Source organism: Blastomyces dermatitidis (genome assembly GCF_000003525.1).
Source record: "Blastomyces dermatitidis ER-3 genomic scaffold supercont1.1, whole genome shotgun sequence".
NCBI lineage: Eukaryota > Fungi > Ascomycota > Eurotiomycetes > Onygenales > Ajellomycetaceae > Blastomyces > Blastomyces dermatitidis.
In genome coordinates this window covers 2,926,140-2,998,228 of record NW_025544774.1, presented here as the reverse complement: position 1 = coordinate 2,998,228, position 72,089 = coordinate 2,926,140, and the positions used below count along the sequence as shown (strand labels likewise).

Genomic DNA, 72,089 nt, shown 5'->3' with positions numbered 1-72,089 from the left:
TTGAGGAAAAATGTCAAGCTTTCATGAGAATTCTCTTTCAGAACTCACCAGATTCAGATTCAGATTCAGAGGAAGAGAATATATCACTTCTTAACTATATTAATGAAAATGACTGGGAATGGCCTGATCTTACACAAGATGAATTAGAGTCAGCTATCTTCTCAAGTTCTGTTAAAACTGCTGCAGGTCCTGATTCAATTAATCACTTGATTATTCAAAATACATATTCCTACTTAAAGAATGAATATTTTGAGCTCTTTTTCAATCTCTTGAAAAATGAATATCATCCTGAATGCTGGAGAGAAGCCACTGAAGTGATTCTTGCAAAACCTAATAAAAAAACTTCAATTTCTAAGTCATATAGAGTAATATCTCTATTTACCTGCCTAGAAAATGTTTTAGAAAAGATAATAGCTACTTAACTATCTTTTATAAGCTCTATAGATGATTCTCTTTTATTCAGTGAATAAATAAGAGATAGAAAACAGTGTTCTGCAATTGACACTGTTCTCTCAGTTGTTCATGATATTCAAATAGCAAAGTATGAGGATCTGGTCTCAACTGCAGTTTTTATTGATATAAAAGAAGCATTTGATCATGTTTCAAAGTCAAAGTTAATTCAGATATTAAAGATATTAAAACTGTCACTTTCTCTAATAAAATGAGTTAACTGTTTTATATCTAAAAGAATTATACAACTCTTCTTTGATGGAATGAAATAAGACAAGACTGAGATAAAAATAGAAGTATCACAGAAATCTTCAATCTCACTCATTTTATTTGCAATATACACTGCATATCTATTCAAGAATAGAAATATGAGAATAGTGTGATCTCTGAGTTATGTGAATGATATTGGTCTAGTCTACAGCTCAAAAACTATTAAAGAGAATTTGAAAATAATTGAAGAAGCTGTAAAGAAAATCTTTGTTAGAGCAGATATCAATCAAATTCAATTTGATATGAATAAAACTGAGTTAATTCATTTCTTTTCTAGATTCAATGAGAAAGAACTATCTCTAACTCTTTTAAATAGAGAGATTAAATCCAGTGTAAATGTCAAATGGTTAGAAGTATGGTTAAACTTCAAGTTGAATTTTAAATATCACATTCAACAAAGAACTGTCAAGGCAGAAAGACTATTGAACAACATAATCAGACTATCAAATACAGAGAGGGGTCTATTCTTCCAGGCTATGAGACAGTTATATATAGCCTGTATTACATCAGTAGCTGATTATGAAGTTCAAGTTTGATGAAATAATTAAGAGAATTTCACTGAACTCTTTCAAAGTCTGTAAAACAGAGTCTTGAGAAGAATTCTGGAAGCATTTAAATCATCTTCTATTAAAGCAATGGAAATTGAAGCTTCAATTTCTTCTCCTACTATTAGATTTGAAAAGGCCTGTATGAACTATGCTCTGAGAGTTGTAAAGATGAGCTTAAATCATATAATCAGAGAAAGAGTCTCTTCTTCATTTTCATTAATTAACTCTGGAAATAAACTGAATTGGAATAGATTTCTTGATTGAAATGAAAATAATTCTTCAAAGAAAATGTCTTCTCAACTGTACAGACTATGCTCTCTGATTAAAAATCAATTTTCTTCTTTAAATATTGAAAAAGTTGATCATGAGAAGTTATCTCTCTGGAGAAAAAAGCTTGAATCTCTTATAGACTTATAAATAAGTGAACTATCAAAAGAGAAAGAATATGAACAGCATTTAAAGAGAATTTCTACAATCAATATAAAAGACTCTATTCTGATTTATTCAGATGACTCAAAAAATGAGAACTTGAATAGATTAGGCGCAGGCATTGCTTATACTGAAGATAATATTAATTTTATCTCAGATTTCTGAAATCTAGGCTCTGAATGTGAAGTCTTTGATGCTGAACTATTTGCAATAGTGAAAGCTTTCAAACTTATTGAAATAAAATCTCATAAAAGAGGAAATTGTTTGAAAGAGGCATGGATATTCTCTGATAGTCAAGCTGCTTTAAAAAGACTTAGAAATAGTCAGATTCATAATGATCAAATGAATCTTGAACTGATCTTAAACTCTGTTTTAAAAATTCAAAAGAGAAGAACATCAAAGCTGAGAATTCATCTACACTGGGTTCCTGCTCATATGAATATTCATAGTAATGAATTGGCTGATTCAGCTGCAAAAAAGGGTGCAGAATTAAGCAGATCTATTCAAAAAATTGTGTTCTGATCTTTTATAAAGAGAAAAATAAAAGAATCTTGTTTAGACAAGTGAAATAAAAGCTGGCAGAAACAAAAGAAAAGTATACATTATTCAAGATTTGAAATAAAACCCAAGTGAAAATCTTGTTCAATTAAATGTAAAAAGAAAATATTCTCATCTATAATACAGCTGAAACTAGAACATGGCTATTTCAAATCTTATATACAAAGATTTGATGATAGATTTGACTCAATAGAATGCTCATTCTGCAATACAAATGAGAACCCTGAGCATATTATAATGCACTGTGCATTATACAATAGTCTCAGAGCCAGATTGAAAGAGAAGTATGATCTAAATCAATTAAATATGAGATTCTTATTCTCAACTGAGACAGGAATTAAATACTTAATAGACTTTCTATCAGAAACTCAAGCAGCTACAAGAAAATGACTAAATTCAGAATTATCTGAATATGAAGAGAAGGAAATCAATCAGATATAGTCTGTTAAAACAGCTATACACTCTCTTTTAATAATTTGTTTTGTTATAGTCTCTCTTTACTTTATCTTTTTCTGTATCTTTTCCTTTCAATTTCTTTCTATCTATCTATTTAATGTATCTATCTTTGAGACTGTGTTCTTTCTCTCTTTTCTTTTGTCATGATATTGTCAAATGGTTTCAAAGTATCAAAAGATGTTAAAATACTGCAATTTGTAAACAGTTTTTGTATTCTGGGCTGGAATTTTCTGATTTTGCATATCTGAAATTGATGAATGTACAATAGTTAACTTTACAGACATAGAAAAAACCCTGAGAACTAAAGTTCTCAGGTAGATGTCATAGTCTCTGACTGCATACATCTATAATTGAAGAATAATAATAATAATAAAGCATGTGAACCAGTATTGCAAATGTCTGATAGTATTATCAAATATCTTGATATTCTGTTCTAAGACACTGTTATACAATAGAAAGCATTAGATTGATTACAGAGTGTTTAACAGAGAAACACTACTCTTACAACATTCATTTCTGACTTTGACACTAAAATCTTAGAAACAGGTGATCAATCTTAGAAGAAGTGAATGAAGATTAGTATGCTCAAGAAGACATTAACTTTCAAACTCTTACAGACTCTTATAAGTATAAACAAAGACTCAACTTATGAAGGCTTCTGTACACAGCTTCAGAGATTGAACAATCATCTTATCAAGCCCAAGAGTATACAGAACAGTACAAGAAGATATTACATCTCAGTCACTTATACACCTGCACTGAAGAATAACAATGATGCAGATGTCATGAATTGAGTAGACTTAAATATCTACACATAAGCAAGAATCTTCATTATTCAAACAGGCTATTAAGTTTCTGAGATCACTTCTGAAGAAGTCATTAACTGATATTAATGAGAAGTGTGCATCAACTGTAATCAATCAGAGCATATTACTTTCAACTGTCAATTGACCTATGTATTCTCTCACTCAAAGAATGAATCAGCGCCTGTCTGCATCAACCACATTACATTAGAGAAGGATTCAGAAGATAACTATGAGAATGTCTCAATGAAACAGGGAAAAGATTAGCTTCTATTCAAATTTATAAACAGAAGCTTGAAGAGGTTGAATAACAACAATTTGAAGAGAAAATAATAATGAACATGATTCTTGTATCTACTGTGATCAATAACATGTATAATATGAAAGCCATGATAGAGAGTAGTCTATATTATTATATCATGATTAAATCTTCAGTTATAAGATATTACAATCTTCAGTATATTCTGTTATCAAAACCCTGACTTCATACAGAATTTGATGACTCAAAAGACATTTGTACTCATTACATAATGAAGTTGAACGTAGATGTCAAAGAACATCAATATGAAGATGTCTACATATATGAAGTTAATAATCTCAATTATAATCTTATATTAGAACTATCCAAGCTATCTGAATAAGACATCTTGTTGAATACTTAAAACAGAAGCTTAATATTCCCTAATAATGATAGAATTCATGAAGATGACATTCACAAGACTATGAATCTGACACAGATCTCTGTCAACATCTATGAAATACTCACAAAAAGAAGTCACTGAAAGAATCACTGACAGCAGAATTATGTGTCAATCTACTTCATCAGTCTGATCAATATCAAAAAGACTCTAGAAAAGTTATCTCATGTTATAATAACAGATTCTTATACAAAACTCTCTTAATAATATCATGAATATCTAGATATCTTCTGACAAGATAATAATGCTATAAATCTACCTCTCTTACAAGATTCAGAAGTGAACCACAGTATCAAGATGAATAAGAAGAACAGTAAGAACTCTGAATCATCATGAGGTTCACTTTATAACATGTTCTAAGATGAACTTCTTCTTCTTCAGAAGACACTCAATGATCTGTTGAATAAGAAATTTATACATATTAGTAACTCTTTCACTACAGCTTCTATTCTCTTTGCAAACAAATCAGGTTGAAGAACTCTGATTCTGTGTGAACTATTGAGAATTGAACAGATTAATCAAGAAGAATCACTATTCTTTATCTCTTATCAATTAAACTCTAGCTCATATCAGATAAGCTCAATAGTTTACAAAACTAGATATTATCACTGCATTTCATAAAATTCATATCACTGAAGAAGATGAATAATTTACAGCATTCTGAACATATTATAGTGTCTTTGAATGAATAGATATACTCTTTGAACTGGTCAATGCTCTCAGTATATTTCAGAAGTATATCAACTGAGCACTCTGAGATTTTCTTAATGAATTTGTATCTGTATATCTCAATGACATTCTCACCTTCACTGATAAGTTCAGAAAAGAATATCAAGAACATGTGTGAAGAATATTATAATAATTACAAGAAACAGAACTATTAATAGATATTAACAAGTGTGACTTTGAAATCAAGAGTATCAAATATCTAGGTTTTATCATAGAAGCTGGCAAGAAGATTGAAATGAATTCTGAGAAGGTCTCCGTCATTCTTGAATGAAAAGCTTCATATACTGTGAAAGATGTACAAAGCTTCATCAGATTTATCAACTTCTATCAGTGATTTATATGAAACTTCTCAGATATTGCAAGATCACTTACAGAACTCATTAGAAAGAACTCAGTATTTCAGTGATCAGTAGACATCAAAGCTGCATTCACACAGATAAAGAAGATATTTATTAACATCTCTCTGTTAATGATATTTAATTCTGATTATAAAACAGTTATTGAAGCTGACTTCTCTGACTATGTTATAGAAAGAGCTATATTACAATATGATGATAAAGATGTCTTACAATCATGCATCTTCATGTCTAAGAAACTGAGTCTCACTGAATGCAACTATGAGATCTATGACAAGAAACTTCTTACAATTATACACTGTCTAGAAGAATAAGACTCTGAACTTCAAAGTATCTCTGAATTTGAGATAATCACGGATCATAAGAATCTCAAGTACTTTATAACTACTCATAAACTCACTGAATAACAGACGCAATGATCTGAGTTCTTAAGCTGCTTTCATTTTATAATACACTATCATCTCAGCAGTCAGAACTTGATAATAGATGCTCTCTCATGACAAGAGTAAGATATGTCTTTCAATATATCAGATACTCATTGAATGAACTGAGAACACCAGCTTCTAGATCTGAAGATATTAGTTAATCAAGATGAAATAACTCATAACACTATACACACTTCTCTGATTAGAACACCTTCTCTCTGAACTGACACTGACACTGACACTGACACTGATATCTCAACTTCTTCTGAACCTACACTGAATGAATTATGACATGTAACAGCTCAAACTGATGAACTTCTTCAAGTACTCACTGAAGCAGTATATCAAGAAGCACTCTGATTCTTCTCAGAACTACATATGAGAATCAATATCACAGAATGTTCAATCAATGATATTAATACTCTATAATTTCATGAATAACACTGAGTCTCTTACTCTGAACTCTTACACATCTGAATAATACAAGAGATGCATGACTCTTATATAACTGATTATTCAGATGATGAATAATTGTACTGAATAATCTCTTAAGAGTTTTACTGACCTGAGATATTAAACAGTATCAGATGTTTCATTTGAAACTGCAACTATTATTCTTTCATTGTCTTATAAAAGAACTGTAGAAAAGATCTACTGAAATCACTTGATATCTCTGATAGAATCTGATGAGATATGATAATTGACTTTGCTATTAATCTCTCTGAGAGTAAGAGTTATAGAAACATTCTAGTCATTATTAATCAATTAAGCAAGAGTGTAATATTGAAATCTTGTAATAAGATAAATACTGAACAAGTCACTGAAGCTTTTCTACAGAATCTGTTCTATCAGATGTATGAATTATCAAAATTCATAGTATCAGATCAGAGCTGTCAATTTATAAGCACTCTCTGAATAAGAATCTGTTCAGTTCTCAAGATTATACATCATCTATTAACTGTCTATTATCTCAAGACTGATAATGCATCAGAACAGATAATTCAGACTGTAAAGAATTATCTTTATAAGTTCTGTAATCATTTATAAGATAATTGATATGATCTGCTTCTACATACAGAGATTACTATTAATGAACAAGATGCTGTTTCAACAGATATAAGTCTGTTCTTTCTTACATACAGTTATCACATGAAGATGTTGAATCTTCTAGAGATTATACAGTTCACACTGAATTCTCACAGTTCAATTCAGATCACTGATAATATAGTAATAAAGCTCTGAGATGTCTGTAACTGAGCAGAGGTCTTTATAATAACTATGAAACAAGATCGAGAGAATCAAATCAATGTTCACTGAGATCTCACTGAACAATATAAGATAGAAGACTTGATGTAATTAAATCTTAAGAATATACAGATCACACATTCATCTCATATACTGAATTATTGCTATATCAAGTATAAAGTAATAGAAGTTCTAGATAGTCATAACTATTATCTTAACATATTATCAAAGATTCATGATATCTTTCACACAAGCTTGCTTCACTATATTATCACTGATTCATTCTCTTCTTAACTGACTTCTGACTGACAGCTGCTAGGCATCATAGAAGAAGATAATAAGCTTGAGTGAGACATTGAGAATATTCTCAATGAGAGATCTCACAGCTGCAGCTAATAATATCTTATAAAATGAGTCAGCTATAATCAACTGATCTGAACTCTGAGTTTCATGTTATCTGAAACAGTGACTCTTGACTGATAAAAACTGCTTCTGAAAGAGAGAGGTTAATGTAACTAGACTGACTGTGTGACTGTGTCTGAAATCAGAATTAGATTTTTTGATAGTTTCATTATCGATTCAACTGATTTCATTACACAGTTTTAACATTAGATAGTAGTTTCATACTGTCTTAGTAAGACTTACTGTCTACTCTTATTACATTTTTCAAATGAGATTATAATTTTCACTTCTCAATTTAAATTATTCTTATTGATTTAAATGACTTTAAATCTCATTTAAGTGTTATCAAAAAGCATTACTTTTTAAAAAATTAAAAATAGTCAAAAAAATCTTAAAATGTCTAAAAATATTAACTTTATACCAAGTATGATACTAAATGTAAGAATAAGTGCTCGCAGGCGATTATTCGGGTGTTTGCAGCTTGGCGTGATATGTACTGTTAACTACTAGAAGTATTCACAGTAGAAAGATAAAATGTAGAGATCAAATATATAGTAGCATTTAAGCTGAGTTATGAATAGTATTCACAAACTTCAGTCTATATAGTTGTGTGTAGTCAAGGGTCACTAGCTCTATTAATTACATAAGAGATAGAAATAGAAGTAAAGAATCTGTGAGAAGCAGGATTTCTTACATACTCTTCCCTCTCTAAGACTTCATCTGTGAAGTCTTTCACTGAGTGACTTCATAGAATCAGCTCAGCACTGTAGTAATACTCACTAAAAACTCTTTACATCTATAAAAAACCTCAGTGAGGAAAAAATCTCTTGATATTATAAAGAGAAAAGAGTCTGTCACTCAGTTTCTTATTTTATAAGTTTCTTTATAATTTACAAATTCTTCTCTAACTATCACACAGATTCATCTCATATCTTTTATACAGAAGAGTTTCAGTTAACTCTCAATCATTTTCATGAGATTCTTGTGTAATCATTACACAGATTCATCTCACAGATGAATCACTCTCTATGAGATCATTCTTATTAAAGAGAAGTATTTATAAGTTAATCTTTCACTCATTCTTATAAATCATTATTCTTTAACACTGTAGAATTGTGAGAAATTTTCTATTCTTTCATTAACTCTGTAGAATTGTAGAATCAAGATATCTGCAGTCTGTAATCACTCTTTATAGTTATATAGAAAGATTCAGATCTGTGATTCACAATCACTCTTATTTACTAGAGTGATCTGACTGTTTCACAGAATCACTTACAGTGTAAGCAAATCTCTCTAGAGTAGTATAAATACTTCATATCTGTCTGTGAAATCTTATCTTCTTTTCTCTTTTTCTGTAACAGCTTTCATTCTTATAAACTGTAAGTATTCTCATTCATCTGTGAAGTATTTTTATTCAGATAATAGAGAGAGAGTGTTTCTGATAATATCTGTATATTAATTCAAGAACTTCTTAAGAATAAAAATTTTTCAATTTCAATATCTTCATAAACAATGTCTGACTATCACTGAGCTTCTTATAAGTATCTTCATGACTTCTCTGATCACTTTTTATCAGCTGATGAAGCAGAGACACTATCACTTATAACAGTGTCTTCATCTTTCTCAGCTTGATCACTGTATCTGATCTTCAGATCAGTAGTCTATCTTATGTCTCTTTCAGGCCAGCTTCTGACTCTAAGCAGTGCAGTTCCTCTCTTTACTGTAAGTCTTCTTATAAGTAATTCCTTACAGATTCTAGCTAACAGTTCTTACAAGCTCTCAGTGTTATCAGTGTCTTCTGCAGTCTCACAGGTCTACAATCATCTCTTCTCTGTCCGCACAATCTCTGATCAGATATATACAAATATATCTAGGTTTTCTATCAATGATTCTCACACCACGGCGCATTTCTGTAATCTCATTGTCAATGAGAGATGAGTCTCTGAATACCTGTAAAATCTGAGTAATCAAGACAATGTAAATATTATAAATTTATGATGAGAGTTGATCTGAACAGATAAGCTCTCTCTTCACATCTCAATTGTTTCTGAGCTGAATACTTCAGTATAACTGAAGAAGTGAACACAGCTTCATGAGAAGTATCTGATTACATATATAGATGATCAGTCTTCAAGGCTCTGTTACAACTGTATATACTCTGATATTCAGCTTTTCTGAAGTCTGTGTATTTCTGACAGTCTTCATATCAAATGTAATAATTGTCTGTATCACAGATGTAATACTCTCTGCTTCTTTGAAGAGAGAAATTGATAGTTATGAGAAGATTGAATATTATAGATATTAAGAATGTGAATTTAAGTTTTCTTGATTATTTCTTTATTAATCTTTAAATTATGTTCATGGCTCTATTTTTATTTGTTATTTTTTAACTTTAATGAGAGTATGATTTCTTCTTTTCTTATATATACTGCAGACTGTTCATCTCAGTAGAAACTTATCATCTTATAAGTTATATCTTATAAATAACAGTATTAATATCTTTATCACAATCAGATTCTTAGTAAAGATTATATCATTTTAACTTATCAGAATTCATAGTATAAAAGTCATATCTCAGCTTCTGCAGATATCTTATCTACTCAGATGATTCTCAAGTGAACTCATTCATCTTATCAGAATACTCTTATCACTGAATCTTAAATCAGAGCTTATAATCTCACTTCTCTGAGTTAATAATCTCTTTGATCTGATATTCTCTTTCACTCTCTAGTGCTTTGTCAATAGAGTGATAAGTCACAGAGTTCTCTTCTAGAAATTTCTTATATTCACAGAGTAAAGAGATATAAAAAACATTATATATCTATAACTCAGATAACAGTTTCAATCTATAGAACTATAAGTTAATTTTCTTTATAATCTTATAAGACTCTATTTATAAAAGATTCAGCTTCTTACTAAATCTTTATATAATAATATTTTCTAGACTCAGTCAGACTTTATTATCTTTCTCAAAACTCTTTATAATATACTTGAAGTCATAGTATCTCTTCTGATACTCTTAAGTCTTTCTTAAGAATTTATAAGCTTTCTTCTGAATCTTCTGAATTCTCTCAGTCTATTCACAGATATTATCACACTCTATAGTATACTCTTATAAGTTCATCAAGATCATCTGTGAATAAGTCTCAGTGAGTATCTTAAAGAGGGTTTTATTTATACTAACATGCTTTAAGTTGTTATATATAAACTCTGTAAGTAGTAATTAATACACTCAGTTATTCTGATTATAATTAGACTGGCCGCCTGAACCATGAATTTCACGTTTGGTCTCATTTGATCTGGTTCCATACATTTCTTGGCGTGAATTCCGCTGAGACTGGCTATCAAAAAACCATGCAAAGTGACTATATATCAGATTTTAAAATGAGACCATGACTTGAAAAAAATGAGAAAGTGGTTTCATTTGGTTCCATTTAGTCCCATTCTCAGCATAAAGTTACTATTTTTAGACATTTTAAGGTTGTTTTTAGACTATTTTTAATTTTTTAAAAAGTAACGCCTTTTGATAATGCTCAAATGAGATTTAAAGTCATTTAAAGTAATAAAAATAATTTAAATTGAGAAGTGGAAATCATTATTATTATTATTATTATTATTCTTCTATTATACTCATATGCAAGCGGAGCTTATGATGAGTCCTTGCGTGATGTTAAATACAGGTCAAGTGTTGGTTATACAGAAGGAAATACAGGTGTTGAGACCACATCAAGATAACAAGAACATAGGAAATACAAAGAAGTGACAATTAAATACATGCGATAATAACTTCCCAGCTCAGGAACATAGAGCAATTTTATTGAAGCGATTTGTACACCTCTGTATTTATTAAAAACCTGAGGTGCTTGGGTTCCGGATTTAATGTATCCCCTGCGGGTTTCGAACCCACACGCCCTGGTTTTCCATGCCAAGGTGCTACCGGGTAGCCGCATTAACCATTCGGCCACCGGGGCAAGTGGAAATCATGGTCTCATTTGGAAAATGTGACAAGAGTAGACAGTAAGTCTCACTGAGACAGTATGAGACTACTATCTAATGTTAAAACTGTGTAATGGGATCAGTCGAATTGGTAATGAGACTATCAAAAAATCTGGTCCTGGTTCCAGACACGGTCACACGGTCAGTCTAATTATAATTGACAAAGTATCACAGATACTGTTTTAATATACTTATCAGATATTCTATCTGATTATCTGTCTGTTAATGAAAAGCTGTGCTTAGATCTTATAAGATCTTCAGTATAGTTATCAGATCAGATTAGAACTCTTCTATAAAGATTAATTCTCTATCTGAGACAATATTCACAGACAATTCATATAACTGAATTATATTATAAACAAAGATACAAGTCAAATTCTTTGACTTCAAGTTCTTATAGATGAATATAAAGTGTATTATCTTAATAAAGTGATTCACTATCATTAGTATACTGTCAAGACAGATATCATATATGTTCTTACTTTCAGAGAGACTTATAAGAGTATTCATTTCTAACTGTTCTCAAGATTTCTGTGAGATAAATAGAGAAATAAGTTCTTTATATAATCTGAACTGTACTATCTACAAACTCTGATAAACAGTATAAGAATTCACTATCTTCTTCATAAGTTCTTGTATCTTTGATCAGAAGTATTTTCTTATAAGTAACTCATAAGTTCTAGTATCTATAAAATGACTCACTAGAGAAGGGTCATGATACTTTTTAATAAGTTCTATACATAAAAACTCATTCATAGATATATAAATTCAGCTCTCTCTTTATAAGAGATTATTTAAGTCTCTTTAATTCTTTATTTCTGCAGGATTGATCTCTGCTGTGAGTAGTTTTTAAATATACTGAGTATATTCATTCTTCAGTTACAGTTCAGACAATCTGAATAAAAGATGTTATAAAGACTTATACTCTGTTTCTTCTTATATCAGGTCTTTCACAGTGCTTCTCAAAGCCTGTAAATTCTTCAGATTATAGATACTCTCTTCAAGAATTCTCACAGAGATTCTCAGAGTGTTAACTCTCAGTATTATAGAGAGTAGTTGTACAGGCTTCTTTTCTCTCTCTCTTCTCTTCTCTCATAAGAGATTGAGAGACTATTTAGTCAATCTCTTTATAACACTTAGTTTAAGTATTCTGTAAAGCTTTTCTGTCTTCTCTAGTCTCTCTATATCTGTTATTCTGATCTTCTTAATATAGTCTGATCTGTGAGAGAGTCTGTTTACTGAGTTCTTAGTTTTCTTAATTTATTCTATCTTGAATCAGAACTCACTCAGTTTCTGAACTCAGTAAATCTATCACTGTAAGAGTTTCTTAATTAAAGTAAACTGTTACAAGCTGTTATAATCAGTTCTAACAGTAATCATTGTCATAAGACTCTCAAAATAGTAATATCAGTGATAGAAGAATTTCACAATTATAAGAAGCTTCTGATCATGAATGTCATAGTTGATCTCTGCAGATTGCATCTTCTGTGAGAAAAAGATTACTGAAACTCAGTTCTTATTTAACTATAGTTATAAGACTATTTCTGAAATTATAAAGAAGAAGATATCTGTCTTTAATCTGATTAAGAGTAAGAGATCAAAGTAAAACAGTATCACTATGTCTATGAATATCTATTTCAATCTTATAAAGATCTTATAAGCTTCTGAAATAAGAAAGTTCTTACAGTTCTCTCTTCTTAATAATCTTTTCATTCTTCATTTGTGAAATGACTTCTTCTTATTTTCATTCTTCAGTATATCTGTAAGAGCTAAGAAGATTCTTATAAATATAAAGATAAACTATCTATAGAAATTTACAAAGCTCAGAAAGATCTGAATCTCATAAATACTAGTTAGCTTCAGTCATGATAGAATAGTTTTAATTTATAAAGATTTCATCTGAATATCATCTGCAGTGATTACATATTCTAGAAAATTAATTTAGTAAGCACTGAAGTTATACTTTATAAGCTTAATATACAGTTCTGTCTTATCTAAGATCTTCAATATACTTTATACATACTCAGTGTGTTCTTTCTTCTTCACAGAGTACATCATCACATCATTCAGATATATTATTATAACAATATTCAGATATGTATAAAGTATTTTATTAATAAAAGACTGAAATGCTGTAGAGATATTAGTCAGATCAAAAGATATCACTAAATATTCAAATAATCTCAGTACAGTTCTAAAGACAGTCTTTCATTTATTCTCAGACTGTATTTATAGCTATGTATATATATTAATTATATTCAGTTATATGAATATAACAGCTTCTGTGAGACAGTTGATTACATTCTTAATCAGAGATAAAGAGTAGCTGCTCTTTGTTATCTTGAAGTTCAGATTATAATAGTTTACATATAATCTGAGATCTTTATTCTTCTGCTTTATAAACATTATCAGAGCTCTTATGAAGATCTGTGAAGATCAGATAAAGTCATTCTTCAGATTCTTCTTTATATAGATCTGTAAGATCTCTGTCTTATAATGAAAGAGCTTATAAATTAATTTTCAGAAGAGTTTCTACTCTTCTATTAAATCTATTATCAGATTCTTCTTATAGTAAGAAGAAAGCTCAGCTGTCTTTACTGAGCTAAATATCTTTGTAAGATCTCAGTATTTCTCTGATATCTGAAGCTCAGTTTTCATAATTATAAGATTCTCAGATACTTATAAAATTATTATATAGATGAGCTTGTCTTCTCTAATTAACTCTACAGTATCAACTGATTCTATCTCTGTAAGTGAGTCTGTTAACACTGATTGAAAGTATAAATCTGACTTGTAAACAGCTATGTATGAATTGTGTCTTTGAAGTTATACAAGTCTTAAGTATATATTATCTGTGATATTCACAATGATTACAGTTTCTGTAAATCTTCTTCAGATTTCACAGAGATCTTGTAATTCAAAGATCATTCTTATAAGTCTCTCAGTTCTCAGATCTGAGTTCTTGTATTCTGCTTATTACAAGAGCAGACTCTCAGTTTTCATTATTCAGCTTATTTACTCTGTGAGTTTTAGAAACACTACAGTGATCTGAGATTCTGAGTTCATCAATGCTTTTTATACTTACAGAGCAGTAGTACTGCAATACAGTCTCTCTTTATAGGTAAATATTTTTATCAGAGAAGTAACAGATTCAGATATCAGCTTTAAAACTTTTAAGAAGACTGTTACTGACTCTGTCTACAACTTCTTAAATTTCTATTTTAATTTATTCAGATAGTTTATATAAAGATATTATGATTTAAAACAGATAAAGCAGAGTCTCTTTTTCTTAATCTCTCTGTTATATACTCTATTCACAGAAGCTTATGAAGCTCTCTCTTTCTGCTTAGTAGTCAGATATAAATCTCTCTATATCTTATCATCTTTTTCTGATAAATCTGTTCTCTGTTATTCTGATTCTCACAGAGCTAATCAGTGATTCATTTTTCACAGATCTGTGACTCTTAAAGTGATTTATAAGTAGTGAATAAGAGTTATCAGTTTCTTCAGAGTCAAGAACTTAGAGTCTTACTCAATGAGCTTATTCTGTATATCTTTATTCAGTCTCTTTATAAATATCATTATTCAGATCTTATTTCAGAGCTCTGTTTCTCAGATCTTAATCACATTATAATTCTATGAAACACTATGAGTAGTCTTTATCAGCTTTCTTATCTCTTTTTCTAATATTTGATGATTGCAGCTTAGATATTCTCTGTTCAGCTTATAGAGTTCTTCAACTTATTCTCTAGATAGATCTTGAGAACAGACTAGTAAGATCTCTTATAATCATTCTTTAGATAATTCAATCAGTTCTTGACTTCAGTATAATAGAGATCTGTTATTATATAAATGACAGCTTCTTCATCTTTTATATCACACAGCTGAGCTTATAAGTCAATTTCAAATACAAACTTGTAAAAGCTTTTATAAATTGTGATTCAATAAGTGATCTTAAGTGATTATAGCTTAAGAAAGTTTCTTTTCAATTTATAAGTATCTCTGAAGATTATGTCTAGAGACTCAGTTTAAGAGTGTTTATAAGCAGTAAGCATTTCTTATAGAAAAATAGCTTGATCTCATAGAAGATACTTAAGAATGTTCCTCAATAAGATTGATTTATTCATGAGTTCAGAGAATTTCTCTGTCACAGATGCAGAGAATGATATTCTATAAGTAATTGATAAGTTCTCTGAAACTTCTTTTATGAAGATTATTCAAGATTCAGATGACTGCTTCTGAGTATCTGCAGTAAAGTTTGCAGAGATTAGAGTATATAAGTTTCTAGTTCTTTCAGTTATAACAGATGATTGCTGACTGACTGAGCTTGAAATGTAAGAATAAGTTCTTACAGATGATTATTCAGGTGTTTGCAGCTTGACATGATATGTACTGTTAACTACTAGAAGTATTTACAGTAGAAAGATAAAATGTAGAGATTAAATATATAGTAGCATTCAAGCTGAGTTATGAATAGTATTCATGAACTCCAGTTCATATAGTTGTGTGTAGTCAAGGGCTGCTAGCCCTATTAGTTACACGAGAGATAGGAATAGAAGTAAAGGATCCGCGAGGAGCAGGATTTCTTACACTAAATGAGATTAAATGAGATCACTTTCTTATTTTTTTCAAGTCATGATTTCATTTTAAGATCTGATATATAGTCACTTTGCATGTTTTTTTAATAGCTAGTCCCAGTGGGATTCACACCAAGAAATGTATGAGACCAGATCAAATGAGACTAAATGTGAAATTCATGGTCCCGGTGGCCAGTCTAAATGTGACGGGCTGCGCCTGATTAATTATATAGACTATTTCATTACCCTTCACAGATTTCAATCACTTCATTCTCAAACATGTACACTTCAATTCTCAGTCATTCTCAATCATCAATTCTCAGCCGCTATGAATGCATATAGATTCTCCACTTCATTCTTGAATGTATACACTTCAATTCTCAGTCATTCTTAATCACTGATTCTTAGCTACTATGAATGTGTATAGATTCGTTCACTCTAAAGCCTCACTATGTACATCATCACATACATGTATAAATATTAACTTTAATCACTAATTCTCACACTTTCTCTTTCTTTTTCATCTCTAATGTTTTTCTCTTTGTTATATAATACCTATATATTATATCAATCTATTCGGCGTAGGCCTCTTACACTATCTCTTACTATTAATTAATAAGATAATTAATTGATTATCTAAAGTAAAGATGTTCTCAAAGATTGATATACAGAATATCTATCATAAAATCAGAGTTAATAAAGATGACATTTGAAAAATAACTTTTTATACTAAGTATAATAATTTTAAATATCTTGTTTTATCTTTTAATCTTTGTAACACTTTGATCATCTTTCAAATCTATATAAATGAGATACTGTGAGATCTTGTTAACATCTTCTGTATAGTATATTTGAATCACATTCTAATCTTCTTAAAAACAGTGTGGAAGGTGTAAAGCTTGTATGATTGAAAGGTTGCTAGCTTTGTGAGAAGTTATATGGTGAAAGGATTAGTAAGCCAGATCATGTGACCTGACATTCCCACTCACCAGAGTAACTATACATGATGCTATATACAAAATTCGCCTTTAAATCAAGTACAGGTACAAAAAATGACTGGAAAATGTGAAGTAATGAAAAACCAGTCATGATATACATCATTTTTTATCCCTCTATCCCCCTATCTTCTTTATATTCTCTTTTCAATGTGTATATTTCAATGTTTCAAGTGATTTAGTAAGCTCATCCGCCGTGTTCTCAGCAGATGAAACATATCAAATAGATATCTCATTCTTGCAGACAAGATCCCAAAGAATGTGAAAACAGATCTCTATATGCTTTGAGCAGCATGGAATTGCTTTGGAAGAGGATAGCTCTATGGCGGACTTATTATCAGCATGGATCATATAAGCCAGATCATTGGCTGTGGTGGGAATGGGGTGATCATCAGCATCCAGATTGTTGAGGCGGGATGGGATGAATTCAGTGTCTTCTAGAAGCTCTTGAAGACAGACAATCTCATATGCGGCCTCGGAGGATGCAATATATTCGGCCTCTGTTGATGATTTGAAGACCCCTGTTTGCCGGCAGCTCCGCCATGCAACGGGACCACCTGCCATGTAGATGATATAACCGGTGGTTGAACGGGATCCTGAATCCCTACCAGCCCAATCGGCATCTGTGTATGCTACAGGTTCAATTTCGGCACCTCTGTGATAGGTTATACCCTCATTGATTGAACCCTGTAGATAATGGAGTGTATGCTTGTATGCAGCCCAGTTCTTTGATGTAGACTGGGAGCTGAATTGTCCAAGGAATCCTGCAGCGAAGCTCATATCAGAATGTGTATTGAATGCCAGATATTGCAGGGATCCGATACTGGATTGATAGAACTGTAGGATAAATTCTGCTGTGTATGCAATCAGTTCCTCATCATCATTCATGAAATCAATGTTCTCCTTCATAGGAGTGAATGTAGAATGACAGTCATTCATTGAGAACTCCTTCAGAAGATTCCTTATAAAGAGGGATTGAGACAATGTCAATGAAGTTGAATCTCTATCAATCTTCATTCCTAGATAGTGATTGAAATCCCCTACATCCTTGATCTTGTAATTAGCAGCAATTTCAGCTTTGGCCCAGTCCAGGTCTTCAATTTTCAGGCTGTAGAGGCGGACATCATCCATGTAGATGGTCATATAGACCTGTCTTCCATTGTGAATAAATAGTCCGGCATCATAGGGACTGACACAGAAGCCTGAGTGCAATAGCATCTTTCACAGCTCTTCATATTATAAGAGTGCTGCTTGCTTAAGACTGTAGAGTCTCTGCATCAACTCACACACAAGATCACCACAGTCTTCACAGAATTCTGTGAATTGATTCATATATATCTGTTCATCAGCAGGCAATTGAACATTTAAAAAAGCAGTCATCATATCAATCTGCAGAACATATCATCCTCAGGATGCTGAGATCACCATGAGAGCTTGTGAGATGAATGCAGAGACAACAGATGTGAAGATTCTTGAGTAATTGACTCTCTTCTATTAAAGATTTCCACAGACAATTCAGCAGGCCTTATAGTGAATAACATTACTCATATTATTGAACTTTTTATCAAATACTCATTGACCGCAGAGGACACTCATTTATGGTATTCTCTCAATCAGTTGTCAGATCTCTATCTGTTTCAAACAGTTGATCTCTTTAACACAGGTCTTGTAATAATACTTTCATTCCATGAAAGCTTTGACACATGTGAGATTTTTCAGAATTGAAAGTGCAGCAATCTCAGGATCAGTGAGTAGATCTTCAAGACTGTCTCTCACTGAAGCTTTCTTCACTGTAGTGATATTTCTTATAGATGTTGAAGAATCATCTGATTCAACTGTGAATTCTGAGAAGTTCAGTGTATTCTGCACTAAAAAGGTAGATATTCTCACAGAGATATCATAGTCAATTCATCAATTTTTAGTGGGTATGAGAAATAATAGACACTCAGGTCGGATTTTCTCATCAATGAACAGATCATCTATTGATGAATCAGAAATCACTGCAATCTCTTGACAGGCCGCAGTGAGTAGGCCTGGTGTCACTGAAGGAATTGCCACAGCCGCTTTACAGGCTGCATTGAGTAGAACCTTCAGGTTGTGTATTGTAGTCAGTATCAATGAATTGGCAAGATGAAGGTCCTCCTGAAAGATGATGTCTTTTGATATGTATAAACACCTGTTGAAGGGGTTCATCAATCTATAATTGATAAAATCATCATAATTCACAAAAATCAACTCTTTGAAACAGGAAGTCATCTTATTGATGAGCTTGAGAACTATCTTCAAGAATGCTTTACAACCTCATCAGTGAATGCTGTGTGCAGAAGATAGAGCTTCAAGCCAGGCCTCATATAATGTAATCAGCTTTGTATTTTCAGAGCCTTCATACAATATTGTTGAGATTGACATAAGATTAAGCAGCTCTGTGACTGCAATAACTGCCTCATCTCACATCTTTTTCAAAACTGAAGAGTCTATTAATAGTGATTGAAACTTCTTAATAATCAAACTGATTGATCATTTGAATACTTCATCTTGCTGTGAAGTATGAAGGAGAGTCAGCTTTCATTTTATATCTTCACTGAGCATGTATATCATGACTGCATTTGAATTCAATTCTTCACAATCTGAGTGAATGATTACAATACCATGTCTCAGCAGATTCTTGATGAATTGATTGAAGATCTGTAGATATCTCAACATCTCATCTTTGCATTTCAATAGAAATATTCATCTTATACAGATAACATTATCTGTTATCATCATTGCAAGCTTCTTACTGATGTAAGATGATATATCATTCTCAGTTCCAAGAGTCTCACCATCACTGAATATATTCACTCAAACCTTCAAGGCCTTGCAGGTGGCATGACATGGTGTGGAATTCTTGTAGAAAGTGCATTTCTGTTTAGACTTAACACATGTGACACAGAATGATAATTTCTTCAGACTGATAATGACAATATCAAATTGTGAGTCTCTGGTCATTTTTAATATACTATTTTCATCAATATGACTAAGTCAACAATGCCACTCATCTATCAGAAGCTGTTTCAGAAGAACTGCAGATAATTGAGATGAAGATGAGATAATAAAGAAATCAGTATCTGAATCCTTAAAGTTGATTAACTGTTCAATCTCTTTATGACTGAAAGACCTCAAAGATTCAGCATTCAGATTGTAATCTATTGAGATTGCCTTTGATTTCAGAACAGTCACATATGTCACTGCTTCATACATTGAGTTGTTCATTATCTCATGAAATGTCAGTGAGCTGTTGAATAGAATGTAAATATTATTGTGAGACAGATTGACATAGAAGATATCACTGTTGATAGATGACAGGAACTTAAAGTAGTTCTCAGTATTAACTTGCATATCACAGCAGATATAGCTCTGATGTTTTATCAGCTCAGCAGAGATCAGATTTGCGGATAGCCCTGGCATGTAGTATACATGATTGAATTCTATCAATCTTTCACTCACTGAGATGAATACAGTGCTGACACTCTGAACCTTCATAATGACCTTATTAGTCACTTGAACTGTTGAACTATTGATTGCTATAAGTTCTGAAAATTGTGATCTATCACTTGCTATGTGGCATCCGGCGCCACTATCTCATATAGTGAGAGAATCCTTGTGAGGTTTCACAAAACAGACTGATACATTGATAACCTCTGTGAGATTTGTCATCTGATAGGTGTCTGATTCATCTGTAATGAATAGTTGAGTTCTACTCTCACTATTGTTCTTTTTCTTCTTTTCCTTGAATTTCTTTATTCTCACAGCATTGTTTATTCTCCAATTATTCAGAGCACTGTCTGGATTGGCCAATCAACAGATGTCAAAGTGAGATCTCTCATAATCAGAACATGTAGATAGATTTTCTGATCCCTGATAGTTTCAGAAGCTCTCTTGTGTACTGTCACAACCACATTCAGTACGGCCTTCACAGGCCGGATTCAATGTATTGTTGTTCAAATTGATAGATGTAGTGATCATTGTATCTGTTGTAGCTGTTATAGCTGTGTTGACCGCAGAATCTATATTCTGCAGATTCTTTTTATCTTTTGAAAGATCAAGCCATGAACAGATCTTCTTCATGAGAAGATCAACATTCAATATCACAGCTGTGGATTTGAAATCCTGTATCTCCTCTATCTTCTTCTGAACATAATTCCTTCAATTGTTGAATAGAACTGAGTAGAAGGTATCAAATATTCATGCATCTGAGAGAGAAGCATTCAACATCTTCAATTTTGTGATGATGAACTGAAACTTATCAAAGAATGTGTGTAGATTGATGACCTGTGTGTCATCAAGAGACATGAATTTCAGAACTGTCTCATGATGTAACTGTGTTTTGAGGACAGAGTATTCCTGTTTAATCGCATTTCATAGAATATAAGTGATCTGATTTTCATCATATTTGAAGAAACATGGTCTGACACCTGCACTCAAGGAGTTTGAGATGAATGTGTAGAGTCACCGGTTTCTGATGTCTCAGAATGATGCTCATTCATCATCTCTTTGTAGAGAGTTCTGAATCTGTCATTTCTCTATCATATATCAACACTGTGCATCAACCAGTTTTGATTTCATGAAGATGCTTCATATGATGTAATTGAATGTATCAGTCAGACTGTTTAGTCTCACAGTATTCTTGACATCTTTCTTGAATTGAGAGATTGCCTTGCTAACACAGCTATTCAATTCATAAAGATTGAATTTCAATCTTTCACTGAGATTAGAATTCCAAGTGGCTGTTAATATAATGGCAGAATGATTATTAACATTCTGAGATCAATCTGTAGAGAATCTCTGTTGACAGAGTTTTTTCAGTTATAGTTCAAGTTCTAAGACTCTTTGCTTCTTCTTGTTCATCTCAAGCATCATCTTGAGATGTTTCATCTATTGGTCTGATATTGTCTCACCCAAACTGTTGAATTCATGAGAACCAGCTTCATCAAGCTATTGAGTAGATTGAGGGGCCGGCCTGACTGTGTCAGAAGCTGTATTCAAACCAGCTTTGAATCAAGAGAGTGTTATGGGGTGTTCTTCAATGAAGCTTTCAAAGGCTCCAGAAGAATGTTCACTGGCAGAGTATAAGTGTGAAGAATCATCATCAACTTCAACTGATTCAGTGAACAGGATACAAGATCATGAATGTGTATGTGAGTGAGATCATATTGAATTCATCATCTTGATATTCATTTATTGAATTCTTGCCAATATTGTTCTCTTTTCTTGCTTTTTTACAAATGTGATGTGTTTTCTGCAAGCCTCTTTTTTAAGCAAGCAGTAGTATTATTGATCATCAAGATCTCAAATGCATCAATACTGATAGAATAAGATGATTTTAACTTCTGATGAGCGTATCAAATGAAGCAGTAGTTCAAATAATGAGTATATTGACAAGGAATCCCGAATTGGCAGCGATTTTGCGCAAAACAGGTCTCATAACCTGTGAAAGGTGTAAAGCTTGTATGATTGAAAGGTTGCTAGCTTTGTGAGAAGTTATATGGTGGAAGGATTAGTAAGCCAGATCACGTGACCTGACAAACAGAAGAAGAATATCATACTTATATTTAAGAAGTATTAAGTTGCTTAAGACAGCATTCACTCTATATAAACACTGAGAAATACTCATTCTACATGTAGAAGATTGATTCTTAGATTATATTATTCAGATTGATAGAATTTTAATGAATAGAAGCTGAGTCTCTATCATTGAGAACTGTTCAGTGTTACAGATATACTGTGAGATGTAGATATTTCTAGAATTTGTGAATTTCTATAGATGATTTATCTGTATATATTCACAGATTACTGTTTCTCTTACAGATCTGTTAAAAAGAAGTGTTAAATATAGATAAATAAGACTGTTTATTCTCACTTAAGACACTGTGAGAGTATTTGCACAATTGAAACAAGCTTTTGTAGATATTATAATACTGAATCACTTTCACTCTGATTTACTCAGTCAGTGTGAAACTAATATATCTGAGAATAAGATCTGTGAAATCTTTTCATAGTTAACACTGAAGATCTTTCAAAATTGAAAGAATTAAAAGATAATAATTTCTGAAGATACAGATAATGAAATATCTGTAAGAGAAGATTTTTTTACAGAGTCTATAAGACACTATAAAAGAAGATCAGTGATCTTCTTATTCAAGAAGTTATCACTTATATAGAGAAGACATAATACTTATAATTAAGAAAATGTTAGCAATTGTTAAATTCTTTAAGATTTGATAATATCATCTTCAGAATAGAAAGTACTCAGTATAAGTTCTCACTGATTATACAAATCTGTATTACTTCTTAATAATAAAGAGCTTGACAGAATATAAAGTCAGGTAAACAGAGCTGCTTTTAGAGTATAATTTCTATACTTAATATTATCTAAGTTAGCTTAATTCTGCTGATACACTGTCTAGACAGTCTGATTATAATATCATTAATAAGAAGAAGAATTTTATAAAAGAATCTCTGTCATTACTGTAGAAGAAGCTGACTGCAGAGAATTGAGATTTTCTAAAGCTCAGAAACAGTGCTGATAAGACAGCTGTATAACTCAGTATAAAAGATGAAAGAAAATCTGAATCTGTGAGGAGAACTGACACTGAAGATCATGAGCTTCTTATATTATATCTTACTTTTATTAAATTGATAAAGAATAAAATAGTCTACAATCTTTCAACTTAACTACTTTTAGAATTTATTAATAAGTTATAGTAGAGAGACATCTCTACTATAGCTTGAATTCAGAAGTTAAAGAAGAAAGAGTCTAATTTGAACTTAAAACAGACAGACTCTGAGTGAGATAATACTGCTAAGAAATCAAGTTACTGATAACTAGAAGAATATAAACTTCTACTGTTAAATAATTCAGTCTTCATCTCTTATAGTAGAGCAGTGTATCAGAAGTTATTAAGAATTCATGATAATAATTCTTATACTGAGCACTTTAGATTAGAGAAGACTGAAGAGCTTCTATAATATAAATATATTTAGAATAAGCTCTGAACAGATATTAAAGAGTATAATAAGATTTATAATATCTATTAAAGAATAAAGATTCTGTGATATAAATAATATAGTGAGTTAATATCACTATCTATTTCAAAGAGTTTATAACAGAATCTATTAATAAATTTTATAGTTAATCTGTCAAAGTTAACAACAGTCAAAGAATATGACTTTATTTTAATTATTATTAATTACTTTATAAAGATAATAAAATATATCTCTACTTATAAAAAGATTGAAGTCTCTGAATTGACTGATCTATTTCTAGATATCATTTTTCACAATTATAGTACTTTAAAATCATTGATAACAGATCAAGAATCTCTCTTCATCAGTAAATACTGATCAGCTTTTCATTATTATCTTATAATAAGATGTCTTCTCATCACTACATTTCATTCTCAGACAGATACTCAGACTGAATATCAGAAGCAGATATTAGAACAGCATCTTCAAGCATTCTATTTATATTATTAGAATAATTGACTCAAATATCTTCTAATCACTGAATTCATATATAATAGTGCAAAGAATGCAATCTTAAAAGTATCTGCTTTCTATATTTATTATAAATATAATTATTCATTACTAAGTGATATTATGAATGATATTTTAAAGAGAGAAATAAATAGTCTGAATATTAAATAGATATAGAGAATAGAGTATCACTCAGCACTAGAAGTAAAGACTAGAAGAGAACTTTTGAATAAAATTCATAAGAAGATAATGAAAAGTATTCATTATATTCAGAAATAGTAGACAGAATACTATAATTGAAAACATCTTTTAATAAAGTTCTTAATAGAGAATTAAGTACTACTTTCAGTAAAGAATATGAAGATAATAAGACTGTGTAAAAAGCTTAGTGAGTAATGACTAGAATCTTTCTTAGTAATAAAAGTAATGAGTAAGTAAATATATAAGTTGAAATTAATGTCAGAATTGAAATTAATTGATTCTATTTTTTATATCTTCTATTTGAAGCTCTATAAATAACACTCTGAAGTGAAGCTGTCTTAACTGAATAATATTGAGATTGAGATGATACTGAATATCTTATGAAGAAAATATTGAATAAATGCATATACTACAGCAAGCTTTAATCACTTATTAAATAAGAAGATTATTCATTATCAGAGAATTTATAAGAACTGTTTAAGTATTTGAAAAATGCTAAGAAAGAGATTGCAAGTAGACTGACCGGCGAAACTATGAATTTCACATTTAATCTCATTTAATTTGATCTCATACATTTCTTGATGTAAGTCTCACCAGAATCAAGTATTAAAAAAATCTGAAAATGAATCATTTCTGAGAGAAATAATGTGAAAAATAATCAGATTTAATTCAAGAACAGTGAAATGAGAGTAATTTCTCAGAATAAACTGTGAAAGATAATCATTCTTTCAAAATCAGAATAAGACTGAGACTGAAGATTAAATTCAGTCTTATTCAATTCATTCAGTGATTGTTTATATAATCAGAATTTAGTAACAATTATTAATAACACTTATGAAATAACTAAATACATTCTTATATAAGTTTATTCTTTACTTTCTTATAAAAACTACACTTCTCTGATATACTGTGATCAGAGATATTAAACTATCTGATAATTTCATATTTTATAATTATGAGTTTCTTGATTATTTCTTCTTATAATTGTTCACAGTAATAGTGATAAATATCTTAACTTGAGTTAAACTTTCACTTCATTCACACTTCTATCAATGAAATTTTCAGAATATCACACATTATCAGTGTAATAGTTGAATATATACTCTTAACAATTTTTTATAACTCTAGAATTGATTTGATACATAAATTCATCAGCTTATCTTAAAGATACTGATTAAATTCAGTTTTATAAGTATGTAGTTTTGCCTGATTTTCAGTTATAATTAATGTATATAAGTTCTGTTTCAAAGTTAGTATTATAGTTCTAAATAATATGAAGTATTATCAAAGATTATTACTTACTAGAGAATTATATTTCACTGTCTTTACATCTCTAATATCTGCTTATTCAAATGTCTGATAGTTGATATTGTAGTAGTCTCAGACTAATTTAATATATAAGTTTTATTTCTTCTCTATTCAATCTTAAGAAGTGTAGATATTAACTCAATGAGAGAAATCTAGTAGCACTGTTATAATATAGTACTCTGAAAAAGATTGTTCAGTTTTGCTGTAATAAACTATCAGTTTATTTCTTACAGTAATAATAGTCTGTACTATAGTATTATTTCAGACTGAATTTCTTTCTGAGTAATTCAACTACTTCTTAAAATGAGTAAATAAACTTTTATACACTCATCAGACTGACTACAGTATTGATGTATAAGTGATTAAGACTGCTTTTATTATCTTATAAAACTGAAACAGTAAATTAATCACATATTTTAACTAAGTTCACTTTATATTAGAAAGTTTTAATATTTAAATCTTTTCTTAATTACAGTATTACACTCAATGATTAATTATATGATATAATTAAAGAGTCTAAATAGTTATCTTATATATTGAACTTTATTATATTTTAATATTCTGTATCATATTCAGTGCTGTGACTGATTTGTTTATTTATTAAATATTATGAAATTATTATTATTAATTAAAAAAGATATAAATCATATTAGCAATGTTTCAAATCTGTGATATTTAAATTATTAGTCAATCTATTCAAAATTAACTGTAGTATTATTAAAAAGCATTATCAAAACATAATATTAAAAAGTATTATTAAAAAACATTATCTTTTATAAAGTGAATATAAAAGTTACTTAAGTAATCACTTTTATCTCATTCTCATCTCAAGAATCAGTCATTTTATTATTTATTATCTTGATATTAAGATTCTTTATCATTGTTTATATCACAAGTCGAATCATATAAATAATACAGAGAATATAATCTCATTTATTATTTCAGAAATGCAAAGTTAATTTTTACTTTAAACTCTTCATTATAGTGTAGTTATTCACAGTATTATCAGTTGTAATTATAAAAAGACTGAGACTAATATTTCAATAGTTGTTTTTAATCACTATCATTAATATCTCTATTATATAATTCTCAGTATAACTACTAATTAATGATTCAAATTCAATTAATATCTCTTAATAAGTTCAGTTCTTATTAATATAAGAACATATAACTCTTATAAATATAAAATTACTTATACTAGTTTATATATTTACTGTGAGAGACACTCTTTAATAATTCTTTAACTCTGATTCTAGATATTATATATTAACTTTATAGTATATCTCAAGATTGAACTGAAGACATAATCAATGTAAAATATAAAGATTTGAATTAAGTATTTGAAGAAGTGTTCAGAAATCTGAGTTTTCAATTGATTAAAAAGAAAGATTCAGAGATATATATATATAAAGTAATTATTCATAGAAGTTATTAGATAAGAGTTATGAAATTAGAGAACTGATATATAATCATTTTCACATGATTTTCTTCAAATTAGAAAGTTAGTGTTACTAAAAATTATTATCTGATAGAGTAATCTATCAGCTTAGTATTAATTTTCTGATTATTTTTCTTTTATTATCTGTATTCTGATGACTTCAGATATCAGAAAATTTTATCAGAGTTATAATCAGTTTATAATAAATGTTTCTGAATAAAGTTACAGTGATTATAATATAGAGATGACTCTTAAGTGATCTATAATACAATCAATTAATAATTATTTCATAGTTCATCTTAATATTTTTATTGAGTTTTTATTCAATTTCATGACCTGAAATCAGATGTGATGAATGAAGTGATTATTCATTATAATTAAAAGAGAGTATTCTGTATTGAGTTATAAATAATATAGACTTTGTGATTCACAGTGATTTCTTGAAGAGTTTATAAATTTTTAATAGAAGTAAAAGAAGTAAAAGAAATGAATTCAGAAGATATAATAATAGTTTAAGAAAGATACTAATTTATTTTCAATAACTGATCACTGATGTATGTAAGAAGAATTAATATAAGAGAAAATAATCTTCTTTCTTAGATTAGTTATAATTTTAGTACTAACTCAGATTGAATTTTATTAAGATATAAAATTAAATAAATAATCTTAATTAATCTCTATTATATTTCTTGAAATATGTTAATATTGTGAAAGAGAGTGTTATTAAATTGCATTACCAGACAATATTATTAAAAATATATTAATATTATAAATATTAATATTGAAAAAATACTAATATATATATATTATAGTCATTTGTAAATCATGATAGTTAAATATATGTATATATATTATTTCTGATATTGATAATTGATTACAACTTATACAATAATTTTTAAAAATTCAAAATTAATTTCAATTATTAATTATTAGTTATGAACTTATAACTAACTAATATAAAAAGAAAAAAACTTTTTCTACTTATTATCTTTCTTCTCTTTCTCATTCTTCTTATTATTCTTTATAATTTACTTCTTATTCTTATTTTTATTCTTCTTCTTCTTCTTCTTCTTCTTCTTATCTGAGATAATAATTATCTCAAAATCCCTCTCTGCTGCCTTCTCAGAGAAGAGTTCTCACTGCTTTCTTTCAGTCAGATCAATCTGTGTCTTAAAATCCTGTATTTTCTGATCTGCTGTCTCAGGTTTCACTTCAGTGATAAGCAGATTAACATACTCAGAGAGTAGAGCTGTTGTCTTAATATTCTGAATTATGAAGCATATTTAAGATCTGAATAAGATGTTAATTTTCTTCTTCTCTGTCAGCTTCTGCTAATTAATTAGAGAATAGAAGTGTTATTAAAACTCATTATCTCTTAATAAAAAACTTATGAGTTTTGACTTCTTTATTTTCTACTTTAATACTCTCTCAATCTTCTTCTATTACTACTTATTTATAGTAATACTCTTCTTCTTCTTCTCTCTCTTTATCTTAATCTTAAATTATTCTTAAAACTTCTTCTAGTCTTACTGCTACTGTATAAGACTCTTTACTATCTTCTTTTTCAATCTCTTACAGACAGTATTATCTATATTATTTCTATACTTAGTTCAGTCTAAATCTATCAGAAGTGTGACTTAAAATTGTTATTATTCTACTCTCTTATAAAGTCTCTTCAAGGTATTATAATATGTTTTATAATCTGTCTCTTCTTACTTAAATGTCTTCTTCTCTCTCTTTAATCTGTGATAATGCTCATACGTCTTGATGATCCGCAGAACTGCAGAATATTTAAAGAGAAATAACATGATTAGTTTTAATAAGTGTTAAGAGATAATGAAGGCAGAGAAGGCAACTAGCAATGATATAATAGTGATGATAATAATGATAATAGTAATAATAATAATGATGATAATGATAATGATGAAAGAGAGAGTGTATTAAAATATATTATTAACTTATCAAATATAAAGAGACTTAAAGAAACTATTAACAGCTTTCAGAGATATATAGAAACAGCTACAGTATTACATAGTAATATTATCTTTATTCAATATATACACTATTGATATTCTTTATATACAGTTATTATATAATCTATATCAGAAATACATGCAGAAAACAGATCTTTATTACTAAAGAGAATGATTACAGCAATTCTTTATTTTTATATTATAAAGATAAGTTCTTCTCATTTCTTTCTTCTCTCTTTTCTCTTCTTTCTTAACTCATCACTAAGTTCAAGCTGATATGAAAACTATTAAAACACTCTTAGAAACTCTCAAATTAAGAAGTATAGACTAATCAAATTTTAAATACAGAAGAATTAACTTATATTTAATATTACTAATTATTCATCTCTTTTTAATAAAATAATAGTTGCATCTTTTCTCTTCTCTTCTCAAATGAAATATGACCTGTGAAAAGTGAGTACTATATCAGATTATAATGATCAACACAGTCTCAGTATACAGAGCTGTATATATGCAGTGTATACTAAACTGAGAGACTGTATAAGTTGTAAACTAGCAGCAGCATCTCAGAGAGAGCTGTGTAATGTAAGAAAGCTATAACTCTCAGTTATATATAGAGAGAGTGAATTACTGCACTAAGTGTATATATATTATATAAAAGTAATACTTTGTAATAACACTCAGTTTCTGATATTATGAAAGTAAAGTCTCTCTGTAAGATCTGTTTTTATCTGAAGTTGAGAGATCTTATATTTCTTAAGACTATCTTCATATATCTTATCTATGAAATTAATAAGAGAAATTATTAATTTCAGTATTCTATTCTTAATACTATTCAAGTAGCAGCAGAGTTCATTCTAATCACACTTTTTAAGTATATATTTTCTAATTATTCATATTTATACAGATATATACTAATTATTTATTAGATAATATTAAGATGATAACTTATCACAGTTATATTACTCTCACTATGAGAAATACACAGTTAATAATAAACATTATAAAGACTCTGAGAAGTAAGTATTTTAAGAGTACTGCAGCTCTGTGATCTTGATTTTTTTTCTTTTTATTTTTTATTTTTTTCTTTTTCCTTTCTTTTTTTCTTTCTTTTTTTTCATTCTGATTTTTTCTTGTTTTTGTTTTGTTTTTTGTTTTTTTAATTTTTTTTTTGTATTTTATATTTTTTTTATTATTAAAATTATATGAATTATAATCTATATTTAGAAAAGTAATAATATTTGATAACTCTCTATTGAATTTTCAACAAATAAGTACTATGTTATAATATTATGTAAGTGAGAAATGATTTTATAATCTCATTTAATGCCATTCTTAATAATGAGATCAGAATGAAAATTTAACTAAGAATTCAAACATATTCTTTATCTAAGACTAGATTTTTATTTGAAAAGTGAATCTGAGACCTTTAACATTTAAAATAATGCAATTTGAGATCAATGTAATGAACACAAATCATGATCAGAAGTAATACTTTTAGACAATATGATAACTCTAAAGTTTGATTCTGGTCTCAGACACGGTTACACGGTCAGTCTAATTACAAGCTATAACATAGCTAGAAGAGACTGTCTTATTATATATCAGAGATATTGAGAAAGAAATACTACTTAAGACTTTTTATTTTTCTTAATAAAGAGTGTTTTAGAGATAATCTTACAATAATGAGCTGATATCTTATAAACTCTGTAGTACTCTTCTTCTATTTTCTCTCAAAGAATTTTTTAGATGTTTAATGAGACTATACAAGTGTAAAATTTCTGAAGCAGTTAATATGAAAGAAAAGAAATATTTAAAATTAATGAGATTAATATTATCAATCTACAGATCACTGCTATTCTAATAGAGTTATAATCTGTAGAAAAAGTAAAAAGAGAGATTTCAGAGTCTAGTTATTAATAAACATATTCTTATTAAACTTATTCTCCACTGTTAAAGTCTCTGATACTGATATCTTTATCTACTGTGAAGTTTGTACTGCAGTGCTGCAGAAGAGTATGAGAGATATATAATAAAGTATTAACTTATCAATTTATAAAGCATCTCAGATATCTGCTTTAATTAAAGTGAGATTCTTTTTAATCAGTGATTTATCTCTGTAGTACTTCTAATAGTAACACTGATCAATCTCTTCTTAAGATGAGTCATTCTGAGATATTTTTTTATCTCAGAGATTTACATCTTGATCTTCTTTTACTGATAAGTTAGAGAGATCTTCTCAGTCTTAACAGAATGTATAAACACTTAAAGCTCTGAAACTCTTACTCTGTACTACTTAAGCATCTGAACTTCTTATCAGAATTAATATAATATCTTCTTATATAGTAGTTTAGACTGACCGTGTGACCGTGTCTGAGACCAGGACCAGATTTTTTGATAGTCTCATTACCAATTCGACTGATCCCATTACACGGTTTTAGCATTAGATAGTAGTCTCATACTGTCTCAGTGAGACTTACTGTCTACTCTTGTCACATTTTCCAAATGAGACTATGATTTCCACTTCTCAATTTAAATTATTTTTATTGCTTTAAATGACTTTAAATCTCATTTGAGCATCACCAAAAAGTGTTACTTTTTAAAAAATTAAGAATAGTCTAAAAAAAACCTTAAAATGTCTAAAAATAGTAACTTTATGTCAAGAATGAGACTAAATGGGACCAAATGAGACCACTTTCTCATTTTTTTCAAGTCATGATTTCATTTTAAGATCTGATATATAGTCACTTTACATGTTTTTTTGATAGCCAGTCCCAGCGGGATTCACGCCAAGAAATGTATGAGACTAGACCAAATGAGACTAAATGTGAAATTCATGGTCCCGGCGGCCAGTCTATAGTAGTTATTACTTACAGAGAGACAAGAGTTATTATTACAAGTAGACTGACCGGCGAGATTATGAATTTCATATTTGATCTCATTTGATCTGATCTCATACATTTCTTGGCATGAATTCTGCTGAGACTAGTTATTAAGAAAACATGCAAAGTGACTATATATCAGATCTTAAAATGAAATCATGACTTGAAAAAAATGAGAAAGTGATTTCATTTAATCTCATTTAATCTCATTATTAGTATAAAGTTACTATTTTTAGACATTTTAAGGTTTTTTTTAGACTATTTTTAATTTTTTAAAAAGTAACACATTTTGATAACACTTAAATGAGATTTAAAGACATTTAAAGCAATAAAAATAATTTAAATTGAGAAGTGAAAATCATGATCTCATTTAAAAAATGTAATAAGAGTAGAGAGTAAGTCTCACTGAGACAGTATAAAACTACTATCTAATGTTAAAACTGTGTAATAAGATCAGTTAAATTGATAATGAGACTATCAAAAAATCTGATTCTGGTCTCAGACACGGTCACACGGTCAGTCTAATTACAAGTATAATAAAAATAATAGAAGTGAGAGAAGAGATAGATATATAAAATCTTCTCTTTCTTCAGCTACTTAGTGTAGTGTAGATATATAATAATATCAGTCAGAGACTACACTGAAGCCTCTTCATAGAGAGAAGATAAAGAAACTGTGAAACTCTGCAGACTCAACTCAGCAGTATTCTGAGCAGAACTCAGATATTTTATAGAAGAGAAACTATAAATTAAACTCTTCTCAGTCACTGTCTCTGAAATCAAGCTCTCTCTGAGATTCTCTCTTAATGATCACATGAGATCATACATTATTATATTGATGAAGAGAAGAAGACAGTGTCATAACAGTGATAAAGTGAGTAGAGAAAGAATCAGACACTGTTACATCAACTGACAGAAGAGATAACATCTCACTACAAGATATAGCTGCTATCATCACAGCTGCAAGAGATGCAGAAGAAGAAGAAGATATGATAATAAGAGCAGTACTTCTGTGATTTATTAATAATACTGTCTCTGTCTTCAACCTGACTTTCTTGATAGTCATGAAGACTGCAGTCATATTATGAAGATATTTAATTACTAGAAAGTATCAGAATAAGTCTCTTATTATCTTTTAAGAATGATGCTTTCATACACTTACTATTACAGATAAGAGAAAAGAAGAAAAATATATCATAAGAAAAAACAAATTATTTCAAAAAATCCTGTCACTACTATTAACTTTGTCTCTAAAAGACATCACTTTTGTAAGGAATTTTATATATAGAATGAGAATATAAGAGAAGATCTATAAGTCACTTATTAACTACATTTTTCACATTTCAAATTAATATATAAGAAATATACTTATCAAATATTCAGTTTGAATAGCGATGAGAAAAAGAAGATTTACACAGTCAGTAGAGAAACTCATCTATTTCTTTATATTATACACAGTACACACACTATTAAATCAGTTAATAATTATTATTATACAACAAAGATAATTTCTAATCTGATAATCTTGAATGTATCAGAACTATACTCTTAAAGAGAAGAGTATTATTATATTCTTAGCAATATCAAGACTCTGTTACAGTTTTATATAGTTTATTACTTCTTTGCAGATAATTTCATTCATTCTGAAGACTATTTAAATCAGTTTTTAACCACTCTATGACATTATTCAGATATACTATAGAAAGATTTAATTAATAAATATATAAGAATTCTACTTCTATATAAGATCAGTAAATTACTCTTTTATAATAGTGAGACACTGCTGAGATATTACTTCAGCTATTCTCACTCATGAAATAGAAGAGAAGTATTCACTTATTATTTATATAGAATAACTAGATGCTGACTTCTTATCAAAGAAGTCAGTGATTTATTTTTCTACAGATAATGTACAAGAGTTACTGCATTTCTCATACAATCTTCTTAGCATACTAAGTACTATATCTATGATATTCTTGCAATAACTCTGTAGCTCATGAGCTTGCTATTTAAGCAAGATAGTCAAGCTCACTTATACAGCTATTTAAACAACTACTTCTACATGAAGCCGCTGACTAGTCACCTCTTCAGTTCCGCCATGTTACACAAAAATAGCATTTTTAATACTATGATTTCTCAGAGTTGATAAGTCAGATTTGAGAGTATCTCAAAGCTATTCATTGTAAAGTATAATATGAGTCAGTTCAGAATTGAATCTGTGTTAAATTACACGTTTATATATACAGTTGATTTAATTTCTTGAGATATAAGTTATTTCTGTGATTTCAGCATTTAACTTGTTAAAATAGAGTGATTTAAGAGCTATCATAAGAGCTTTTGTAATAATAACAGTAGTTAATAATATATAAAATTGATAGATAAGATATTAATAGACTGATCATATAACTATGTCTGAGATCAGAATCAAAATATTTAATAATCTTATTATCAATTTAATTAATCTCATTACACAGTTTTAAGATTAAATAGTAGTCTTATACTATCTCAGTGAGACTTACTATTTACTCTTATTATATTTTTTAAATAAGATTATGATTTCTACTTCTCAATTTAAATTCTTTTTATTACTTTAAATCACTTTAAATCTTATTTAAGTGTTATCAAAAAGTACTACTTTTTAAAAAATTAAAAATGATCTAAAAAAAACCTTAAAATATTCAAAAATAGTAACTTTATATTAAGAATGAGATTAAATGAGATTAAATGAAATTACTTTCTTAATTTTTTAAGTCATGATCTCATTTTGAGATCTGATGAATAGTCACTTTGCATGTTTTTTTAATAATTAGTCCCAGTGGAATTCATATCAAGAAATGTATGGAATCAGATCAAATGAGATTAAACATGAAATTTATAGTCCCGGCTGCCAGTCTAGATATTAGAGATGAGATATTTGAGAACAAAGGGAAATCAATTCATAATACATGGCAATCTCATATAAATAGAGTGCAGGGTGATTTGAAGCTAAATGTAATTACTCATTAAAACATGGTGGTGCTTCTTAGCTGTAAAAATTGAATCTGAGGCGCAATTCTGTTGATAGCGCCCTCCGTATAGTTACTCTGATGAGTGGGGGGTGTCAGGTCACATGTCCTGGCATATTAATCCTTCCACCATATAACTTCCCACAAGCCAGCAACTTTTCAATCAACTTTACGCGGTACAGCTTTGGTTTTCTCTGCTACAATCTAGCACTTCATGATGTTTCAGAATAGGGGTCGGGCATTCATGATCCAATTTCTCGTCATGGTTGCACTACTCAATGAATGCTAACAGATATGGCTGACGTAGATTTTACAATACAAAGGGATAGTTAATGAGTGTGCGCCATTTCAGATAACGGTTTCGAGAAAAGATGAGCGTGATGGGGTTTCGGTAAATATACTCAAATCTGAATGCACAGGGTACCATCATCCCTCGCCCAGCTCTGTATCCTTTAGCGGTTCGTGCCATAACAGTGGCCAGGATGTCCCAGTACATGCTGTCAACTTGGGCTTCCAAGAAGATAAACTTGTATCTCCAAAAATAAAAATACAAATCATATACCATAATTACACCAAGATATTTGAAATGACAAGGGCCCAAGAAAACGCAAACAGCGAAGTCCAAAATAGAATGATCTATACACTATGTAGCATCAGGGTTCCACCGTTTGAAGGCTTCCATGAAGGGCAAATCCAAGTTGATTGCCGGGGCGTTACCAGAATTATTTCCAAAACGAGATATAAAGTCAAAAGCTGAGAGGGCTTCATTGGTACACCTTTCATCAGATGAGGAAATAGAACCCAAGTTCACAATTGGAATCATTGACGGGCGCCCATGAGCGCACTGAAAAGGAAAGGCGCACACCGCAAGTCTAGAGATTAGATTTTCGCATTCGACCCGACTCAGGCAGTCGTTGAACATGATCGAGCTTCTACACGCGCGCGAGATGAGTAGGTCAATAATAGTCTTGGGGCAGTCACTAATAAGCTCCAACCAAGAGTGGCGGGCAATGGTAGGTTGTACTTCGTCGTTTGGTGATTTTTCAGAATTACCGGCTTCTGGGATGCCAGAGCATAGCGTTTGGGGGGGAAGCTTCCGATCTTTTCTTCCATGATCTTTTCGTTCCCAAATTTCATTCCGAAGAAGATCTATGGCAAGCTTAGGCTCTACTCTGCAGCGCTCCGCGATAAGCGTCGGAACCTTGTCGATCGTAACCGTGTGATAATCTCTTTCACTAGGTGACAATGTATAATAGCAGCCCCAAAATTCAAAGTAGTCAGAATGCGATTTTAGCAATTCACCTTCCTGAGGCGATACCTGGAATGAAATTGGCTTCGGTAAGGACGATGTATTTCCTCGATTTTGACAGAATGACGATGGATCTGATGTCGTAGCTGCAGTACCGCAAAGCTCTACAAAAAGTTGCTCAATTCGACATCTTTCATCGGCAGCATGTTGGTCCACGAGAACAAGGTTTTGCTGGCGGTCGGCGTTGGTTTCCTCGCTGGAAGCTGGCAGTTTCAAAAGCAAAAATTTATTGTCCACTTGAGCGATCAATTGCGCATTCTGAAGCCCTTGTTTGGTCAACCGGCTAGTGAACCTAGATGAAGATGGCATAAACCCAAAATCTCCAGTTCCTGACAGGAAATGTTTCCTTGAGCTGCCAGAATGCAGACCTAGAACCTGAAACGCCGTTGTGACTGGTTGCTCCGATTGCTGGAATATTGGATTATTCCATTCTTTAAGGAATGTATCAATCCACAAATTAGGATGTGACACCAAGTTTCCTGAACAACTATGGCGATCAAAGGACCCTGGCTTTTGAATCCCATCTCGAGACGAGGTAAACGGCCGGCCTTGGTTCAGAATAGTCTGGCCCGTTCTGCTGTTAATTGATATTGCTGTTCTCGTGATAGGATCCACCCAACGTATAGCCTCGTCTGGGGATCCATCATTGTGTTCCTTTTCGACGCCCTGTAGGCCTAGATCCCCAGTGTCATCTGGGCTGCTAGGCTTCGCGAAATGACGGACATCGTGGCTATCTGAGAGTTCACCAGATTGATCAGGAGTTGGAGAAGACGAGTATGAGCAACTTCTATCATGCTCTACTTGATTTTTCGTGGAAGCATTCGAGATAAAAGGGCTTTTTCCGCGGGGCAAGCCAGACCATATCTCGTCAAATCCGCTATCGCGACTGCTTTTAATCCGTGACCAGCTTCCAAAAGCTTTGTTCTTAGGGTGCGCAGGGTTTAGAGCGTGGGCAGCACGAGGAAGTCTGATACAGGTGTTAAATAGTTCTTCGGTGTTCCCACTACCTTTGTGAATTCCAGTAGACGCAAGGGGTGAAAGGAACGCTGGGGCAGCGCTCTTGGGGCGCTTTACAACTTGACGCTCTACTGGGCTTGTCGGAGATTGAGGCTGGCGACTCCTTTTGGTACCTGTTCCTGACCGAGGTCGAAAATGGTACTCTTCCAGAAACTGTCGTATCATGGCTACCAGAACATCTAAAACTGATTGGAGACTGTTGTTACGTTCGGCAAGGTCGTCCGTTTTATCGATAGCATCATCACATTCTTGTAGCCCTATTCGAATATAAAACATTGGCCATCTGTTAATACTTTTTTCTCTTCCGCTGGACGCTTTCGGATCATTTGTTTTGTCGTCACCCTGCAGATTAAGTCCTCCTAGTCCGTCCGTAATAACTGGTGGATCATCAATAACTCCAAATCTCGAATGAGAGAATAATCTATTGACCTCCTTATACAAGACGTTCATATTAGACTGAGAGAATATCGGATTTATTCCAAAGGAGATGAACTGGACTTCCTTTGTTGGAGCAGGTTGGAGGGATATTGCAGACTGAATCTCAATCCCCGACATCAGAGCAGAGGCAGTAACCCAAGATTGAAAATCCCCTGGCATGACATAGCCAGCATGCATCAAAATCCGACGAATTCGACCCAAGTCGAGCGGCCCAGAAGATTTATCATACTGCGACCTACTTGCTCGAAAAACAAGTTGCCTTGTCTTCGTTGCATCTGATACCACAAGTTTTACGGGTTTCTGGAAAGCAAGAAGTATGGCTGTAAGCATGCGTTTCAAGTCGCCCCATTCTCTATCTAGATCCTGACTGGTTCTCAGAGATAACGCTCGATGCTTAACGCGGACAGGAAAATTCCCGAAAAGGTCCGTAACCGTAACTCTAGTCCCATGGTCGCGCGAATCGAGCTCATGTTGCAATGGGGCGGGTGTTAGCCTGGAGATCGATTTTGCATGGTGATATACCACTGTATTTGTCGTTGATGCAGATTCGTGGTGAGAGGTTATTGTAACCAAAGCAAGTGACACAAGAGACGCAAGAAATGCGCCTTTCCGGCCATACACCTGATGTGGACTGTTGAATCCAGACGTATCTGCACGTTTTCGTTAGCGCAAGATGTATATAGAAGGTCTCATTGTGAAGAGCCACTTACGATGAAGTTTGGCAAGATTGCCCCCCTCCATGAACTCAGCAGGCAATATTCCTTGCCCGTCATCTTCCACAGCGCAGCCACCTCTTTGAAAGTTTACGTTGATCGATACGGTTTGGGCTCTAGCATCCAACGAATTCTTCAGAAGTTCCAAGACCACTCCATTGAGATTTGATATGGCGATTGAGGACTTCAACTTGGCGACCACCCCGGAGGGAAGAGGTCGGATGGACTGAATTCGCTCGTCCATGGCAAACAGGGGCCAGGTGTGGCTGTAGAAGTACTAGATCCCTAGTAGGGTTTTCGTTGACTCTACCCTGATACGTCTAGGTACATAGGTATCCGGTCGGCAATACAACGAGGAAGAGTTTCCTGCTTTCTTTCCTTAAAGAAGAACCAGAACTGTCGGAGGAACAGAAAAGGAAGCGGCAAGGTCGTCCAGGTATGTTTCCCATAGTATAATACCGAATAAAAGGCAGGATCAGCAGAAAAAAGTGGACCAGATATGTTGGAAGTTTCTAACCCCGTGCCGGGACACCAATGTCAGCCACCATACGGGAAGAACGTAGGGTTAATTTACAGTGATTACACCGTGGATCCACCATTCCACCCGTGTCACGTGTCGCCGATTGTAACACATGTTCCACCATTATATTCAGCAACATATCACTGAATATTAAATGTCAAGATGGTGTTGAGACAGTGCAGAACTTTCTAACATCATCATGACACTACTCAGTAACTGTGTAATTGACAGATGTCATTATCAGAATACTACTAAGATATTATGAGACACTGTATACTATTCTGTCAGCAAAATCAATATACTATTAAGCTAGTTATCTGATCAATTATCTATCTAAAGAAATGAGATATCTCAATTGCAATACAAATATCTTGTTACTTGAGACTTATACATTAAATAATCATCATTTTCATTACTATTCTGTATTGAAATATCATACAATGCTGTCTTTTGAACTGCTGACAGTCTGATAATAGTGTAATTATCAGAATTCTCTTATAAAATCAGCAGATTCAGTAGATGATCATGTATAACATGATATAGAGAAATAAGTGTAAAGAAAATTCACTTAACTTCTCTCATTTTATAAATAAATATAATTGTAATCTGATCAAGCTCTGCTCTCTGATATTGAATGATATCTTCTTTCATGAGAGAGATTCAGTGAACATGATTTCTGATTTATATATTAGTAAGTCAATAACTGATTGATTGATTAATTAATTAAATAGATATACTGAACTGAGAATGTTAACTTATTATAGAAAAGTATTGAATAATGATCTGATTTCAAAACTGAGAACTTATTTCAATTAATATTATAGAATTCTTATAGCTTATTAAGAAATAAATGAAGTAATTCAAGCTTAAAGAGATTTATAAATTATATATTAACTTTCTCTAACATCTTACTTAATGATAGATAATCAAAAATCTTCAGAGTAATATAATCTTTTATTAACTTTAATTTAACAGAGTAGTTTGATAAATCATTATTCTTATCTTCAGCTTCTTTATTTATTCTCAGTAGATTATTAAACAGTGCTGAATAAACTGTATATAAATCTTGAATCTTCTGTGTCAGACATATATTAGAGCTGTCAAAGAAATCTCTTAATACTAGTTATAAAGTTTGATGAAAGCTCTTCTGTAAGAGCAGTGTCTTTTTTATATCTTGATAATTTATTCACTGTATTAGATTCTTGTAGTTCTGATACTTGTTCTCTTTTATCAGAATATTACAGTTATTGAATACTGTATATTCTTTAATCTGCTTAATATAGTGTAAATTAATATACATATTTAGCTATCTCTTTATATATTATATAAGCTTTGTTTTTTTTATATAATCACTGATATGCATGATGACAGTACTCATAGTTGAAGCAGGAGATGACTGATGACTAATAACTGAACTAGCTTGAGATGACTTAAATATTACTGCTGCTCTGACTGCTACTTCAATAAGAAATTATAGTTATCAGTGAGCTCTCAGTATAATTTAATAAGTCACTTCAGAATTATTTTCTCTTGATGATTGAGACATCAATAGACTATTACTTCTTATAATGACTGCATATATCTGAATAATAAGATTAATAGATAATTGATTTGATGCTGAAAATGCTACAGAAATAATCTACTTGATTACTGAACTGAGTCATTTCTCTCTAAGCTCACATCACAAGATAAGAGATATAATGATTGAAGCTTGAGCATGTTCTTGAAGCTGATACTTCTTGAGATGAGTGATTGATGACTGCAGACAATTTTAACTGTGAGAAAAAGAGAATATCTACAATATTTGAAAGTATTCTAACTGATTATACAATGATAAGACAGTACTGATCAGCAATGAGTATGAAATCTCTGATATATCAGTGAACTCACTATGATATGAATCAGATGAGAAAAAAGAGATCAAATTCAAACTTAGATATATCTGAAAAAGAGATACAGTCTGTGATATCATTTCTTACTCTTGACACATTTGATCTCTGTGTGTAGACTGGCCGCCGGAACCATGAATTTCACATTTAGTTCCATTTGGTCTGATCCCATACATTTCTTGGCGTGAATCCCGCTGGGACTGGCTATCAAAAAAACATGCAAAGTGACTATATATCAGATTTTAAAATGGGACCATGACTTGAAAAAAATGAGAAAGTGGTCTCATTTGGTCCCATTTAGTCCCATTCTTGGCATAAAGTTACTATTTTTAGACATTTTAAGGTTTTTTTTAGACTATTTTTAATTTTTTAAAAAGTAACGCTTTTTGGTAACACTCAAATGAGATTTAAAGCCATTTAAAGCAATAAAAATAATTTAAATTGAGAAGTGGAAATCATGATCCCATTTGGAAAATGTGACAAGAGTAGACAGTAAGTCCCACTGGGACAGTATGGGACTACTATCTAATGTTAGAACCGTGTAATGGGATCTGTCAAATTGACAATGAGACTATCAAAAATTCTGGTCCTGGTCTCAGACACGGTCACACGGTCAGTCTATCTATGTGTGGAATTTGACAGATCATTCAGTTTAGCCTGAAGATATTATATATGATAGTGAAATTGACTGTTATTATGTAGATTATAGTTCAGATTCAGTCAATTCTTATTATTGATAAAGCAGTTTTAATATGATTTTCTTATTGTTGATTCTTTAATCTCTGTGTTACTATTTTACTATGACATATCTTCAAGAAATGTAATACAAGATGCAATCACTCTCATCTTTTTTTCATCAATATTCATCATAATCCTCTCACAATTCAATGTAGATAAGTCATATGACAATGCAGTAACTGTATCAGAAAAATTGATACTATGAGAATCAAAGATTAGAATAAAAATATTGTTTTATTTTAAGCACTTAACAGTGCTCAGTGCAGGAATCAAATAAAAACTCATCAAGCTTTGATACATGTTTCAATATAAATCAAATTCATTAATAAATAATTGATATGACAGGGAAATAACTTATATATCAGAATAAAATATACTTTTCAAAAGATCTTATTCATATACTGCAATTTTCAACTCAGTCTGAATCAGCAAAGATTTGTAATATAATTATATCTTAATAACTTCAGTTTTGATCCTTATGATCTGATGAAGAAAATACTGATCTTGACTCTCATATACCAGCAGATCAGAACCTGATTCAAATACTATATTCATATAAATATTAAGTTGATTGAGAACTTGAATAATTAAGATATATTTTATCTCATTCTTCATTGTGATTATTTTGAAGAGACTAAATAATGAATTCAAGAATGATAATCTTTGTGCAGTCTGTGAAGTATAGTGAATAGCTTCTTAAACTTTCAGAACTATTATATGAGATCTCATATCTGAATGTCAGTGATTATATCTGATAAAATACACTCTTTCAATGTGAGATATATCATTCAACTCTGATTTGTAAAAGTATTTGAGATTTCTACACTGATACTGAATAAAATCAGAAGAAAAAATAGGTTTATTTGATGAATATTATATGAAGTTATCAGAATAATATTTAACTGAGCTTTCTCAACTGTGAGATTGTTATAACTCTGTGAGATTGTTGACAATTTCTATCATTTCTATATGCATTTGTTGCTGAAAAGTTGAGGATTTGAGAAGAGCAGATATCAAGAGAATAAAATTTTAAAAGTAGAGTAATCTTATGAAGGATTCAGCAAGATTTTTCTGAGCAGAACTCAGAGTTGATATTTATATTAATGACACTATTGAAATTGAGGTTTTCTTAACTGATAAAATTGAAAATTATGCTCTGCATTGCTTTTTCAGAGTTGAGAAATCTTCTGAGAGCAGACTTATCAGTGATGTATTCTTCAATAAACACAGAATTTGTATTAATAATTTGTAGTTTTTTCAGGAAATATCTGACTCTTTGACCCAGAGTCTCATTGTCAGAATAAATGAATTCATTTCAAAGTTACTGTGTTTGTGAGATATATCAATTGCTGAATCAGAATCAATAAATTGATCAGTAATAGTAACAGTAATTGCATCAGCAGCTGGCATTTCAATATTATCAGTGACTGACTCATCAGAATTCTCTTAATCATCATTTTCAGAAATATTCTTCTTAGCAGCTGCTTTCAAAAGTCACTCAATATACTCAACATTATCAGCAGCATTCTCATTATATGACTCTGTCTTTAGAGAATGTTAGTTTTTATAATAATAGAGACATTAAAAGTGATAAACTTACTGAAAATAGTAATGCTTCTTCATCAGAAGCATCATTATTGAAATTACTTTCAGTGAAATCTTTATTTACAGTTTCTAAGAAAAGAGAGCTCTGAGATTGAAATTCTGATTGATCATTCCCAGATTCTTGTCTAGAGACAGATAGCAGATAGTGTTTCAGATTTTAATTAAATAGATGTAACATTTTACTTTCTGATATGATTTGTAGAAAAAAGTTGTGTAGTTGAAAAGATATAAATGAAGTGAATGAGCAGTCTTGATAAAATAAAGAGATGAGGTTGAATTATTAAAAAGAAATATATTAATAAGAGCTGCAATCAGTGACAATCTATATCAATTTAATATTAATAATCAAACTACTTTCTTTGTTTCAAAATTATATTCCTGCAATTTGTTAAAATTCATATCACAAATTTATCAGAGTTTTATCAAGATTCTGAAAATGAACATTGTCATGAATTCTGCTCTACTAGATCTCTCTGAACTCTTTCATCTGATAGATTTAATGAGACAAATTGCTGATTTCAAAAGAAATCTGATATTAATATATCTGAATATAGAATGAACATAATGATAGTAATGATGAATATCAGTCAGATGAGAAGAAGTCAAACTCATCACTGACATCAAGCAGTCTGTTAAAAAGGTGTTGCTGAACCTGGCATCTGAATACAGAAAGGTATAAGAAGGAAATTTGACTGACAGAGCAGTGTCTGTGTCTGAAGACAAAATGAATGTATTTTCTTTCTTTTAATAAAGATAATTTGAATTGAACAGTTGCAAGTGTGATAAAAATAAAGAATAAAATATCATACATCTTTTCATTCAGCAGAATGATAATACTGAATGTGATTAAAACATGAAAGTTCTGAACTCTTAAAGAAATGAAGACAAGTAGTATTAGATTTTAGTAAATATATCAACTTTTCAGTGAAATATTAAAATTTTTTTTGATCAACTTAGCTAATCATTTATTAATATAAAATCATATTCAATGAGAGAAGGCAAAGAGTAGAGAAAGTTCAGTGATATTTGAATTATATAACTGTTATAAAGAATCAACTATCTTTGAATACTTCTGTGATTTATTTATCACTGAAAAGTTCTTTCTGGTTTTTTACTGAGTGTAGAGAATCATTGACTTTGATTGATTCTCTGAGTGAGAACAATGATATATGAAATGTAAGTTGAATATTCATTAGTTAAAGATATTGAATTGAAAACTTCAGATTGAAAAACTAGAAACTGATTCTGAAAAATAGAGATATATATCAATCTTATAACTCAGGTCAAAATATTTGATGATGCTGATATAAATGAAAATTCCATCACAGCTATGCTGCAATGATAAAATATTCTGACATTCTGAGATCTGATAAATGATATTTCTGAATATCAGTAAATTGTCAGAGATAACTTTACTGAGACAATTCAGAATACTCTGACAGTAAAAAAGAGACATCTGATGAAAGATGCATGAGATAAGGTGTGAAAAAAGATCAAATTTTCAGAAACACTTTCAGTGAAAGACAGATCAGTGATGTAGAGATTTTCAACACAATCTATTTATATTTCAATATATTTAGTTTTCTATGAGTTTTATATATAAATTAGTTAATATATACTTTAATACACATAATTAGAATATATCTGTCTTGATATTTACTGAAGAAAGTTGTTATATTCTCTATCTTGTAATTTGTATAGAATTTGCTGATTTCACTGTATCAGAAAATCTTGAATTCTGTAGATATATTTCTGACAGTGCATTGAACACTTATTCCTAGTTAATAGAAATGATTTTGTATTCAAAATAGCTGTAATTCAATCAGTGATAGCCTGCACAAAAAGTATTAAGATATGAATGAAATCTGTCAGATATGCTGATTGCACTCAGAGATGAAATATAAAAGTATTTACATTCATTGTATGATAATCTGCAAAGATGAATTAACAATATATATAAAGACTCACATTTTTCTTTTTCTTCTTTTCTTCTTTCTTCTTCTTACAACAATAATACACTGTAAAGATCATTTTCAGTTCACTCAGCTTACTCTGCTCTTCTTCATCTCTCAGCTCAGTTAGTATTCTGTCAGTTATAATAGAAAGCTTTTAATCAGAAAAGTTCTAATCAAGATATCTTATCTGTGTAGTATATCAAGAATATTAGTAATTCATCACATCAGCATTAATCACAGTAATAACAATAATAGTAGCAGTATCAATCACAGTGATAACAACAGCAGCAGTATTAAAATAATAAGCAATATCTTCAAGTATACTCATGCTGCTGCTGCAAAGACTCAAGAGAAGAAAGTAAGCAGCTGTCTAAATACTCTGATAAAGCAGTCTGATAAATAAATAATATACAAGTACTATATTGAGTATATTTTTCTCTGTTATTTGAATGCTGCTTGTGATAAGATGAAGAGAAGCTCAAAGTCTTATATAAATTACAATTATGAGAAAAAGAAATGTGCAATTATCTCTGAAGAATTAAAAGAATAAGTTAATAATCTGATCTGAACTCATGACTTTTATCTTTCTATATTGAATGATTTCAAGAAAATAATAAAGAGAGCTATGTTGAAATCAGTGAAGAATCTTTTAAAATAGATCAAGAAAGTTAAAACTCACTAACAGAAAATGAAAGCTCAATGCATGAAAAGTGTTACTATTGCTCTGAAAGCTCTGAATATCATTATCAGTGCTGCTGAAAAAGCTAAAATTGAGATTAAGAAGACTAAGTTGAATATTGAAAGAATGAAATTAGAAATTGAAAAGAAAAAAGTTGCTGCAGAAAAGAAGAAAATCATGATTAAAAAGATAAAACTTAACATTGAAACTATCAAGCTTGAAGTGTATTATGAGCTTTTGAGAATGATAGTCAGTTATATTGAAGAATAAAAATCAGTGATGAAGAATCTTATAAATTTGATAAATAATATCAATACTGAAGCTAGCTGTATTATTATTAAGATGTATGAAACAATGAAGCATGTTCAGAGACTCACAGATTATCTTGATAAGAATTCAGTTACAGTCAGCAACAGCAGCAGTAGTGATGAGAAATTTGATAATAATAATAATTCTCTTTCTGTCTCTCTCACTGATATCTCTACTACTGCTGTTGATTCTCTCTTTTCTTTCTTCTCTGATCTTCTGACTCTGATTGATTCTCTGACTATGAGCAGCACTGAAACTCTTGACATTCTCAGTGAAAAGATAAGTTAGAATCAGTGAAATGATTCTCAGATTTATACAGAAGTTGATAATGATATAGATGAATAAATACATGACTTCTGATTTCTCTGAAATCCTCTCTCTTAAACAGTGAATGATCATTGACACTGACTCTTTACAAACTTCAACATCAATTTGCAAGTTCTCTGAAATAAATGTTGATGTGAATATGACAGGAAATAATGACAATGATATAGAGATGATTTGAAGAATCTGAGAGGAATTACAGAGAAACATGGCAGATTTTCAATAGAGAATGATTCTAGTGAATGAGATGTTTTTTAGAATTAGTGATTATATAGATAGGAATCAGTGACATTGTTAATATGATGATGATTTTGTTCTGTTCATAACTCATTTACAGTGATTCCACGGCTAATCCATCATTATATTATATTTTACGGTTCGGCGACGGTGTCGGCGACTGGCACGGCGGAACAACCATAACCCGGTCGTATAATAAGCCTACGTTTTTCCGGTAAGGCAAGCTCGAGATGTCATGTGTAGCGAGCGGCCTTTAACTCGTGGTTGCCATTATCTCAGCGGGCTCAGACCTCTGGCTCGGTTTGAACAGGTTGCAGCATTATTAACTAATCCGGCATGACACTAACCTACTTTTGATACAAGTCTGTGCTCAGAGCAATCCTCACCAGAGGGTCTGAGAAGAAACAGTTTCATCTTCAATGAAGATTCCTGAGATTTACAAGGATTTTTCAGATTCTTCAACTTTGACTTTCTATTACTATATATTCACATATCTTTGAGATTTGAAAATCACCTTAGCTTATAGCTAAAGAGAAGAAGAATAGAAGTATTGCTTTAATATTTCAAAAAAATCTATATTTAAGATAGATATATACTCTTGAAAATGATCATATTTTTTGATCTCAGAATTTCTAAGAGCTTTTTTTTATATGAGGAATTGAATTAAAATTCCTGTATTCAAAAACACACTATTCAACTTTGAGATGATACTTCTATTCTAAGAACTTGAGATATGAATATAAAAATCAGGTACATTATAAGAACATTGTTATTCTAAGATTTCAAGATAATACAGAAATAATGAATTTATGAAGTTAAGTTGAAATTCTCTTTCATACTCAGAGTACTGAGTAAATTCTTTCTATGTTACTAATAATCAGAAACTGTTTCTTCTCAGATACTTTGTAAGATATTATCACTTATATAATCTGATTTTACTATTTGAGTTAGCTTATTACTTATTTGAGATTAGCTCATAATATAATTATTAATTCAGTGTTAAAACAGTAATAAAATATCTAAAGAAGTGTTTGAGCTTACTGAGATAAGATTGTTACAGAGATTATCTCACGTGCACGTGATTCATATAATATTCATACTAGAAAAGATTAGAGTAATTGTTCTATTAGTAACATAGTTACTAAACTGTAAATCATAGTATAATAATAAATAAACAGTGAAATCACAGTAAATAAATTATAAGTAGGAAAAATTAATTATTATACTAAATAAATATTATTAAAGTCAAATTATAAAATTATTAATTATAAAAAATTTCTCATTTACTGATATTATACTGTGATTTAAAAAATGTGTAAATTAGTCTAAAAATAAAAGCATATACTGATTTATTATAAATAAAATAATTAGTAAAACTGCTAGTTTTTTACATTTAAAAGAATATTAAGAAATAATTACTTTATTATTTAATAATGAAGGTTATTATTATTATTATTATTATTCTTTCATTATACTCATATACAAGTGAAGCTTATGATGAGTCCTTGCGTGATGTTAAATACAGGCTAAGTGTTGATTATACAGGAGGAAATACAGGTGTTAAGATCACATCAAGATAACAAGAACATAGAAAATACAAAGAAGTGATAATTAAATACATGCAATAATAACTTCTCAGCTCAGAAACATAGAGCAATTTTATTGAAGTGATTTGTACACCTCTGTATTTATTAGAAACCTGAGATGCTTGAGTTCCGGATTTAATGTATTCTCTGCGGGTTTCGAACTCACATGCTCTGGTTTCCCACGCCAAGACGGTACTGAGTGACCGCATTAACCATTCGGCCACCAGGGCTAATAATGAAGGTGATATAATGCAGTAATTAATTATATTATTAAGATCTATCTATTATATGATCTTTTTATATATAATAAATATTTATCAAGTGATTAGTGAATATCTTTATTATATAAAAGTAGTCAGTCTATAGAGAGAGAATCTGATACTCTTTTTAATTAATACTCTACTAAGTAGATATTTACAACTCAGCAGAGTAATTCTATAACTAGAGAAAGAATATTATATATAAAAATAATAGTGTCTTTTATCAAAGACTTTACAGAAAACTAATAAAAGTTAAATAATTAAAGAAAATTAGTATAGAGATATTAATCTGATTAGATTTTATATATGTTAAAATATCTGCAGAGTTTTACAGGTTGTGAGTATTTAAATCTTTATATTAATCAGAGTGTTTTCATAGACTTTAAAGAATAATACTTTTATAAGAGTATTCATAGTTATATTAGTAGTATTCATCTATTTAATCTTGATAATACTAGATACAGCAGTATTACAGATGTAATAATGTTTTATATTAATATAGTATATATTGCAGATAATGTTGTTATTATTTACTATAATACTTATATCATTATTATTAATATATAGAGAAACAGTAAAGTCAGAGAGTAGAAATCTAAGTTCAATTAGTAGTCTATATAGTCAGATTATAGTTTTTAAATTGTTATTAATAAATATATACTCAGCTTCTATAACACTTAGAGCTATAATTATCTCTTTAATTAATTTTTATATAATTGAGCTGTTAGCTAGTCAGATGAGAAGACTTAATATAAATTTACAGTTATCAGTATTACCTACTTAATCAGAATTAATATAGACTTTAAAATTAAGATCTTCTATATAAATTGCATACTGACTAAAGTAGTCTGTAGTGCTGTAAATATAATAAAAGAGTCTTTTAACTATAGCTTAGCAAGCTTGTATTAACTTACTTAATCAGTATATAAGCTTTATAGTTATAAAGAAAATGTTGAGATAAGTATAGATGATGAAATATTAAAGAGATCTAATAGTCTATTAATATTTAAACTTATTAAAGAGGTAAGAGTCAGATTATAAGTTAAATATAGATTTCATAAGAGTTCTTACAGCTTTACAGTCTGTCATTTTATACTTATTTAATATTGATTCAATATAGATACATTGTAAGAGATTAATATTACTTTTATTCTTTTCAATTTTCATATCTAAGTAGTAATTGACAGGGTTCAGATGCTTTACAGTGAATTAATTGATAATTTATATGAATATCTATTCAAGAGTATTTATATCTAATTCTATAAGTTTAATATTATTTATATATAGAGTCAGATAGATTTAAGAATCTCTTTTAAATCAGAGACTCTCATTATAATAAGAGAACTTGAAATCAATATATTTTAGATACTTTATAAGAAGATTGAATTATAGATAGAGTATCTGTTTCAGACTATAGAGAGATTATAGAAGTAAGCAGATATAACTGATATTATTATTAAAGCTAGTCAGCTGTCTTATATAGAGTTACTTATTAAGTGAAAGACTCATGTTTAAAAATACTGTAATAAAGTTAATTTAATAAATAGTTCAGTTTCTAGCTGCTGTAATTGTAAGTATTGTATAAATAATAGAGATGAAAATAACAGATGTATAGATATCACTGAAATCAATATCTTTTTATTAATAAAAGTCTTGAATAACTTATCTTACTTTATAGAATGTGATATTACAATTTGTATTAATTTTAATATAATAAACTTATCAGCTCTTAAGAACATGAGTTTTAATATTTAACTTATACACTATTTCAAATATTTTATACTCAGCTGCTGTGAGAGGCCTACGCTGAATAGATCAGTATAATATTTATAGATCTTATATAACAAAGTAAAAAACATTAGAAAAGAAAAAGAAAGAGAAAGTGCAGAAATCAGTAATTAAAGTGAATATTTATACATGTATACAGTGATGTACATGATGAAGCTTCAGAGTGAAAGAATACAAATTTCATAGATTTTTAGCTGAGAATCAGTGACTGAGAATCAGAGCTTTCAGCAGAAATCTATGAAGTATAATAAAATAGTCTATATAATTGATTAGATACAGCTTATCATATTAGTCTCTTTCATCTCTGATTATATGTAGTTTTCATCATTCAAGAGCTGTGATCTCAGATAACACAGAACTCAGAGTTCAGATCAGATAATTATAACTGACTTATTTTACAAGATATTATCAGTCACAGTCACAGAGTCTCTCATTGAGAATATTCTCAATCTTTCACTCAAGTTCATTATTATTATTATTATTATTATTCTTCAATTATAGATGTATGCAGTTAGAGACTATGACATCTACCTGAGAACTTTTAGTTCTCAGGGTTTTTCCTATATCTATAAAGTTAACTATTATACATTCATCAATTTCAGATATGCAAAATCAGAAAATTCCAGCTCAGAATACAAAAACTGTTTACAAATTGCAGTATTTTAACATCTTCTGATACTTTGAAACCTTTTGACAATATCATGACAAAAGAAAAGAGAACACAGTCTTAAAGATAGACATAATAAATAGATAGATAGAAAAGAATAGAAAGAAAAAAGTAAAGTAAAATAAAGAGAGAATCAATTATCAAAAGATAGTATATAGCTGTTTTAACAGACTATAATATCTGATCAATTTCCTTCTCTTCATATTCAGATATTTCTGAATTCAGTCATTTTCTTATAGCTGCTTGAGTTTCTGATAGAAAGTCTATTAAGTATTTAATTCCTGTCTTAGTTGAGAATAAGAATCTCATATTTAATTGATTTAGATTATACTTCTCTTTCAATCTGACTCTGAGACTATTGTATAATGCATAGTGCATTATAATATACTCAGAATTCTGATTTACATTGCAGAATGAGTATTCTATTGAATCAAATCTATCATCAAATCTTTGTATATAAGATTTGAAATAGTCATATTCTAGTTTAAGCTGTATTATAGATGAGAATATTTTCTTTTTACATTTAATTACACAAGATTTTCACTTGGATTTTGTTTCAAATCTTGAATAATGTATACTCTTCTTTTATTTTTCTCTTTATAAAAGACCAGGACATAATTGTTTGAATAGATCTGCTTAATTCTGAACCCTTTTTTACAGCTGAATCAGCCAATTCATTGTCATGAATATTCATATGAGTAGAAACTCAGTGCAGATGAATTATCAGCTTTAATATTCTTCTCTTTTGAATTTTTAAAATGAAGTTTAGAATCAGTTCAAGATTTATTTTATCATAATAAATCTGACTATTTCTAAGTCTTTTTAAAGCAGCTTGACTATCAGAAAATATTCAGATCTCTTTTAAACTATTTTCTCTTTTATGAGATTTTATTTTAATAAGTTTGAAAGCTTTCACTATTGTAAATATTTCAGTGTCAAAGACTTCATATTCACAGTCTAAATTTCAGAAATCTGAGATAAAATTAATATTATCTTCAGTATAAGTAATGGCTGTGTCTTATCTATTCAAATTCTTATTTTTTGAGTTATCTGAATAAATCAGAATAGAGTCTTTTATATTAATTGTAGAAATTCTCTTCAAATACTGTTCATATGCTTTCTCTTTAGATAGTTCACTTATTTACAAGTCTATAAGAGATTCAAGCTTTTCTCTTCAGAGAGATAACTTCTTATGATCAAGTTTTTCAATATTTATAAAGAATAAAATTGATTTTTAATCAGTGAGTATAGTCTGTACAGTTGAGAAGACATTTTCTTTAAAGAAGTATTTTCATTTCAATCAAGAAATCTATTTCAATTCAGTTCATTTTCAGAGTTAATTAATGAAAATGAAGAAGAGACTCTTTCTTTAACTATAGAATTTAAGCTCATCTTTATAACTCTCAGAGTATAGTTCATACAGGTCTTTTCAAATTTAATAATAGAAGAGAGAATTGAAGCTTCAATTTTCATTGCTTTAATAGAAGATAATTTAAATGCTTTCAGAATTCTTCTCAAAGCTCTGTTTTACAGACTTTGAAAGAGTTCAGTGAAATTTTCTTAATTATTTCATTAAACTTGAACTTCATAATCAGCTACTGAGATAATACAGGCTATATATAACTGTCTCACAGCTGAAAAAAATAGATCTCTCTCTGTATTTGACAGTCTGATAATGTTATTCAATAGTCTTTCTGTCTTAACAGTTCTTTGTTGAATATAATATTTAAAATTCAACTTAGAGTTTAATCATACTTCTAATCATTTAATATTTAAACTGGGTTTAATCTCTCTATTTAAAAGAGTTAGAAATAGTCCATTCTCATTAAATCTAGAAAAGAAATGAATTAACTCAGTTTTATTCATATTATTAAATGAATTTGATTGATATCTGCTCTAATAAAGATTTTCTTTACAGCTTTTTCAATCACTTTCAAATTCTCTTTGATAGTTTTTAAGCTGTAGACCAGATCAATATTATCTATATTACTTCAAGATTATACTATTTTCATATTTTTATCTTTGAATAGATATGCAGTGTATATTACAAATAAACTGAGTGAGATTAAAGATTCTTATAATACTTCTATTTTTATCTCAGTCTTGTCTTATTTCATTTCATCAAAGAAAAGTGATATAATTCTTTTAGATATAAAATAGTTAACTTATTTTATTACAGAAAGTAACAGTTTTAACATCTTTAAAGTCTGAATTAACTTTGACTTTGAAACATGATTAAATGCTTCTTTTATATCAATAAAAACTGCAGTTGAGATCAGATCTTCATGCTTTGCTATTTAAATATCATGAATAACTGAGAGAACAGTGTTAATTACAGAACATTGTTTTCTATCTCTCATTTATTCACTAAATAAAAGAGAGTTATTAATAGAGCTTATAAAAGATAGTTAAGTAGTTATTATCTTTTTTAAAATCTTTTCTAGACAGTTTAATAGAGATATTACTTTATATAACTTAGAAATTGATATCTTTCTATTAGATTTTATAAGAATCACTTCAGTCACTTCTCTTCAGCATTCAGAATAATATTCATTTTTCAAGAGATTGACAAAGAGCTCAAAATATTCATTCTTTAAGTAGAAATATGTATTTTAAATAATAAAGTGATTAATTGAATCAGGCCCTGCAGCAGTCTTGACAGAACTTGAGAAGATAGCTGACTCTAATTTATCTTATGTAAGATCAGGTCATTCTCAGTCATTTTCATAAATGTAGTTAAGAGATGATATATTCTCTTTCTCTGAATCTGAATCTGATAAGTTTTGAAAGAGAATTCTTATAAAAGCTTAATATTTTTTCTTAAAAGAGTTTGCTGTATATAATTTATTCTGAAACTTATATTCTAAGACTGGAAGTTTTGCTACACTTCTTGTTTTAGTATAGTTAAAAGCTTTAAAAACTTTCTTTTCTCATACTTCTTTAAGAAATTTATTTCAGTAGTCTGTTTTAGCTCTTTTAATATCTGAAAAATAATCATTTCTGACAGCTTTGAACTCTTTATCAGATATTATATCATTCTTTCAATCTCTTCTAGCAGTAGCTAATTCTTTTCTTTTAGATAAGATATTCTTATTTTATCAAGATTTTGAATACTCAGAAGATTTTCTCTTTGAAATATTATCTCTAATACTTATTAGAATAATAGATGTAATGAGCTTCACTCTATTCTTACACATTTCATTTGAGATATCTTGGTCAGAATTTCAATATAGCTTACTCTGTCTTTCAGATTTTAACAGTGTTATACTTTTTTCTTCAACTGCTTTTCAATCAGCTTTTTCAAAGTTAAACTGATTAGAGAGAAGAGGATTTTCACTTATTTATTTTTAACTCAGTTCAATATTAAATTGAATAATCTCATGATCTGATTCTGATGTCTCATTTGAATTAATAAATCAGTTTACAAGTCTTTTTTTCATTAGATTTTATAATATAAAGATTAGATCTATAATAGATTTCTGTTTCATATCTTTTCTAAAGAATGTTTATTAATCAGACTTATTAACTAAATCTATTAAATGCTCAAAGATTTATTTAATCAGATTATTAGCTCTTACTGCTCTCTTGCATTCTGAATTTTATCAGAGATGATGTGTATTGAAATCTTCTGCAATTATAGAGTTTCTTAATAAAGTTATGTTCAGAAATTCTCTATTAATTGTTCAGATATTGTTATTTTTCTTCAATGACTTTTTATTATAGATATTTATAAGCTGTATAATATTAAACTTATTCTCTTTATCTATAATATCACTCATCAGAATATCAGGGTCAGACATGATAATATCAAATCTTAGATTAAATTGATATCTTGATGTCTTTCTTTCATAGATTACTACTCTTGACTTTATCTCAGACTTTTGAGATAGAAAGCAGTAGTAGCTTGAATGAGAAGTAATGTATTTTTACTCAGTATCAAAATTCAGTTTCTGAAGCAGTATAAAATCAACTTTTTATTCAAATATAATTTGAAGACAAGAATAAATACAATTTGAGTTTCTATTCACATTATTTTAAATAAATGTGATTTTTGAAGAGTTTTTAAACTTTTTTTATTGTTTTTATTATATATTCATGCTAAAAGAGAGTAGAGATAGAGTAGAATATAATCACTATCATTAGATAGTAGATTATAACTATTTTGAAAAGTAGAAATCTCAACTACTTATATTATATCTAGTTTATTATCAGAGTCATTTCTCAATTCTCTAATCTTAACAGAAGTTTGAGAATTTAAATTCTGTTTATATTTAGCTGAAGAATTGAAGTTTGAATATTTAGATAGTTAAGAGTTTCTTCTTTTTAAGTTTACAGTTATAAGTTTACTGACTTGACTCTTCTCTTCAGTTCTAGATTGACTTTGAGCTTCATCTTTTCTTCAGTTCTTTTGAGTTCTTGAAGTAAATATACATTCTTTTGAGCTAGATATATGTTTTTCTTTGCAATTAGAGCACTTAAGTAGAGTGTGTTAATATATTTTATCTCTTTTTAAGCATGTTTTATATTTATACTCACTAGTTTTGTGATCTCTGACACAGAATACACATTTTGAGTCTCTAAAATATGAGATTACAAAGTATTCATATCTTTGATAGTCTGAACACTGTGTTTAAGCTTTGAGATTCATTCTTGAGTCTTTGTATTCATGAACTCTCATTTTCAAATCTGCTACTCTTACTTCAGAGATCTTTGACTATTTAAGTGTCTTTATTATTATTATTATTATTCTTCAATTATAGATGTATGCAGTCAGAGACTATGACATCTATCTGAGAACTTTTAGTTCTCAGGGTTTTTCCTATATCTGTAAAGTTAACTATTATACATTCATCAATTTCAGATATGTAAAATCAGAAAATTCCAGCTCAGAATACAAAAACTGTTTACAAATTGCAGTGTTTTAACATCTTCTGATACTTTGAAACCATTTGACAATATCATGACAAAGGAAAAGAGAAAAAGAACACAGTCTTAAAGATAGACACATTAAATAGATAGATAGAAAGGAATTGAAAGGAAAAGATAAAGTAAAGAGAGACTGTAACAAAACAAATTATTAAAAGATAGTGTATAGCTGTTTTAACAGACTATATCTGATTGATTTCCTCCTCTTCATATTCAGATAATTCTGAATTTAGCTATTTTCTTATAGCTGCTTGAGTTTCTGATAGAAAGTCTATTAAGTATTTAATTCCTGTCTCAGTTGAGAATAAGAATCTCATATTTAATTGATTTAGATCATACTTCTCTTTCAATCTGACTCTGAGACTATTGTATAATGCACAGTGCATTACAATATACTCAGAATTCTCATTTGCATTGCAGAATGAGCATTCTATTGAGTCAAATCTATCATCAAATCTTTGTATATAAGATTTGAAATAGCCATGTTCTAGTTTCAGCTGTTATTATTATTATTATTATTCTTCCATTATACTCATATGCAAGCGGAGCTTATGATGAGTCCTTGCGTGATGTTAAATACAGGTCAAGTGTTGGTTATACAGGAGGAAATACAGGTGTTGAGACCACGCCAAGATAACAAGAACATAGAAAATACAAAGAAGTGACAATTAGATACATGCGATAATAACTTCCCAGCTCAGAAACATAGAGCGATTTTATTGAAGCGATTTGTACACCTCTGTATTTATTAGAAATCTGAGGTGCTTGAGTTCCGGATTTAATGTATCCCCTGCGGGTTTCGAACTCACATGCCTTGGTTTCCCACGCCAAGGTGCTACCGGGTGGCCGCATTAACCATTCGGCCACTGGGGCTAGTTTCAGCTGTATTATAGATGAGAATATTTTCTTTTTACATTTAATTGAACAAGATTTTCACTTGGGTTTTGTTTCAAATCTTGAATAATGTATACTCTTCTTTTGTTTCTGCCAGCTTTCATTTCACTTGTCTAAATAAGATTCTTTTATTTTTCTCTTTATAAAAGACCAGGATACAATTTTTTGAATAGATCTGCTTAATTCTGCACTCTTTTTTACAGCTGAATCAGCCAATTCATTGTCATGAATATTCATATGAGCAGGAACTCAGTGCAGATGAATTATCAGCTTTGATGTTCTTCTCTTTTGAATTTTCAAAACAGAGTTTAAGATCAGTTTAAGATTCATTTGATCATTATGAATCTGACTATTTCTAAGTCTTTTTAAAGCAGCTTGACTATCAGAGAATATTCATGTCTCTTTCAAACTATTTTCTCTTTTATAAGATTTTATTTCTATGAGTTTGAAAGCTTTCACTATTGCAAATAGTTCAGCATCAAAGACTTCAGATTCACAGTCTAGATTTCAGAAATCTGAGATAAAATTGATATTATCTTCAGTATAAGCAATGTCTGTGTCTAATCTATTCAGGTTCTCATTTTTTGAGCCATCTGAATAAATCAGAATAGAGTCTTTTATATTGATTGTAGAAATTCTCTTCAAATGATGTTCATATTCTTTCTCTTTTGATAGTTCACTTATTTGTAAGTCTATAAGAGATTCAAGCTTTTCTCTCCAGAGAGATAACTTCTCATGATATTTAAGTGTCTTTATATATACTAGAACAGAGACATTTCTTCTACTTTATATAAACATAATTGAATTTAGTTATACAGACTCTTTTCTCAGTTGAATAGAGTTGTATTTTTCTAATTCATTTTTGAGAAGTAGCATTTCTTCATCACGGTCAAAAATTTCAACTGAAATATTATGAGAAATAAATTTATCTCACTTTTTGTAATGTGGCGGAACCGAAGCGGTGGCTAGTTAACGGCATTATGTAGAAGTAGTTGTTTGAGAAGCTGTATAAGTGAGCTTAACTATCTTGCTTGAATAGTGAGCTCATAGGCTACAGAGTTATTATGAGAATATCACAGATATGATACTTAGTATACTAAGACAATTGTATAAGATATGCACTAACTCTCATATATATTTCAGTAGAAAAAAAATGAATTGCTGACTTCTTTAATGAGAAGTCAGTATCTAGCTATTCTTAGACTGACCGTGTGACCGTGTCTGAGACCAGGACCAGATTTTTTGATAGTCTCATTACCAATTCAACTGATCCCATTACACAGTTTTAACATTAGATAGTAGTCTCATACTGTCCCAGTGAGACTTACTGTCTACTCTTGTCACATTTTTCAAATGAGATCATGATTTTCACTTCTCAATTTAAATTATTTTTATTGTTTTAAATGACTTTAAATCTCATTTGAGTGTTATCAAAAAGCATTACTTTTTAAAAAATTAAAAATAGTCTAAAAAAAACCTTAAAATGTCTAAAAATAGTCACTTTATGCCAAGAATGGGACTAAATGGGACCAAATGGGACCACTTTCTCATTTTTTTCAAGTCATGGTTTCATTTTAAGATCTGATATATAGTCACTTTACCTGTTTTTTTGATAGCCAGTCCCAGCGGGATTCACGCCAAGAAATGTATGAAATCAGACCAAATGAGACCAAATGTGAAATTCATGATTCCGGCGGCCAGTCTAGCTATTCTATATAGATAATGAGCAGATACTCTTCTCTTATTTCATGAGTAAGAATAGTCAGAGTAATACCTCAGCAGTGTCTTATTACTAAGAAAGAGTAATCTGCTGATCTTATATAGAAGTGAGATTCTTATATTTATCAATCAGATCTTTCTATGATATATCAGAATAATATCATAGAGTGATTGAAAACTGATTCAGATAGAATAAAATTATCTGCATGAAAGTAATGAGCTGTGTGAAATTATAATAAGATCTTGACATAGCTAAGAGTATAATAATACTCTTCTCTTTAAAAGCATAGTCTCTATACTCTCAAGATTACTGAATTAGAAGTTATCTTTATTATATAGTAATAGTTATCAATCAATTGACAGTGCATGTGCTGCATGTGATATAAAGAAATAGATGAGTTTTTCTACTGACTGTATAGATCTTTCTTTACTCATCTTTATTCAAATTAAACATATGATAAGTGGATTTCTTATATATTAATTTAAGATATGAAAAATGTAGTTAATAAGTGACTTACAGATCTTTCATTATATTTCATTCTATATATGAAATTCTCTGTTAAAGTGATATGTTTTAGAGACAAAGCTAACAGTAGTGACAGAATTTTTTGAAAAGATTTCTCTCTCTGTGACACATTTTTCTCTTCTCTTCTTCATCTGTAATAGTGAGTGCATGGAAGCATCATTCTTGAGAGATAATAAGAGGCTTATTCTGATGTTTTCTAGTGAGTAATAAACATCTTTGTGATGCAGCTGCGGCCTTCATAACTGTTAAGAAAGCCAGGTTGAAGATGAAGATGACAGTGTCAATGAGCTGCAGAAGTATCACTTTCATTATCACATCTTCTTCTTCTCCTGCATCTCTTGCAGCTGTGATGATAGTAGCTGTGTCTTGCAGTGAGATGTCATCTCTTCTACTGACTGATTCATCTGTGTTCAGTCTGTTCTCTACTCTCTTCATCACTATTGTGATGCTGTTCTCTCTCTCAATCAACACAGTGATGTATAACTCTGTGTGATTATTTAAAGAGATCTCTGAAAAGAGCTTGATTCTAGAAACAGTGACTCTGAGAAGCTTAATCTACAGTTTCTCTTTCATAACATATCTAAGCTCTGCTCAGAATACTGCTGACTTGAGTCTACAGAGTTCTGCAGTTTCTTTATCTTCTCTCTGTGAAGAGGCTCTGATACAGTCTCTGACTGACACTGTTACTTGTCTGTACTGTACTAAACAGCTAAAGAAGAGAAGAATTTTATATATCTACTTCTTCTCTCACTTCTGTTATTTCTGTTATATCTGTAACAATAACTTCTATCTCTCTATAAGTATTACTTCACAGAAAGACATTATATCAGTTCTGATAAGAAGCTCAGATACTCAAGTAGTACAGAGTGAGAGTCTCAGAGCTTTAAGTGTTAATAAATTCTATCAAGACTGAGAAGATCTCTCTTACTCATCTGTAAAAGAAGATGAAAGTATGAGTCTCTGAGATGAAAAAACATCTCAGAATAACTGATCTTAAGAAGAGATTAGTCAGTACTACTGTTAAAAGCACTGTAAAGATTAATCACTGATTAAAGAGAATCTCACTTTAATTAAAGCAGATGACTGAGATGCTTTATAAATTAGTAAATTGATATTTTATATATTTCTCATGCTCTTCTGCAGTGTCACAGTACTAACTTCTCAGTAGATAAAGATATCAGTGCTGAAGACTTCAATAGTAAAGAATCAGTTTGATAAGAATGTAATTATTAGTAAGTAGACTCTGAAGTTCTCTCTTTTTACTTTTTCAGTGAGCTGTGATCTCATTAGAATAGCAGCAGTTCACAGATTAATAATATTAATCTTTTTATTAATTTTAAATATCTCTTTTCTCTAATCACTTCAGAAATTTTACACTTGTGTAGTCTTATTAAACCTCTAAAAAACTCTTTAAGAGAAAATAGAAGAAGAGTGCTACAGAGTTTATAAAGCACTGACTCATTATCACAAGATTATCTCTAAAAACTCTTTGAGAAAAATAAGAAGTCTTAAACAGTATTTCTTACTTAACATCTCTGATGTATAACAGAGCAGTCTCTACTAGCTGTCTTATAGCTTATAATCTCTTTCTCAGCATTTTTCAAATGCTTAAGCAGTTCTTATGAATTCTCTAATAATGAATAATCTTCTTATTTCATAAGATATTGAAGCTTATTATAATATATTCACTTATTCAATATTTTCTTCATAAGATATTTGATATTACTCTCAATCTTAATATTATTCAGCTGAGACAGCTCTGTCTCAGAGTATTTAAACTAGAGCTTTAAATAGAAAATGTGAAAAACAGAATGAATTGATTTTAATTCTGTGAGTAATTTCAACTTATATATCTGCTTACTCATTACTCTTGTTACTGAGAAAGATTCTAGTCACTACTCACTGAGCTTCTTATATAATCTCATTATCTTGATATTCTTTGCTGAAAGTAGTACTTGATTCTCTATTAAGAACTTCATTGAAAGATGTTTTCAATTATAGTATTTCATCTATTACTTCTAAGTGTAGTGAATGCTTTTCACTGTCTTCTTCTGAATTTTATTCAAAAGTTTCAATCTCACTTTTACTTCTGATACTGAGAAATACTTTGTTCTCTGTATCTATTTAATATTCTGACTGTCTATTCTTCTCTTTGAAACATTGTCTGTGATGTTACTGAGTAATGAAGAATTATATTTATAATAAGTATAGAAAGAAGATACTTTTAAGATTACATTCTTTGCATTGTTATATACAAATTCAGTGATTAGAAGATGTTTAAGTCAATCATTCTGATAATATAAATAGAACACTTAAAGATACTATTCTAGTATCTGATTCTGATATTCAGTTTGATGATCTGTCGGTAGATGAAATGTAATACTAAGAAGACATTTTATTATAAGTTGATAATAAAAAGCTGATCAGTATTTGCTGATAAAGAGAGATTCTTAATCTGTTATCAATGATTTCAGAGCACTGTGATCATGAATAATAATATCTAAAAACAGGTCAGCTAATTCAGAGACTTTAATCTTTTTATAAGTAGAAATATATCTGATTATCTTCATCAAGTGATTAATAATGACTAAAATGAAGTCATATTCTTTGACTCTTGTTAACTTTGATAGATCAAGTATGAAATTCATTGATAGATTCTGTTATAAGCTCTTTAAAACAGACAGTGATACTAACTCACTGTATTACTTATACTATAAGATCTTTATTCTTTAACAGATATCATAAGTCTCAATATACTCTTTAACATCTGTCTGAAGCTTGTCTTAAATATATTTATGTTTTAAAAGCTTCTCAGTCTTCTCTAATCTGAAGTGCTTCATATGAGAATTATTATAATGAATTCTCAATAACTTCTGACACACTGTTCTACTACAAGAGATGAAGACTGAATTATTCAGTAGTAGAAGTTCATATTCTTCTAGTTATCAGTAACTTGATTTCTTAGCAGTACTGTCTTACTCAGAGTCTGTCTCTTTCAAGTTCAAACTGAATTCTTTCTTCTTCAACTTCTGAATTTGAGCTGCAGTAGAAATGTTCCTCTTTTATAACTTATTAATAAATTTCAAAAGTAGTCAGATTGAAAGATTGTAGACTGTTTCATTCTTTATCAATTCAATGATTATAAGATATAATATGAGAAGCTTATAATCTTCAGTGTTAGTTCTCTGTGAGAACTCAGATTTTCTTTTATCTTCTATACTGAGTCATACAGCTGTCTTATCAGTGCTGTTTCTGAGCTTCAGAGAATCTCAACTCTCTGCAGCTAGCTTCTTCTGCAGTGATGACAGAGATTCTTTTATAGAATTCTTCTCTGTATTAACAATATTATAATCAGATTATATAGATAGTATATCAGTGAGATTAAGCTGATCTGAACAGTATCAGATATAGAAATTATACTCTGAAAGCAGCTTCACTCATCTAACTTAATGTTCTGTCAAGCTCTTTGTTGTTAAGAAGTAATACAGATTTACATGATCAGTGAGAACTTACACTGAGTACTTACTATTCTGAAGATAATGTTATCAGATTTTCAAGAATTTAATAATTACTAATATCTTCTAATCATGAGTATTATACCTTCTCTGTGTGAGTGATAACTTCTTAAAGAAGAAGATCACTGATCTTTATTCACAGTGTCTTGTAGACTTTATGAAAAAGTCTTCTCTCACAGATAATTTATTATCTGTATTCTCAGAAGTGATTATTCTCTGATTCTTTCAACATTGAAAGATCTCTGATATCAACTGTGAAAAGATTTCACAGATTTCATTTCTGAATGTATCAAGTCTCATACTGACTGAGTAAGTTGAGGTTAAAGTGATTCAGTATTGTAATATCTGTAAAAGCTTGTTTCAATTCTGTAAACACCTGCACAGTGTCTTGAGTGAGAATAAACAGTTCTATTTTTCTATCTTTCACACTTTTCTTTAACAGATCTGTAAGAGAGACAGTAATCTGTGAATATGCATAGATGAATTATCTGTAGAAATTCACAAATTCTAGAAATATCTGTATCTTACAGTACATCTGCAGCACTGATCAGTTTTCAATGATGAAGACCTGACTTCTATTCATTGAAATGTCATTTATCTCAATAATATAATCTAAGAAATCAATCTCCTGCATGTAGAATAAGCATTTTTCAGTGTTTATATAGAGTTAATACTGTGTCAAGTCACTCAACACTTCTCAAACATGAGTATCATGTTCTTTCTCTAATTTCAACAAGATTAGAATGTTGTTCAGATATACTATATAGAAGATATTAACAAGGCCTCACAGTGTCTCATTTATATAGATCTGGAAGATGACTGAAGTATTACAAAGATTAAAAGATAAAACAAGATATTCAAAATTGCTGTACTTGGTATAAAAAGCTGTTTTTCAAGTGTTATCTTCATTAACTCTGATTCTATGATAGACATTCTATATATTAATCTTTAATCAATTAATTATCTTGTTAATTAATGATAATGAATAGCAATTCTTAATCATCATCTTATTGAGACCTCTGTAGTCTACACATAGATGTAGTCTATCATTCTTCTTGAGTATAAAGAGTATAGATGTTTCTGCTGAACTCTTTGATAAGTATATTCAGTTCTTTGATTGCATGACTTCAAGATATTTGTGCAGAATATTCAATTTCTTTACAGACAAGTTGTAAAGAGGCCTGTACAGCATTATTACACTGTCTTCAAGATGAATTTTATATTATATCTTGATATCAGGAAACTTCACTACTTCTCTTTCTGAAAAGATATTCTTATAATCTGTAAAGAAATGTTATATACATTCATCTTCAATGACAGATACTGCTGTTAATCTTACAGTGAGAGTGATAACTGCTTCATCTGTTCTCAAGTCTCAGTCACCTGCTACACAGTATATCAACTCTATCTTTTTCTTAACATTCTTCTGATGAAACTCTTCAGATTTCTCTATCACTGTCTCTTCATTAGTGAGATGATATCATCACATCTGAGTGACTCAGTCAATGAGAGAATTGTTTTCTCTTAATCACAGAAGATCTAGAATGACATTCTCATCTATGATATTAACTGTATGAAGAAGTAAACTGCTTTTCTTGAAGATTTCTTCTGAGTCTGTGATCACATACTTTGCTTGAATTATGTTAAAATGATGACATTTTATTCTATCAGTAAATTTCACATGATCTGATAAATCTATCTTCTTTCAATTCTTTATCAAAGAAAAGAAATAGAATATGAAGTTAGTATCTACTCTGAAGTTAAGTAAGCATCTCACTGATATCTTCTCATTCAGAGTATATATTATGATTGTAATATGAACTCAGAGATATAAGAATTATCAATTCTTCATTTCTTTCTCTTCTTTATCTTTCATAGATATGTTTGTCAGAAGAGAAGTTAACTTTGAGAAGATGTCTTCTCAGTTTCTTCTCTTCTTCAGCTTCTTACAATTACTGATATAGTGATTACTAGCTTCATAGTTGAAACAGAGATCTTTATCAAATCTTTTTTAACATTTCTTCACAGTGAGTAAAGAATCAGATCACTTGAAATTCTTCTTTACTTTCTCTACACTGAAGCTGTCACAGTGCTGTTTAAATCCTGTTATTAATTACTTAGAAGAGATCTTATTGATCTTTTTCTCAGAGAATTGATTATTCAAATAGATTCAGAAAGTCAGGTTGACAAGCTCAGTGTAATTGATTAATAAACTCTGATATTATGATATTATTATTCATATCTTATGTGTTAGCTTCATAAGATAAAGCTGTGTTTTTAATTGATTCAAATCATCAGTTAATTTCTCTCAATATTCTTCAAATCTTATATTGAAATTGAAAGAATTCTCATTATCTTATGAATATAATGAGTTGAACTACTGCACTGCTATGAAGCTGTGATTACAGTGATCTTCAATTTGATTTAGTAGAAAGTTCTTGAATTCTTCTCAAGTTATTACAGTATTAGTACACTCAAGCTTTCTCTTCTTAATAACTTAAGTAGTTGCAGAGATGTCTTCAAGAAGATTGATGATATATATTACTCATATCTTATAAGTATTATACTGACTCAGATTAAGATGAAATTTCTGTTCAAGAGTATAGATAAAGCTGTGAAATTCAGATAATATGTTTCTCTTATATCTTGAAGAATCTCTGATCTTAATCTCTCTATCTTTATAATAAAGGTAGGTGTGTAGAGGCTGCAGCAGTGACAGAGTGATTGAAGAGCTTATATTAAAATATACAGCAGATTCAGAAATCTCAGATTTCTGCTGAGATAGAGATGTACACACTCTAGAGAATGATATAGTGTTTTCTTCAGAGAGTGAGATTGAGTTAATCTCAGTGTGAGTGTGTGAGGTTATATCAGTCTGTTAGAGCTTTACTGATTCAAACTTATAATCAGATTGAGTGATTTAAATTGTAATATAATAAAACTGAAGCAGTGACTAGTCAGTAGTATTATATAGAGATAGTTGTTTAAGAAGTTATATAAGTGAGCTTAACTATCTTGCTTAAATAGTGAGCTTGTAGACTACAGAGTTATTATGAGAATATCACAGATATGATACATAGTATACTAAGAAGATTGTATAAGATATGCAGTAACTCTCATATATATTTCAGTAGAAAAAAAATGAATTACTGACTTCTTTGATAAGAAGCCAGTATCTAGCTATTCTATATAGACAATGAGTAAATACTCTTCTCTTATTTCATGAGTGAGAATAGCTGGAGTAATATCTCAGCAGTGTCTCATTGTCAAGAAAGAGTAATCTGCTGACCTCATATAGAAGTGAGGTTCTCATATTCATCAATCGGATCTTTCTATAATATATCTGAATAATGTCATAGAGTGGTTGGAAACCGGTTCGGACGGGATGAAATCATCCGCATGGAAGCGATGAGCCGTGTGAAACCGCAACGGGGCTAGACTGACTGTGTGACCGTGTCTGGGACCAGGACCAGATTTTTTGATAGTCTCATTATCAATTCAACTGATCTCATTACACAGTTTTAACATTAGATAGTAGTCTCATACTAGACTTACTGTCTACTCTTATCACATTTTTCAAATGAGATCATGATTTCCACTTCTCAATTTAAATTATTTTTATTGCTTTAAATGACTTTAAATCTCATTTGAGTATTATCAAAAAGTGTTACTTTTTAAAAAATTAAAAATAGTCTAAAAAAAACCTTAAAATGTCTAAAAATAGTAACTTTATGTCAAGAATGAGACTAAATGAGACCAAATGAAACTACTTTCTTATTTTTTTCAAGTCATGATTTGATTTTAAGATCTGATATATAGTCACTTTACATGTTTTTTTGATAGTCAGTCCCAGCGGGATTCACACCAAGAAATGTATGAGATCAGATCAAATGGGATCAAATGTGAAATTCATGGTCCCAGCGACCAGTCTAAATGGGGCCTTGGCGCGGCCGGAAGCGTGACACTTTTCATCTCTCTCAGATAGAATTATTGTATTTAACAAAGATTCTACTGCTGATTTTCAGAGATTCTTATTCTGAATAAGAAATTCTGTACTGAATTCAGGCATTGTAGTCAGAATGATGAAGTTTTCAAAGAATGATGACTCAATTGAAGCTATAACTGATTTTTGAACTTTAATATCAGTTATTAACTGAGAAAAGAACTGCTGATTAATTTCATTTCTAATTCTGAAAATGAGATTTGAGTTTAGCTTGTTTCTTTATAAGATATTCTGATTTGAGACTTTGAGAATAAGTCTTCTATTTCTGAAGATTTGAAAGTTTTTCTCTTTTTATATTTTTTTCTTTACTTTTTCATGAATAGAAGTATGAGCAGTATTCTTCTCAGTTTTCTCAGGATTTTAAGCAGATTTTGAGATAGCAGATTTAGAGACAGTAGATTCAGCTGCTTAAGCATATATTTTCTTCTGATTTAAAAAAGAAGAAGAAGTAGAAAAAGAAGAAGAGTAAAATAATGAGTCAGTGATTGTACTAGGAATTTTCAATGTTTTTTGAACTGTGTTTGAAATTCCAAGTTTGAACTTGATCATCTTCTGTAGTTATCTAGTCTGAGTATGAAGAATTAACAGAACTTCTTCATTCATCTTACTCAGATACTGCTTTTCAAGAATCTTGCTTACTTTTTCAAGTTTCTGTATTTCAAGAACTTATTATTTCTCTATTTCTTCTTTCTTTCTTCTCTTCAGAATTTCAATCTCAGAAATAGTATTTGAGAAAGCATCTTTTTTCATATCAACTGAGTGTATTTTTGAACTCATTATTCTCACTCAATGAAAAGTTGATCACACTGTTTCAATTAAGATATTTCAAAGTCTATTTTCAATTGAAAAGTTAGTCAGACTGTTTCAAAAGAAGAATAAAAGACTTTTATATATAAAACATCTGATTTTTTTTCACACTAGTTCAGTAACTAGATTAGATTTTTGAAGAGAATCTAATAAACTATAATTAATTTTTAAGATAAATCAATAAAATCTTTACAATCTCTTTCTTGAGATACAGTGAGAAAAAGTATGATATCAATTGATAATAAATCAGATAATATAACAGTTTTTGAGCAAAAAGCTGATAAAAAATAAATCAATTTTTTACAGATAAATTGATTAAAACTATTTAATTTTATTCTAAATCATTCAATTCTTCTCACACAATAAGTGTACAATATGAATCAGTTAATAAAGAGTGTAAAAAAGAATTAAGTATTAATAAAAGCTCTTCAATCACTGAAAAAGTAATTCTTACTTAAAAGAATATGAAATTATAACAGAAAATAACTCTGTTTTTAATTCTTTGTAAGAATATTGTGTAAAACTCAGAGAAAAACATCTTACTTTTTCAAGAGAAGTAAAAAACTATTTCTAAGATCTTTTGTTTTTTGCATTAACTACTGCAGAAGAATGAGATAGAAACTACTAAGATATATACTACTGTATATTCTCTATCAAGACTTTCTCTCTTCAGAGTCTTGATATTATAGAGAATATAAGTCTGTTTCTATATAATAATATAAATATTATCAGCAGAATGTAGAGAAACTGATTATTTATATCTCAAAATAAAAGACTTTATCAATGATTATATCAATATAGAGTTAATTCTTAAATTCAATAAAAATCTAGTGTTGCTGTTCTTAATCTCTTACAGAATCTATTAAATATTAAGATATTAAAACTAGATTTAATGTATCTCACTGTGCAGAGTTCAAAGACTCAGTCAGATCTTGAAGTATACTGATTTTATAGTTGTTGTGTCTGCTGATTATGTATCAAGTACAGTTGCTGAGATATCTCTTTATATTTTTCTGCTGAGGATGAGCCAGATCAGAAGAGGTGATACAAAAGTGAAACTTGTTATTGATGTCTTGATACATCAAAGACAGAGAGAGTGTTTTGCAGAGAATGCACTTCAGATATGTCTGTTGATTATGTACTTGATACTATTACTGAGGTATCTTTTTGAATTTTTCTACTGAAGGTGAGCCAGATTGAGAAGGGCAGTATGTGAGTGAGACTTGGCATTGATGTTTTGAAACATCAAAGATAGACAGGGTTTTCATGAAAGTTGCTTCTCAGATATCTCCACAATTACAGATCAGAGATCTTCCAAAATCAAGAAGATTAGCGCATATGGCTAAGTCTCTTCATCTTACAATTTGTATGGCACTTTGGCCCGGGGTTGTGGTGTGGTAGGGGTGAACGGGGGATAATCCCACACAGGAGTTTCGAACAACGTCTGGTTCATGTTTGGCTGGATAACTCCACCACCACACGGGGTATGCGGTCGGCGATGGGGTCAAAATGCTCGTATGATTGAGGGCTTTTCGATGGATCTATCAGCGGGTTCTTATTCGAAAAATTGAGCGAGTTCGTGGTGGAGCGCTTGGTTATGACTCAAGTTCATTATCTTCTTCTATAATTTCTCATATCTGTCAGTCAGAAGTCAGTTAAGAAGAAAAGGAGTTAATAACAGTGTAACAGATTAAGCTTGTATGAAATACATTATAAATCCCTGATAGAGTATTAAGACAGTAATTATAACTGTCTAAAACTTCTGTCACTGTGTATTTTATATAGTAATAATTCAATGTACAGAATGAGTATGTGATCTGTATATTTCTAAGATTTAATTATATAAGATCTTCTATCTTATACTGCTCTGTAGAATCTCATTTAATATTAATTTAATCTTCTTAATCTTGTTTAGTACTTGCTATAAAGACTTCTGATCAGTCACAGATATCTCAGAGCTTTATTACTATATTATCAGTGATCTGAATTGAACTGTGAGAGTTTAGTATGAACTGTGTAATCTCTAAAAGATTTAATACTTTCATATGATAACTGTATGTAAGAAAGAATGAGCTTATATCTATTAAGACAGCATCTCAGCTGTTGATAGCAATCTCTATATATAGAAGAAAATTATGTCAATTATCTTGTAAGTAATTACAGAACTTATGAAGATCATTCTTTAGAATCTGAATTATTCATTCTAATGCACTATCAGTCTTGAGATGATAGACAGTTGATAGATAGTGTATAATCTTGAGAACTTGATAGATTCTTACTCAGAGAGTGCTCAAAAATTAACAGTCTTAATCTGATACTATAGATCTCAGTAATTTATGCATCTGATAGAATAAGCTCTATAGAAAGACTTCAGTAACTTGTTCAGTATTCATATTATTACAAGATTTCAATATTACATCTTTACTTAATTAGTTTATGATTATCAGAACATTTGTAAAACTCTCACTCTCAGAGAGATTAACAGTGAAGTTAATTATCACATCTTATCAGATTCTATCAAAGATATTAAACAGCTGTTACAGATCTTTTCTACAGTTCTTTCATATGATAACAGAAGAATAATGATTATATTTTTGAATATAACATCTAATACTGTTTAATATCTTAGGTCAGTAGAACTCTTAAGAGACTATTCAATACAGTTATTCACAATCTGAATAACTGATTATATAAGGATTATGCATCTCTTGCATTATCTGAGTGTATAAGAGTTCAGAGTAAGAGACTCAGTATTATTCATGAAATTACAGAGTATTATTATCATTGATTGAGTATTCTGAGATGTTGATTCTAATATATAGTTCTGAGAGAAATTGAGATACTTCTTAATATACTGCTTTAGTGAGTGCTTGAAGAAGTTCATCAGTTTAAGCTGTTATATATTACAATTCATTTAATATAGATTCAGAAGATGTTCTGATCAGTGAAGCATGTATAGTATTATAAGTGATTTTATTATGATTAATTAATATCTTCAGATTTAAGAGCTGATGTTCTCAGTTCATTCAATGTATATCTGTTATATCAGATAACATATCTTACTCTTATTATAAGAGAGTTTCTGTCATTGAGTTCTAACTGCTGAGGCAATAGTGTATAGTGAAATAAAAACAGTGTAATAGTTCAGATTCTTGCATCTGATGTTCAGTAACCTTATAGATAATTATGAAATACTTAACATTCTTATAATCTGTGATTATCTTAAATTTAAAGATACTTTGAAGTTCAAAGTTTCATTCTTCTAGATAGTGTATAATGATGAGAAGCTTCTTATCATAGATCTTATAATTACATTCAGCAGGACTCAGTTTCTTAGACATGAAGATATCTAATTATAAGACATTTTCATTATTATATTATAATATAGCTTCTTCTATAATATAGTCAGAGAAATCAGCTTCAATAACTATCTTATAATCAGAATTAAATATTATCAGTAGAGAAGTATTAATGAATATCTTCTTTATTCATATAAATGCAGCTTCAGTGTCTACTGATTACTGAAATACTGAGTTCTTTTTAATAAGTTCTGTAAGTAATCTCACAATATCTAAGAAGTTTTATATAAATCACTAATAGAAGTTAGTAAATCAGATGAAGCTGTGTATATCTTTTACAGTATATGAAGCTTCTCATTTGAGAATAGTAAAGATCTTCTCAGAATTCATTTGAATTTTCTTATCAGCTTCTATGATAAAATCTAGATATTTTATACTCTTAACTTTAAAATTATACTTGTTAATATCTATTGATAGTTCTGCTTCTTATAATTATTGTAATACTCTCTACACATGTTCTTGATATTTCTTTCTGAATTCATTAGTAAAGATGAGAATGTCATCTAGATATACAGATACAAACTTATTAAGAAAATCTCAAAGTGTTCAGTTGATATACTTCTGAAATATACTGAGAGTATTAGTCAGTTCAAAGAGTGTGACTACTTATTTAAAGAGGCTATAATGTATTCAGAATACTATAAGTCATTTATCTTCTTCAGTGATATAAATCTCATGAAATGCAGTGATAATATCTAGCTTTGTAAATTATTAAGCTTACTTGATACATGCTAGAGTTTCATTGATAAGAGATAAGAGATAACAATCTTTCTTTATTAATCTATTCAGATCTCAATAGTTTATATAGAATCAGAGTTCTTCATCAGGTTTCTTTGCAAAGAGAATAGAAGCTGTGATAGAGAAGTTACTAATATATATAAATTCTTTATTCAACAGATTCTTGAGTGTCTTTCAAAGAAGAAGAAGTTCATCTTAGAACATGTTATAAAGAAAGTCTTATAATGATTCAGAGTCTTTATCATTCTTCTTTTCTAACTTGATACTGTGATTCACTTCTGAATCTTGTAAGAGATATAGATTTATAATA

General features: G+C 29.8%; 2 protein-coding genes across 2 annotated transcripts; one reads left to right on the top strand and one right to left on the bottom strand.

Annotated features, from left to right (window-relative positions):
- Nucleotides 1-35,901: 35,901 nt before the first annotated feature.
- Nucleotides 35,902-38,979, bottom strand: BDCG_00389 (DNA mismatch repair protein; the record flags this gene model as incomplete). Its single annotated transcript, XM_045415902.1, has 2 exons — nucleotides 35,902-38,672; nucleotides 38,733-38,979. 2 exons carry the CDS (start codon nucleotides 38,977-38,979, stop codon nucleotides 35,902-35,904), a joined length of 3,018 nt encoding a protein of 1,005 aa, XP_045271742.1.
- Nucleotides 38,980-46,130: 7,151 nt separating this feature from the next.
- On the top strand, nucleotides 46,131-46,718 carry BDCG_16123 (uncharacterized protein; the record flags this gene model as incomplete). The annotated part of the gene is made up of 2 exons (XM_045425386.1): nucleotides 46,131-46,370; nucleotides 46,464-46,718. 2 exons carry the CDS (start codon nucleotides 46,131-46,133, stop codon nucleotides 46,716-46,718), a joined length of 495 nt encoding a protein of 164 aa, XP_045279147.1.
- Between the last annotated feature and the right edge of the window lie 25,371 nt (nucleotides 46,719-72,089).